General features: G+C 32.4%; 8 protein-coding genes across 18 annotated transcripts; 4 read left to right on the plus strand and 4 right to left on the minus strand.

The window, feature by feature from the left end:
* The first annotated feature begins 1022 nt into the window (after window positions 1–1022).
* On the plus strand, window positions 1023–3856 carry LOC100782152 (uncharacterized). Its single transcript, XM_003531572.5, has 3 exons — window positions 1023–1274; window positions 1374–1538; window positions 3211–3856. Exons 1-3 carry the CDS (start codon window positions 1226–1228, stop codon window positions 3510–3512), a joined length of 516 nt encoding a protein of 171 aa, XP_003531620.1. The 5' UTR covers window positions 1023–1225; the 3' UTR covers window positions 3513–3856.
* Window positions 3857–5932: 2076 nt separating this feature from the next.
* On the plus strand, window positions 5933–10748 carry LOC100782687 (3-epi-6-deoxocathasterone 23-monooxygenase CYP90D1). 2 transcript variants are annotated; one of them, XM_006585457.4, is made up of 9 exons: window positions 5933–6019; window positions 6376–6528; window positions 6805–7129; window positions 7628–7777; window positions 7880–8125; window positions 8595–8684; window positions 8777–8962; window positions 9060–9181; window positions 10302–10748. In XM_006585457.4, exons 2-9 carry the CDS (start codon window positions 6392–6394, stop codon window positions 10390–10392), a joined length of 1347 nt encoding a protein of 448 aa, XP_006585520.1. In that variant the 5' UTR covers window positions 5933–6019; window positions 6376–6391; the 3' UTR covers window positions 10393–10748. The 2 variants fall into 2 exon arrangements, with proteins under 2 accessions (XP_006585520.1, XP_003531621.1); XM_003531573.5 differs by lacking the exon at window positions 5933–6019 and having other exon boundaries at window positions 6115–6528.
* Window positions 10749–13628: 2880 nt separating this feature from the next.
* On the minus strand, window positions 13629–16959 carry LOC100306023 (uncharacterized). Its single transcript, NM_001249482.2, has 9 exons — window positions 16857–16959; window positions 16587–16761; window positions 16403–16485; window positions 16145–16204; window positions 15256–15364; window positions 15119–15171; window positions 14734–14814; window positions 14533–14645; window positions 13629–14042 (listed from the first exon to the last, which is right to left on the minus strand). Exons 1-9 carry the CDS (start codon window positions 16884–16886, stop codon window positions 13961–13963), a joined length of 786 nt encoding a protein of 261 aa, NP_001236411.1. The 5' UTR covers window positions 16887–16959; the 3' UTR covers window positions 13629–13960.
* Window positions 16960–20562: 3603 nt separating this feature from the next.
* LOC100812642 (phospholipase D alpha 4) lies at window positions 20563–24349 on the minus strand. Of its 3 annotated transcripts, XM_006585459.3 has the most exons (5): window positions 24153–24285; window positions 23945–24073; window positions 23247–23831; window positions 21608–22802; window positions 20563–21136 (listed from the first exon to the last, which is right to left on the minus strand). In XM_006585459.3, the coding sequence occupies exons 2-5, from the start codon at window positions 23984–23986 to the stop codon at window positions 20697–20699; spliced, it is 2262 nt and encodes a 753-aa protein (XP_006585522.1). In that variant the 5' UTR covers window positions 23987–24073; window positions 24153–24285; the 3' UTR covers window positions 20563–20696. The 3 variants fall into 3 exon arrangements, with proteins under 3 accessions (XP_006585522.1, XP_003533012.1, XP_006585521.1); XM_003532964.5 differs by lacking the exon at window positions 23945–24073 and having other exon boundaries at window positions 23247–23813; window positions 24153–24349; XM_006585458.4 differs by lacking the exon at window positions 23945–24073 and having other exon boundaries at window positions 24153–24349.
* Window positions 24350–29841: 5492 nt separating this feature from the next.
* On the plus strand, window positions 29842–30800 carry LOC100813181 (PRA1 family protein F2). The gene has a single exon (XM_003532965.5). It carries the CDS (start codon window positions 30083–30085, stop codon window positions 30611–30613), a length of 531 nt encoding a protein of 176 aa, XP_003533013.1. The 5' UTR covers window positions 29842–30082; the 3' UTR covers window positions 30614–30800.
* Window positions 30801–32013: 1213 nt separating this feature from the next.
* On the plus strand, window positions 32014–35712 carry LOC100783764 (uncharacterized). The gene is made up of 10 exons (XM_003531575.5): window positions 32014–32392; window positions 32506–32568; window positions 33243–33324; window positions 33442–33516; window positions 33749–33815; window positions 33971–34010; window positions 34232–34335; window positions 34496–34565; window positions 35293–35375; window positions 35486–35712. Exons 1-10 carry the CDS (start codon window positions 32213–32215, stop codon window positions 35514–35516), a joined length of 795 nt encoding a protein of 264 aa, XP_003531623.1. The 5' UTR covers window positions 32014–32212; the 3' UTR covers window positions 35517–35712.
* A 1677-nt stretch (window positions 35713–37389) lies between these two features.
* LOC100784291 (DNA replication complex GINS protein SLD5) lies at window positions 37390–40912 on the minus strand. Its single transcript, XM_003531576.5, has 6 exons — window positions 40486–40912; window positions 40275–40397; window positions 39456–39538; window positions 39228–39337; window positions 37798–37888; window positions 37390–37716 (listed from the first exon to the last, which is right to left on the minus strand). Exons 1-6 carry the CDS (start codon window positions 40660–40662, stop codon window positions 37620–37622), a joined length of 681 nt encoding a protein of 226 aa, XP_003531624.1. The 5' UTR covers window positions 40663–40912; the 3' UTR covers window positions 37390–37619.
* Window positions 40913–42567: 1655 nt separating this feature from the next.
* Window positions 42568–48632, minus strand: LOC100783226 (inactive protein kinase SELMODRAFT_444075). Of its 8 annotated transcripts, none has more exons than XM_006585460.4 (11): window positions 48368–48631; window positions 47515–48002; window positions 46947–47219; window positions 46473–46627; window positions 46290–46384; window positions 45127–46160; window positions 44635–44795; window positions 44258–44334; window positions 44019–44166; window positions 43692–43841; window positions 42568–43108 (listed from the first exon to the last, which is right to left on the minus strand). In XM_006585460.4, the coding sequence occupies exons 3-11, from the start codon at window positions 47128–47130 to the stop codon at window positions 42860–42862; spliced, it is 2253 nt and encodes a 750-aa protein (XP_006585523.1). In that variant the 5' UTR covers window positions 47131–47219; window positions 47515–48002; window positions 48368–48631; the 3' UTR covers window positions 42568–42859. The 8 variants fall into 8 exon arrangements, with proteins under 8 accessions (XP_006585523.1, XP_014634593.1, XP_014634594.1 ...); XM_014779107.3 differs by having other exon boundaries at window positions 48094–48631; XM_014779108.3 differs by lacking the exon at window positions 48368–48631 and adding an exon at window positions 48108–48341.
* Window positions 48633–56468: the final 7836 nt, after the last annotated feature.

The following is a 56468-nucleotide window of genomic DNA, read 5'->3' on the forward strand; positions in this document are numbered from 1 at the left end:
ATGAAACTGAAACTTTTTTAAGGTAGGTATTTGACAAAAAAATGAATTTTTAGGTAGTAATATGAAAACGACTTATTTTATAGACATGAACAACTTATTTAATATATGACATGAAAAACTTGTTTAAACCAAATATAATTGGTGATTTGGTGTTTTGCGATCTATGATCAATCTACACATGTAGCATGTTATGTATTTTCTCACTTTTCTTTTACTATTCTCTGGACCAAAAATATATATCTCTCCATTTGATTTTATTGGATTCTTTTTTAGTTTTGTTTAGGTATTAAATGTACGCATCTTAACTCTTTAATAATATCTTATTAATTTAGTTCAGTTGATTAAACATAATAAATTGATAAGTGAACTATTATAAATTTCAAATAGTATTTTTTTATTCCTATCAATAAAAAATATCTTATTAATTTAATGTATTTCTTATTTTTAATGAGAAATTATCTTAAAAAAATAAATAGGACAAAATTTGTTAAGTTTATATAAAAGAATTATATATTCATCAAGTTATTTTAATTAATTTTTAATTTGTTAGCAAGTTTACAAATATTTCATCAAATAAAACTGTTTTAGAAATGTTTTATTCTTATTGACTTATAAAATTTACTTTTAAACATAATTTAAATTTATAATTACTATTTTTATTTTTATTTTTAATAAAATAATAAAATTTATCATTCTATCTAAAATTAATTATTTATTTTGATAAAATTTCTCCTTATCATTTGTTAAATAACTTTTTTTTTAAATTGATTTAAATAAATTTTGATACCTGAAAAATAATAGTTGAAAAAAATAAATGATAGGTAATAATTTGAAAATGACTTATATTATAAGTATAAAAAACTTAATTAAGCATAAAATAAATATATTTTATGAAAACTAAAATAATTTTTTACAAAGAATAAAAATAAAAATAATAATAAATTAGATAAACAAAACATTTGAGCATATTGTAAATGCCGTGACAACGTTATCTTCGTTCCAATCGATAAAAAATAAATTTTATCTTGTGAGAAATTAATCTAGAAAAAACATCTTATCAGCGAATAACAAGACAGATACCGTGGAAAAAAGAAAAAGGTGATTGGTTGCGTGTCATATGCATGGAAAACAGTGTGATCTAGTAGCAGTAGAGTTAAGTATTGAAATTTGAAAGGGTGAAGGGTGGAATAAGGTTGGTGCAGAGTGAGTGAGAGACGAGAAAAGAATGAGTGAAGAAGGTCCTCCAAAGCTATATACCAACAAGCCCGGAAAAGGTTCATTTTTTCCCTCTCTCTTTCTTTTGCCTGAAAAAAATTGTGGAAAATCAAATCAAATCTCTTGTTTTGATGCAAAGTTTGCCTCTTTTGTAACAGCGCAACTGAAGCAGTTTCGGGGGCAACAGAAATCGAACGGGTTCTCCTCGCCGGCGGCGATGGATACACACGCGGCTGCTCCGCCACCGCCGCCAAAGGAACCCTTTATTCGGCGCTACAAGTTCGTTTGGCCTGTGCTTTTGGCTGTGAATCTCGGTGTCGGAGGTGACTTCTTTATCTTCACCCCAATGACCAAAAATCGTTTGTTTGTTTGTTTGGATTGGATATTCCCTTCACCTAATATGAATGAATAATGATAGCTTCATAATTCATTCTTTTCTGTTTTAATCATTGGTTATTACTTAATATTGATCATAGGGTGGGAGAGAAAACGTAATTTTTCTTTGGGGTTTGAAATTTCATGGGTAAATTGACACCTTGGAATATTTGATTTCATTTGGGGAGGCTAAATTGATACCTTGAGTTAGGTATTATTTGATTTGGCCTACATTAAGCTATATTTGAGGTGGGTAGGAAGTAGTAGGATGATACTACATCATTAAGCTGTATTTCACTTTGAGATGTTTGTTCATGAGTGTGATGAGGGAGTTATTGAGAAGATCATAACTCCATGAGGGTGTGCGGTGGTTTCTTGGAGAGGATTGGTTTAATGATCTTCATGTTCTGCAGTACAATATCTGCTTCTGAGGATGAGAGTGGGGAGCCAGTGAGATCATAAGTTAAAAAACATTGGATCTGGCCATGATTAACAAAATAAATAAAAATAAAAAAACAAGAAATCACATGATTAGAATGGAAAGCTTTGACTTTATGTCTGAGGATGGTTCTTTTATGAAAGGCCAAAGAAAAGACTATCTTGTGCCTTTATTGCTACGATGCATGCTTGGTTGTTATTTTCTTAATATATGATAGTTGAGGTTGTTAGAAGCATCATTTCTAAGACCAGTGTGCTAGTTTCCTATCATTTTAACTTTTAGGTGGCATTTAGAACTCAAGGTTTGTGGCTTTGACAATTATTATATTTTCTTTACATTGATGCATTGAATCAAGGTTTGACAAACACAAATAATCAAGGTGATGCCTTAATCATTTTTGGGACTGTATATTGGACTGCAGCATGCTATAATCATTTTAATTTCATAATTTATAGATTAATCATCCTATATACAGCTTTATACTTTTTAAATTTCACTAAAATAATGTGTTCAAACTTCAAACAAGCCTACAATATTTGCCACTGATTTTATGGAAGATGATTGATTGAATTGTGCTGTTTCTAATATAAGCTCAGTGAGAAACATGATGTGCAAGCACTTTATCCTATACATGATTTAGTTAATAAGATAGATTGGAAAAGGTCTAAAAATCAAAGGTGTGCAAAATACTCATTTCTGCTATTTATTTTTAATCTATATACTAGCTGCAGTACTGTTGTGGTAATATGGAATTGGAATTTAGTTTTATAAATGTAGTTATCACTTTTACTGGTATCCTTTTACACTTCATATTCTGACAGCTTATAGAATTAAGGTGTTTAAACTATACCTTGCATTTCCCTCGCCAACTTGAGTGGAAAAAGGTGTTGATGAATCTTGTAACTAGTTTAATGATAATTTAGCCAATTAAGGATTTACATAACTGTACAATACACTGTAAATTTATTGTCACACTTGTTGAATACATTTAACATGTGTCATTTAATATATTTTGTACAAGCAACTACTCTGCTCTGCTACCATGTCATTTTTCAGTGTTAGATCTTGCTTGTGTTGTTTTTTTGATCCCAACTCTAGTATGCCTGAAGGAATTTCTATTTTTAAAACATATGTTGTTCTTGTTGCTAGATATTGGACTGATGATTGTCTGAACTCTGTAGCTTATTTGTTTATGGGGACAAAGAAGAAAGATACTGGTGAGGAGGAACAAGATGCTACTCCTGTCTCAACTAAGGATGCTACCCCTCATGTTGTTGAGACTCCTGTGTCATCACCATCTATTACAAATCCCGTGATCAATCGAGAGCCAATTCCAGAAAACCAACAACGTGAACTCTTGAAGTGGATATTGGAAGAGAAGAGGAAGGTCAAAGCAAAAGACGCAGAGGAGAAGCGAAAAATTGATGAAGAGAAAGCTCTGCTTAAAAAGCTTATTCGGTCAAAATCCATCCCAAGTGTCTAATGATGTTATCTTTATCTGCAGGGGAAAAAGAAGTTCTTGAATTCAAATGTACATGAATTGATTCATCCAATGCTTTTGTTTTCTGTTTACTTGGTTTGCTGATGGATTTTAGATTGTTGATGGCACTTGATGTACAATGCCCATGTTCTTTTTTACCTATAGATGTCATTTGGATTTTCAATATATTTAATGGTTTTGTGAATAAAGCCAGATTTGAGTTAGAGCCTCAGCACATGGCTAGTGCAGAGGCTGGTGAGCAGTGTTTCTTAGGTAATTTAAAGCACTAAGGTGAGTGAGGGTACTATTTAAATTGTGCAAATGCAATAAAATTTTATTGAATTTAAGTATTTACTCTTTAGTTCCTTTCATAAAAAAAGGTTCTGCATGGTTCTAGGCATATAAGAAAGCCATTGATCAGATTATTTCAAAATAGTTGTTGGAAGACACCATTTTTATTAGAATCTCAAATCTATACTATATAAATAGAAAAAGGTGTCAAGTTTTCTGAATAATAATTTCTTGAGTAAAGCATTGAACTGTTTGACCTTTCTCTATCATCAACTCATCCATCTTCCTTTAATCTCATTGGTTATTTTTTAATTTCCATGTCAAGCATGCATATTTTCCATGTTTTTTTGGGGTGCTGGAATTGCATATTCACCATGTTGAGGTTTGAGAATAGTGACTAGAGATTCACATGGGCCTAATGTAGGCATGCACAATTCCCCAAAAGGATGTGGACACGGATGGCACTGTTCAGACTGGCAGGGTTCCCACAACATGCATGCAAGCAAACCTCCATGGCGAAGCCAACTACTAAATAATTGTTATTTTAGCTTTTGTAATACTAATTATTTTTTTTACTTATATTCTTTATAATGCGCAACAAAGTTTATAAAATGAGTTAATGATGCTATAAGATTAATTTTATAAAATTATTATCTTTCATATATTTATTGTTTTTTTTGTCAATATAAAATAACCCAGGACAACTATTATTTTAGGACGGAGGAAGTAGTAATAATCTGTTTTCATAACTACTAATTTTCCTTTTCCTTTCATTTATCTTTTTGAGAAAAAAAAAATGCTTTTTCTTGTAGTTGATGGTCCATGCTTCTCAAACTCCAAGAGAATATACAATATACTATATGAATTTCTTTCTGGGGTTCTCACTGATTTTGCTTAATAGTTAAATAAAATTCAGAACAGCGCCGAATAATCTATGTTGCCAAAATGATATTGAAGTATGAACGGTGAATTGTTTGCCTGAAGCTGATAGGTTGCTTCCCTTTAAACTAAGACATGATAAAAGCTAACTCATGAATTGAGTTTAGAACTAGGCCATCGTGATAGTAATATAAAAACAAAAAACAGAATTGTTGACTACAGTCAAAGTCAGATTTTTAAAAGCTTAATCAAAGTTGGGTAAGCATGCATAACAAGTAATCAACTTGGAGAGGAAGTTATTTATCTTTAAACACCATCTTTCGTGCAATTTTGGCACTCTTACTCTTGCTTGGTCCATTAAAGGAATGTGCCATCACTGCCCAATATACATTTTAAAGTCATACAAATGCGGGGATAAGATAAGTATTTTTATTTAGTAAAGAGAAATTAAAGAAAAGGGTATCTGGCCTCTAGCATATAATATGAGAAAGGATGGAAATGATGATAACGTGAGAGGTTGGAGAAGACCACGGATTAAACAAAATGTTGAAGAGAGAGAGTAGTTTTGAGGAGGGGTTATGATGATGGATGAATGTGGTTGGACTTATTGAGTTTCACATGAAGGCACGAGGTCATCCAACTGCTACTGCCAAAGGAAAAAGGAAGGGGGGGAACGCCATAATCCAATGTGCTACAGACGCATTAATCATGCCCTTTTGTGGGGACTTCTTTTATTGTATAATGTGAAACAAAATCATAAACTAAGCAAAACCATAAACAAGTTGTTGAGTGGTACTCAATTTAATCCCCATAAATAAAGTCTCAGGTCAAGTCTTGTGGATGAAAAAAAATGTGGTTGAGAAAAGAGACACCATTAAAGGTGGCTAACTAGTCAAATTTTTCGATGAAGAATATTCATCAATAAAACTAGTGAATACTTCATACCAATATTTTTTTTTCTTCGTACCCCATTGCTCAGAGGCTCTTCGCTATGTGAAGGTATGGGGGAGGGATGTTGTACGCAGCCTTACCCTTGCATATGCAAAGAGGCTGTTTCCGGATTCGAACCCATGACCAACAAGTCACCAAGGCACAACTTTACCGATATATGATGACAAAATTAGATATCAGTTAATATTTCACCATCTCAACATATAATAAAAGGCTTATATTCTCTTTCTATATTTGGCAATTTTTTTTTTAGATTAAAATTGATATATATGTTATCTTACATAGTGTGTATATCTTGGAATTTGGGATATAGATAATAAGCTATATATGATCTGAGACCGACATTCCCAACCCGATATTAGAGCCCCATAGCAAAACTGTTGACCCAGGTAAGTCTAAAGGACAAAGGTAGCACTATAATTCTTTATGCCTTGAGAATAAAATAATTCAATACTATGCTTTTGTTAATGTATACATGAATATTTATATTCTTCCTAAGGCAAAAAAGTTGGCTAAGACTTCACAAAACCTCTCTCCTTCTTCCTCTTCTTGCACGCGTATACACATACATGCACACTGAAATCTTTCATAAAGAAAAAACGTGGTTATGGCTGTGGCCACCATATGATTGTGCATATTTAAGCCAAAGCTAGAAGAAGTATTATAGAGTGTGTGAGAAAATAATGGACAACATTTGGATTGTGTTTGTGACAGTGTTTCTCTTATGCACTGTGATCCTCTACAGGAACAGGCTTAGCCTTATGCTTAAATCAAAACGTAAGAAGAATAAGCTTCCATTAGGCACTCTTGGATGGCCTTTTATCGGTGAAACCATTGAGTTTGTTTCTTGTGCCTACTCTGATCGCCCTGAGAGCTTCATGGACAAGCGACGCCGCATGTAAGTTCATATCAGCAATCATTTTCCATGCACCACTTATTTAAGCATGCACTTCATTTCACTTTAATTCAGCTTCATTACAAGTTAGCTTTCAAGATTTTTCATGCCATCACATACCAAAGCTTTACTTCAAAGTGTGATTTTGTGAGTGTTTAACTAAGAAAAGCCATTCGGGTTGACAAAAGTCTCATATCATGCCTTGGTTTTTGTACACAAAGTTGAATCTTGAAATTTATGTTGTTTTCAATATAAGATTTGGTGTGTTGCAACTTGTAGGTATGGCAAGGTGTTCAAGTCACACATATTTGGAAGCCCTACAATTGTTTCAACTGATGCTAGTGTGAATAAGTTTATACTTCAAAGTGATGCAAAAGTTTTTGTTCCTTCTTATCCCAAGTCTCTTACTGAGTTGATGGGAGAGTCTTCTATTTTGCTCATCAATGGAAGCCTTCAGAGGAGAATACATGGACTCATTGGAGCTTTCTTCAAGTCTCAACAGCTAAAGGCTCAGATCACCAGAGATATGCAAAAGTATGTCAAAGAATCCATGGCAAGTTGGAGAGAGGACTGCCCCATATACATACAAGATGAAACAAAAAAGGTTATTAGTTCTGTTCCCTTCACTTCTTCTCTCTGACTCTGAAGGGGTGTGAGTGTTTGTACATGTGTGTTTATGCCTCTCTTTCTCTCTCCCACGTGTAGAGGTCAGAATCTAACTCCAAAGTTAGCTCACGGTGACTTCTTGAGAATAGTTCCATCAGACACTAAATAAAACAAAAAAAGATGCTGCTTCTCTTAAATCTATACTTGTCATCTTGTTATATATATTAAGCTGTTTATATGAAAACATCTACTTCTCCAAAGTTGTATGACTAAGTGACCACACTACTTTCTCATTAAGTTTATGTATGAGTTACTGAAGTAATAATTGGTGATTGAGTTATCTTTCTGGCACTCTCCTACTTATGTTTCAAGATGATATAATTATAAAGTGAAAATCCTAGTTATCTTTATGGGGTTCATAATCATTTTTGTAGTAATCATAATTACTCTTTTCAAAGATACCAACAGGCAAAAATACTTCTTTTTTTGTCCCCAGATTGCTTTTCATGTACTAGTCAAGGCATTGATTAGTTTGGATCCAGGAGAAGAAATGGAACTTCTAAAGAAACATTTTCAGGAATTTATCTCAGGCCTCATGTCTCTACCAATAAAACTACCAGGAACTAAACTCTATCAATCTTTGCAGGTAACTTCATTAATTAGATATTGATTTCTTTCTTTTTTTTTACCATACAAGTCATGTCATGATCATGGGCCTGGCAATAATGACTTCACTTTTTGGTTTTAGGCAAAAAAGAAAATGGTGAAATTAGTGAAGAGAATTATCCTAGCTAAGAGAAGTAGTGGCTTCTGCAAAGTTCCAAAAGATGTGGTGGATGTCCTTCTTAGTGATGCTAATGAAAAATTAACGGATGATTTAATAGCAGATAATATTATTGATATGATGATTCCAGGGGAGGACTCAGTGCCACTTCTTATGACTCTGGCTACAAAATATCTATCGGAATGTCCTGCTGCTTTGCAACAATTGACGGTATGCTAAATCTTCTCTTAAGCAGATACATTGAAATTCACCTTACCACAAATCAGAAGCATTGCTGAATTTGTTTTGGTCAATTATTATTTAGTAGTTAAGCACTGGACTCCTACCCCTAGTTGCCTAGTCTAAAGACTAAAAGTAGAAAATCATTTTGTTGTTACCATTATGATTCTTTTCAACTATGTTATCAAAGATTTTAGAATTTTTCTTAGGGACAATTGGCTAGTAATGATAGGGTTATGTCCTTTCTACACTAGCTATATATGACTATGAGCCCTCAAAAGAGTGGCCAACATCACACTCACGGCAGATACGTATGGATTTTGTCCTCCCACTTACCAAAGTTTTTGAATAATCTCTGTGATCGTGGCATATCGTATGAGATTGAAACATGTGCCCTTAATAAAGTCTTCGAACTAATTTCCTGTTTAGCTTTTGGCAAACTACTTTTCATGATTCTCAGGAGGAAAATATGAAGCTTAAGAAAATTCAAGATCAGGTTGGAGAATCCCTGAGTTGGAGCGATTACTTATCACTGCCATTTACTCAAACAGTAAGACAACCATAGCTACTGGTTCCTCATCAAAGACATGTAAAAATAATCCTTAGTTTTCAGCTAACTTATTATGTGCTCTATCTGTATAGGTCATCACTGAAACTTTGAGGATGGGAAATATTATAATTGGAGTCATGAGAAAGGCCTTAAAAGATGTTGAAATAAAAGGGCACTTAATACCAAAAGGGTGGTGTGTGTTTGTAAATTTTAGATCAGTTCATCTAGATGACAAAAACTATGAATGTCCATATCAATTCAATCCTTGGAGGTGGCAAGTAAGCGAAATCCCCTCTTCCTAGTTATCTGTTAGTTTCTTTATGCTTTGTTTGTATGTAATTTATTTAGCTTAAGTGATGGATTGGTCAACTTCAGGACAAAGATACGAGCAGTTGCAATTTCACTCCTTTTGGAGGGGGACAAAGGCTGTGCCCTGGCCTTGACTTGGCCAGGCTGGAAGCTTCCATCTTCCTACACCACTTTGTCACTCAATTCAGGTAATCATTCAACACTTCACTTCTTTTTCTAATGAGTGAACATAGTGAATAATTATTTAAATGCCATCATGCCCAAATTTTTGACCTCTCCTTATGACATAGGAGCAAATGCAAAATCATAATAGCAGACATGAAAATTTCTGTCACTCCGTGGACCAAATGGCTTTTCATGGACCTTTTTCTTTACTTTACATTTTTACTCATGATTTGCTCTTTTGAATCTAAACTTGATAGCTGAAAATTACATATTTCACATATAAATATCCTGGTGGGTCATAAATGTGTCTTTCTTGCATATCGACAAAGGGAGGAATCAAAGTTGTAAAGTTTAGGAGGCCAGAAAGCCTTACATGCTACATCAGAATTCAGAAAAGAAAAGCCACTTGATCCTAATCTTTGGCGTATAATAATAATTAATGAGTTAATCAAACTTCTTATAAATCGATCCTAACTGTGAGGAAAGCCATGATGCTTCTTGAATGTATCTAAACTGTTAGTACAGTGCCAGGCTTGAGGATTTTAATCATAATCATGCTGTAATTTCACACTTGCTTTAATGACTTATAAAATAGATACGAGTTTGACTAGTGACAATGGTTCATTCACAATCTCACAACAAGTACACGATTATACCGACATAGACAGAAAGAATTTATTTTCACTAGAGAAGTACATGCACCCACTGTCTCTTGGTACTGTTTATTTATTTCTTTTCTAGCTTGAAGCAAAACTTCCTGTTGTTGAGAACCAATTTATTTTATATTATTCCATAGGACTATATAGGTTTTGACTTCTAGTTGCACCTGCTTCTATGAAGATAAAATATGGCCAAAAAAAAATGAAAGATGCTACAATAAGGAGATATGTTAATCAAATCATGTTAGGTTGGTTGACAAAAGTCTTTGGTGATATCAGTCAGCCAAGCAGCCTAATGATTTAGGTTTTGCTAGGTCTGCATAATGTGCAATCCAATAGTGCATTTTATGCCTTTCTTTTCTAACATTTTTGAACTCTTAACATCTCTCAGCTTAGTTTGCTTCAAACATTTTAATTAAGGAAAAAAAAATTAATGCCATGCAATGATAATTAGACATGTTAAAATTTAATGTTTTACATGCAGATGGCATGCTGAAAAAGATGCAATAGTGAACTTCCCTACAGTAAGAATGAAAAAGAGGATGCCTGTGAAGGTAAGGAGAGTGGAATCTTAAGCTTCTTTGGCCAAAAAGTGTGCAGCCACTTCTACCTAAGGGTACAGAACAACAATTCTATGAAAAATACAAAATGTGAAAGAAGAAGAGAACAAGGTGGGTGTGGGGGACCAGAAAGGTTTGGCTAATGTGGACACACGTGTGGTGAACTTCATAAGCCTTTTGTATGCCCCCTTGCATTAGTCTTTCCACATAAAGACAATGGAAAGTTTAATCTCGAGGGACCCTTAAATTAGGTAGTATTTACTTTTCACCAATTCTTCTTTCCATTTTACTTAGTGTGGTAGGAAAATAAAGGTTGATTGTAAGGGAGAGCACTTTTATCTTGTTTTTTTAATCAGAGTTCTTTTTGTTTATTTTTTTTCTTCTCTTCCCTACTTTTTTGTTCTTTCTCTTTCTTCTCCTTTCTTTGGAAGAAGAGGAGGGAAAGGAGGCAAGGATTCAATAAGGAGAATAATTGGGCATGGACGATTATCGTTTGAGTTTAAGGGTCCCATAAATTAATGTTATTCTTAGGACAACTTGCTGAAGATCCCTTTAAAATATATAAATCTATTCATACTTAAGATAGGGATGATTAAAGAGGGAAATGAAAGTGAGTAGTGTACACAAGATCCACCACTCTCTTTAGTTTGATCAATGATGCGAAGCAACTGAACCAGAAAAAAAAAAGGCACTAAAATCATTTATCGATCTAAGACTCTTGCTTTTCCATGAACTCCAAATCGGTTTTGTTTATAATATATAAACCTGAAGCACGATCGAATTGTGGAGTATTGATAATGAACATTCTTTTTGTTATGATTTATGAAAACATGTCATCTATCATTACCTTCTGTTATATTTCTTACTTCCCTTGCTTTAATGTTTCATTTATTAGATGTTTTGGTTTCAATACCTCTTGATTAAATAAGTGATATTAATATAATAATACTGTTATACAATTTATTGAAGAACATGAAATATTGGAGAAGACATGAGTTTCTTTTTTTGTTTTTGAAAGGATGGAGAAAACATGAGTATTTTTTGCTTAAGAAGAAATTTGAGAAGCTATAGAAAATTTGAGAAAGGATGGTAGGTAAAGTGTACCCATGCAAGAAGAGCACAATAACAAATAAGATTAGCACACAAATTATACTTGGATACGTCAATGTTTATCTTATTTTTCTATTTCTTTTTCAAAAAAATATTCCAAATTTACCATCGAAGCAAATATCTGTAAAGAGATTTATGAAATGAAACACCTTACTTTAATGACTTTAATGGGCTAGTTCTTTTATACCATCTTTGATGATCTAGATAAGATCCGTTAGACAGCAAAGATATAAATTACAAAAAACGTATAATATTCTATCAGTATAAAACCATTTTTAAGAATTAAATCCAAGACTTTTATGTGATGCGAAGAGTTAACCATCATTAGCCAGTCTTAGGCTTTTCATTTTGTATTTTTAGGTGGTTAAAAGCCTAAATCCAGTATATTATGCATACCTCATTAAAATAAAAAAATAAAATCAAAAGTACAAAGGTCTTTAAATATTTTTTTTACCCCTCGAATATATAGAAACAACAATTTCTTAACACCTAACCTTCTGCTTCTTTTATATTCATTTCAATGCCACTGGCTTTAAAAGGTAAGAATGTAACTATTCAATAAAGTGCATCGAGACACTTTTTTTATTTTTTATTTTTTACATTATTCAAATTCACCAATGTAACCATAGCTAATGGAGTATATCTAAAGACCACAAAGCAGTTTGTAATTTTATAAAATAATTAGTAATTATCTCCTATAATATATGAATAGTTTTATTTTAATAGATATAAACAAAAATGTTTAAATTATAATTGGAAAAGACATAATTAATTTAAATAAATGAATACATAAGTAATTTAGATTAAGCAAGAAAAGAGAAATTTTAAAAATAAAAAAAATTAAATTTTTTTGATGGAAAAGTTTAATTAGGAAGTGTAAGATGACGATGTTTAAAATTAAAAACTAATTTGTTAAAAAAATTAGAATAAAATAAATACTAAATAGTTGTGAAACCACACATCATTTTTTAAGACATGAAACCACATATCATAAACAAATGGGCAATGGAATAAGAAATGCGCTAAAAAAATTGGAAGTCAGCAAGTCAGTTTAGGTTAGGTTAAGCAGTTTTATTATATAACTTAGGTCAAGGCTTTTTAAAAGTCCATTATTTTACTCTATTATAAAAGGCTCCCAATAAAAAAAATTCTTTAAACCTAACAACTTATTTATATAAATACAAATAATATAATGGTATTATTGTTGTTGTAATTGTTATAAAAGTATTAAATTTTTAATGTCTTTTTATTACATACATGTCAACCTATTTAAAGATTAAACTCGTAAGCAACATATCTATCAGGTTAACACGTTAACACATTACTGATGATGATAATAAGGTAGAGATCAAAATTTAACTTTTATGTTGATGTCGAGATTATAACTATTTTTTTTTTATAGAAACTAAAACTTAAGCTCGTTCGGGTGGTTTTCTATTTTTAATTTTAAAGTTATTAAAAATTAAATTTAGATTCAATTTTGAAGGTTAAGTTTCAATTTTATTTTTAGTTTTAAAATTTTAGAAACCAATGTAAATTAAAAATAGATAAAATAAGTTCACACCAATTTTCTTCCCCAATCTTTCACTGTCTCTCCGTCTGTGTCGTCACCGAAAGCGATTCTCGGCAGCGGCACCATTTTTCTCTCTCTTTTCTTCTTCTTCTTCTCCAACAGCCACGATACCCGCATTGCAATCGAATATGGAAACATGAAAAACCATCTTCACTAAAGCTTGCGAGCGAATCCTTTACAAATCATGGTATCATAAATTGTTGTTCCAGATAGTAAAAAAACAAAAGAAAAACGAATCTAGAACATCAACAATACTATAATCTATGCCCAGAAAAAAAAAATCCAAAACCAAATTAAAAAGGAAGAAAAAAATAGAATCAGATTTGGAGAAAAAAGATAAGAGATCGTTTGGGTTAGAGTTTGGGGAAGAACAAAGTGAATCAAGACAGCGGCGGGAGGCAGGTGGCGAGAGAGAGGGTCGCGTGGAGAGAGAGGCCACCGGTTCTTTTTTTAAAACTCACCTCCCAAATCCTAAACCTAAAACCTATTTTTTTTGTTTTGTAAATATGGTAAAAAGTGTTTTAAAAACTAAATCATAAACTCACAAAAAATTATCCAAACAGGTCTTGGATTTAAAAATAACATTTCAAAATTGAAAACTGATAAGTTACAACCATCCCCGATCGGGGCCTAAAATTGTGTAGACATGGAGGCTAAATAGTTAAACCTTTTATGATCATACCAATAAATTTTGTACACCGGCCAAAATGAGCTGTACTATGCACAGTAAGCTGATCAAACCAAACAGTAATTGGATTCAATTTAAGCCCTTTTTACTGGTTCGGATCAAATTTTTAACACTCTTTGGTGGTTTGATTCACTTCCATGAATTCTCTCGTTGGTGTGATGCAGTCAACATTGGGAGAGTGCAACAGAACAACAAGCTTCAACTCCTCAATGTTAATGATTGCCATTAATATGCCAGTGAGAATCATCAACTTCGGTGTTGAAGATGAAACTGGTAAACAGTGTAGTGATGTCCCTGGCCAGTGACCAAACGAAATTGAAAACCATGAATTTCAGTCCCAACCAATGAAATGCAAACCTCCTAAATGTTTAAAATGTATTTTTCTGTATTAATTTGCAATAAATGTAAGGATTAAACATTGACATCATAAAGAATCAATTCCCCAAAATCCTCCAGTGTCATTTGGTTCGTTTTTGTTTACATTTTCAATTTATATGTTTTCTTTAACAGAAATCCCACCTTATTTTCACTTTATTTCCTGTTTTGATGAACTTATAAAGAAAAAAGATGAAAACGGAAAAAAAGTAAAAATGAAGGCACATTTTTATAAGTATTGAATAAAGACACACACAGACATATATGCATGACACTAAAGGCACCCTCCTTGTTTCTTTGTGCAACTGATAGACTATTTGCTGATTGATAGACAATAATGACATGAGGGGAAATCAACTATGATGGAAGAAGATATTAGTGAAAGAGGTAGGGTAAGGAAATTAATTACTTTAGATGAGGTAGAGTCATGTGCTTCAAGAGTGTCGGGTGTCGAATGACAAATGCCTTCCATTCTTCTTTGCTTATTTTATCATCTTTGTCAGCATCAGCATCTTGAAATGTCTGATTTTTTTTCTTAAAAGAAAAAGTTACTAAAAGGATCCAAAATAATATCAACATGGAGAGAAAAAATGCTCCTGCAAACAATTACCTTATCAATAATGGTATCAAGGATTTCATCATCCAGATCCATGCCACATTCTGACAGAATGGCAACAACCATTTGCCTAACCTGGAAAAAGTCAGGTTAACAAAACAGTTCCAACTGTTGGTAAACTAAAATCAATAGGGGGATACACGTTATATAAAATGGCAGACATCCTCATGGTTGTTTTGAGTTTTACATATTATTTAATGGACATAAGATTGCCAAAGACTTGACAAACAGAAACCACGAACACCACTTTTCTTTGTTAAACATGTAAAATCAAATTGATAAATTGCAGTAAGGGAACTCTAGGGCAATATAATTCTATGATGACAAATATATTTAAGCTAAAAACATATTCATAACCTGGACATGCCAAGATACTCACTTCTTCTCTCTCAATATATCCAGTCTGTCTCAAGTCATACAATCTAAAAGCAACTACAAGCAAACCAATAAAAGAAAATTATTTTTTTATCAATATAATCTAAAAAAACAATTACAAAACTCTTACTGAAGTCTTACAATCAATTTTCTTTTCCAGAGGAGTACAAGGATGAAAGATACTGAGAGCATGCACAAACTCCTCAAATTCTATAACGCCGTTTCTTTTTTCATCAAAGACATCAAACACCTAGAAAATTTTGTAAACAATAAAATGAACTCAATTATACAATTCAAAAAGGAAAAACAGCAGCAAATAACAGATCTTTTAGCAAAACAAGTATATATGTGCGTGGAACCATGAATTTTTTTATTTTTTTTGTTTTCTAAAGGGAAGGGAAATGGGGAGACTATGCATAGAACATCTTCTCCTGATACCATTGGTTATGCCATATAAGGTCAACAATGTAAAATTAGATATTTAAACATCAGAAATCGAGTTGTCAATCTGTACGATACATCTTACAATATATCAATTAAAAAATTATATACCTTTGATCTTTCAAAGAGTTTTATTCAAATGACAAACAAAGCTAGAAAAGAAATCAATTTATCAAAACAATTTCAGACCTTATTCAGTGTGGCAACAATCACTTGCATAAGAAATTTTGTAGGGAAGTTTGGATATAGCAATAGAATATGGAGTTTTGGTTCACGAGTTACATGGGATGGAAGGGATGGAAATTATCACGCTAGTATGACTATGAGGTAGAAAAATACTTCCACTCTGATTTACCCAAATGCCATAGGAAATCAAAGGGTATGAACTAATTTGGTCCCCTGAAAGAAGTTTCCCTTGCAAATCAAAATCTCCTTTCTTACAAGAACATATTGTTTGGTTGGAGGGGAAGAGAGAGAGAGAGAGGAGGGATCTTGAGTCCTGGACAAAAGTCCCTTGTTTCAGTTGTTTGGATCATAGGGTCATGAATGAAATCAAGAAAACAGAAAAATGTGGTGAAGTTGCATATACCCTGTCAAGGAAAAGATTCTCCCCGGTGGTGGTCTTCAACAGTGCCAATGTGAGTTCTTCCTTCACAAGACAAACAAACAAACAAACAAGAGTTAAAAAGGACACAATCTCACCACAATTCCAACACCACTAACAACAGACCTAACTAAGATTTCAAAATTAAAATTAAAAAAAATGCACAAACTAAGGATCAAAGAGATATTGATCCCCAAATCCCAATCTAAGTAGTTAACTTAATCTTCACATGAAGCTAGCTACCTTGTGGATGAGGCCATCATCAATGATAGAACTACTCAACTTCTTGAACAACTCACGCAAGGCCTCGATTTCATTAATACTAACTGCCACACAGAAATCAGCAACTTAAAACTTGCATCAACATTTCCTCAGCAACATAAACAAAAACAGCGAAAAATGAAATGTAAGAGAAAAAAAAGCGAACATGGAGAATCCTCGGCGAGGGTGAGAATGTCGTCGAAGGTAGAAGAATGTTTCTTCTTATTCCTGGGAGATTGGAAATCGAAGCAACTAGTGAATGTGAAAACCAAAGCTTCGACTATTCCTATGAACGGAATGAACACTGCGCACAGCGTCTCGCTGAACGTCAAGCTCGATCTCTGACACCAATCAATCATAGCATAAATTCATGAATTCATTTTAACGATAACGTAACAGAAAATCGAAATCGCACGTTAGCAAAAAAGTGTATTACCAGAGATAAACGCTTATCTTGGAACTCCATTTCATTTCATCGTTCAGAGTTAGAATGCCATAACATAAGTTTAAGTTTATTGATTATCCTCCCAATTATAAAATAGATGCGTGCACCGATGCTATATGTTAATACGTTTAAACAAAGACAACAAATGCTGGAAAAGCGCACGTGAGTTCGGCCCCACACAATATACTTTTAAAGAGAACGATGAATTTTAAGAATGAATAAATTCGAAATCAAGGATTAGTATTAAGAGAATCAAACTTTGTGGAAGTCCCATTCGACACGAAAGACCTTAATTATCATGATTTTAAAAAATGTTAATACATTTATAATTTAATACTTAATTATGTGCCTAGTGAAAACATTATTTTATAAAAATATAAAAGGTGTAATTTTGGACTACTACTAGTTTTTTTTAAGTCATATAATTAATTAAAATAGTCATATATTGTTTTAGACCGGACTCAGGACTTGTTAGTTTTTAGTTAATTCGTTTGATAGGCTACTTCGGACAAAATAATTAATGGACTAGACTAAAATATTGATCGAAGTTGACATTATATTAGGTAAAATATTTTTACAATCGTATGTATAAATAATAAAACACGTTTTGGAGAAAGATTACCATATTACACTTTTGAATGATCTTGAGTCTCATACCAAAAAATCTAACGCATCACAAACATAAATGTAAGCAACGTATGTTGTGGTTGTGTTTGGAAATCCGTTGAACAAAGAATTTTCACTTTTTAATACACAAATTGAGAAGAAGCGACGAGTTAGATTCACGACTGAAAAAAAAGAAGAAGCTTACACTGTGATTCTAGTAAAATCACAATTAACCTAAGCGTTATAGTATATTTTGTAAGTACTCACTCCTTATGCACGACATCTCAAATATGTAGGAGTTTAGCATAATTGTACATACACTTCAAATTTAAGTCAACCAAGAATATAGTCTTCAAGATTCAATTGCACAATTTAGATCTTCTAGACATTAAAGTTAGGGAACCATAATCACATTTTAATTTATATTAGTTATTATAAATGAAAACATAATTTAAATTAAATTTATTTACTTATTATTTTTAATCTATTATGCTTTATCTCTATTTTAAATTAAATTTATTAATAAAATAATCACATTTTAATTTATATTAGTTATTATAAATGAAAACATAATTTAAATATAAAAATATTTATTTATTATTAATTTGAATCAAATAAAAATAAATTTTATCTTGTATGATAAATGCTGTACTAGTTATTATCATAAAATTTCAAATATAAAAATAAGAATGCCAACTTAGCACCCTTGTGGTGGGGGCCTTGGATCCACCACATGAGGCTGGGAATCAATATGACTAAAATTAGGGGTTTATTGGTCGGGTTGGTTCGGATTTGGAAGAAAATAAAGTTCGAAACAATTCATTTTAATTAGTTGAATTTGATTTGGATATCATATATTTTTTGCCTAATTTGAATCAATCCAAACGGGATGTTGAACTAGTTGGTTTGGTTTGGATGATTGGTATTTGATAAAAAAATAATAAAAATTTTATTTTATTTTTTATTATAAAATAACAGTTTTATTCCAAAATTAAAAGATAATCATGTGACATACACCAAATTAGCCAAATTCATTGTGAGAAGGTTTAAAGGTCAAAGTTGCATTGTCAATGTCGACTGGGTGGAAGTCCAGAGAAGGATCGACCACGTTAATAATTGTCGTGAGGAGGCGTAACAACGGGCGGATGAGGTTTAATGAGTGTGCGTGTGTGTGATGAACATAAAACGACATAAAAATATAGGCAACTTCAATATTTAAAAAATAAGAAAAATTAATAATATATATTTGATTTGGTTCGGGTTGGCTCTAAATTAGAAAAAAATGCGAACAAAAATTTAATTGATTTGAATTGAATTGTCAAGTTTGTTAAATTGATCTGTATCGATGAACATCCTTGACTAATTTTATGATGAAATTAGTGATTAGTTTTTATACACATGGATTAAGTATTTCTTTGATAGAAATGGAATTTGTGATGTAGGATTGGCCTAGTCATTATGTTTTGTTCAAACAGTTGTTTATTCTAAGAATCATTCTAATTTTTTATCTTTCTTTTTTGTGAATTTTCCTATGTATTAATTAAAGATATTGAAATTTTGAAACAATGAGTAAGTATTTATTTTTACAAAAATAAGTAAATAATATAATTAAAACATGCATGGTGCCCACAAGGTCACAAATTTTCATTTTTTATTTTTAGAACTGGTCACAGATTAGTGGATACAAATGTCAAATAAGCATCGCATTATTTATTTTAAGGCCAATGATTAATCCAGGATACATTAGTTAATCTCGTACCCATACTTGAGAAATCCACCCGGTGATTGATCTAATTGAGGTAATAGGTTAGTGGTCTAACTGGTGGGTTATTAATTGGCCCGGTTTGATTCGGTATATATTAAAAATTCAAAATTATATATGTATATATTATATATAAGTATATAACTAACATCATTTGAGTAAGAAAAATTCTTCCATACTCCAAAATTCAAAATAACAATTAATAATAGAGAAACATCAAAACAACGTCTAGAGGTAATTTATTTAAAAAAAAAAAACTGGTTGGATCAAACCGGTCCAACTAGAATCCGGTACCTAACTGGTCGAGTTTGGTCGGATCATTCTAGATTAATTGTGTGAGTGATCCAATAATGAAATCGGTCTGGTAAAGTCACCAGATTCCAATTAAAGCGGTCCGACCGGTCGAATTGAACCGGTTTCACAACTATCTGTACCTAATTAATTAGATTGTTTAAGGTTAATGCTTTCTTAGTCAACGTCAACTGCTGAATATAAAATTTTAAAATTCTTACGCAACATATGCTTGATATATACCAATTTAATTGTTAAATACATAGTGACAAATAATTATTTTTCATTAATATTTTCATGTAGTAATATCATAGATATTATGAAAACATTACAAGAAAATAATAAATCCCAAATTCCATTACCACATTCAAATTACTGGAAAATGAAAAACACTCCAGTTCAACTCCAAAATAGGTTTTGTTAAATCCTCTATCTATTCATCAAACATTGTTGACACATTCGTGATTTGACTCCTTTTCGCAGGCGTTTCACTTCTTTACAGCGCATTACTGACTCTTTAATTAGGGGCAGATCCACATCAGGTGTTCAAGGAAAATTACGTTGTCTGACTATAGCAATTTCAGTCTATTGCATTTGGCTGTCTAGGAACAAGCTGATTTTTGAAGATTATCAATTTTCTGTCATAGAGGTTATTAGCAAGATTAAGTTTCTTATGTATAGACAAGCGCACCTGTTGCATTTGTTTTAGCATCTTGATATATGTCTTCTTGTATTAGGGAGACTTTTGATTTTCTTTAACTGCGGGGTATGCCCCGTTTATTATTGTATCATTTTGGGTTTAATATAATTTACATTTTTTCCCAAAAAAAAACATTGTTGACACATGAATAATTAAAAAAAAATTGTTGACACCAAATAAGACTCTTTTAAAATGAATTACATCCATAAAATAAATTAGAGTGTATTTATCATTAATTTAATTTAAAACACATTATGATTTTGGCTCACTAAAATTTTAATGATATATGCCTCATTTACAGTACATTTTGCAAACAAATTCACCTATGACAAGTATAGTTGGTTGACACCGGCCCATGTACAGGGCTAAACAGGGTTTTTTATTTTTTTATTTTTTCAGTTTACATTTACATATTTATTAGAACACTAATGTGCTTGTTTGCTCATAAGTCATAACTAAACCAACCATATATCTAAGTGGTAAAGATAGGGGGCAATATTTTAGACCTTTTTCCTTTCACTAGAGAATTTGTATCAGGAAAATGAACTCCATCAGTGAGGTTTTTCACATACCCTTCTTGTGTGACTCTCACAGGGTAAGTTACAAGGTGCACCCCTTCCATGTCCACAATTTCTTCACTGCTGTAGATTTCCCACATTTCATCTCCTATTGAGCGCATTCTCTCCACACATTCCAATCTTTGTGGCTCTAAGAACAACTCATCAACACTAACAGTGTGCTCATACCATAGAGACATTCTATATGCTTGAATATCATCTAGGTTCACTTGGTTGGTATCATCATCTCCATCTTGAGACTGGTAGCATCCTATGGCTATCTCAGTGTCCCTCTTCCCGTCCATGGATCGTTGGTTTACATTAGCTGATCCAATTAATATGTACAGGTCGTCCACTAGTGGTACGTGCAAGGAAATAAAATTTGTCAACCAACAATATCAATAAAACTTCTACCACAATTAAACTATTGCATTACTTAGATGTTTATCCTTTTATATATAGAATAAAATACTATGCAAAATATGAAATAGTTAAGTAGTCTAACCAGCACATGATTATAAAAATGATATCAGAAGCATATTCTAAAAATGGTGTAGATGACTTCAAAAAGTAGACTTAAACTCAATATTAACCCTTGTGAAAGTAAAACCCACTAGGGTCAGCCTAATGGTGAGGAGTTTGGATAATTTGAAAGAGATATTAGGTTCAAATCTCATTGCCATCATTGTACTCATACAAACAAAAAAAACTTGTCACTACACATCTAAAATTCCTCTCATAAAAGATATTGGACTCTTTCAGGAACAAGAAAAGACCAAGAAGTGAAAAAGAAAATGATAGTTGAAGAATAATGCTATAATAATACCTATCATGAAGTTGGAGTGAACATAAACCATGAATCTCCTATTTTTTTGAGCATTCCAGTATTGAGTTTCAGGTTGGGGAGAATCTAGTGGAAGATACTCCCCTTGTCCCTTCTGCTCCCTATTTGCAAGACAGAAGAAATTCAAGTAGTCTCTAGGGTGTGCTGGTTCTCCACTTTCTTGTATAGCTTCTCCAATCAACCTATACATCATTGTCATGGTCTCTCTAGTCCAATGCAGTATATCTTGAACAGGTTCACTTTCAGGCTCTCCTTCTGGCCACATTGGTATGACTATGTACACAGCAAATCTCTCCTTTGCCTTAATCTTACTTACCACCTTGAGCGCAATTTCAATTGGAATTAGATTAGTGCAGCCACTGTGCCTATCTTTCTTCCACCAATGGCACCCCCCAATGAAATATTGGTTTTCGATGTAAATAAACCTTTCGGCACGCCTAATTGCTTCAACATAAGCCTCATGGATGCTCCTCTCCACATTTAACTTTGTAGACAACTCACTAACTGAGACATGGTCAATTGACCTGTATACTTGAACTTTCCAATTCCTCTCCATAAGAGTGCTTGAGCTTGTCCTAGGCATAAGATTTGCCAAGGTGCTAGAAGGGACTAGAAAAGAAGGATCACATTGCTTTGTCCATCTTTGCTCAAAATTTGTTAACACATCCCAAGCAGCCTCACCAGTAACACAAGCATGAGCATCATGCCAAGGCTCTCTTGGTCCTCCTTTGTTGAGGCTAGCTCCTTCAATGCTTGTTTGGTAGAAGTCATAACAATGAGATTCCCTAATGAGTGTTTGAAACAATGAATGTTGCTCTGTGTCATATCTTCCATCACACAAATCTAATCCACCCAGAAAGCTCATAAGTTCTCTGTCGCCGACAGATTTGGGTGCTTTTGTGTCCACTGTTATAGTCTTCTGATGGTGAGCAAAGAGTGTGGGGAACATATGGTGTAACCTGGGACACTTTCTGCATATTACTTTTGTGTGGTTGAAATAAGCAAAAGCTTCTTCGTCTTGGTTGTTCAGTTCACCTTTGTTCTTAACAAAGGGCAAAGATGTTTCATCATCCCAAAGCATAACCCTCACAGCCACTCCTTCCTCTGCCTTCTTCTTCAATAGTTCACCTAACTTAATTCCTCTGGCATGTGGGATTTCTGTGTGAGGATCTCTAACCTGCCAAGGAGCATATTTGCTTCTAAAAAAATGAATATCAATGTGAAAGGGGAGTGGATCCTAATGCACATAATGTCATGTTCAAATTTTGTGTCTCTCTCTTCGTAAATATTAAATAAGCCTTACCTATCAGCTAGACACAAAATTTAAACATGATTTGGCCATGCTAAGTTTTTTTTGGGTGAATAAAAAGTTTAGATAAGTTAGGTGTCAAAGAATCATTAAGGCCTCAAAACTCAAAAAACTCTTATAGAAGTACTTATAATTACCCACCAATGAGGTTCTTATTCCGCTGTGGAATTGGAATTCACGATGGTATGAGTCTTATTCTTACAACTGGACCAACCTTCGTTGGCCGGTATAAGTTAAAAAGTCATGTTAAAATTTAGCACAAGAGGACCCATTCCTATCTAAAAAGACAATAAGAAATGACATTGCAATTACCAGAACCATCATGGGATTGAAGGACCACCCTGCAATATAAACTAAGTACTTCGCACCCTCAATGGCTTTATAGACATCCTCCCATAGCTTTTTTGGAGCTCCACATAGATCAAATGGAGGTTGAAAAGCAGAAGAATGGTGAGCATCATGATAAAGTTTGACATGACAATTTGACCTTAGTGGGAAGGTAGCCTCCCTCAGCCCTTGAAATTCCCAGTCATTGCTCAACATCTTTGCCCAACTCGGTTCCAATTCAGCCGGCTTGAACCATAGCTGGAACTTCAACTTAAGTTTTGGGTTTGGTTTTCCATTATCCATGAGGAGAGGGAAGAAGCCGTTGATCAAGCCTCCTTTCTTCAATAGCTGCTGAGCCTGAATATGGAATTTTCCCAATACGGAAGAACGCGATGTTTTAAGGGTAATGGTGATGCATGAATCAGCTGGATGAGCACATTGAATCTGAAAAGTTTGGTTCCACACACGGTTGCTTTCTTGGCTGGTTTTTGCAAACTTCTGGCTGTCTATCTTTATAGTCACGTAAGCAGGATTTCCATTTGCACATATGCACTGAAAACAAGAAAAACGCTGAAAAAACAAAGAAAAATTAATGCATGGAATGAGTTTACGAAAGGACAAAACTTAGATGTAGTTCCTTAAGTATTTTTGGTGATATTCTTCAATCAAAATTTTAGTCTTACCTTGGTAAGCTGCATAATAAAAGTTTGCACTAAGATCAACATAAGTTACTGTGGTGAAACTCCAATTCTGATCGAAGAAAAATATCAAAAGCACTAAGGAACTACAGCATTGCAGAATTTTCAGCATAGCTGTATGCACACACAACACACATATAAATATGACATACACATGACTAACATAGCATGTGCGTGTGATAGTGGAGCTTACATTGAAGGGAAACAAAGGTGAGTAAGGTGTGGCATTGAAGATGGTAGCTTCAATTGTTCCATGGAGGAGCTTAGGAGTTTCCTCGATTGCTCTTACGGTTAAAATATTCATAAGGAAGAAACGGGAGAGATAGAGATTTATCGAGTTTGGTTTAACATATGATGGATTTCGTGCCAATTTGCAATAACTGATTGTTGTATTATTACATTTATATAGGTGGGTAAGTTTACTGTTGCAGATGAAGAAGCAAAGGGAACCTTGGAATGCAATTGAAAGTTGGAAAACTTGTGTAACTTTGCATTTATGTAGACACAATCCAACCTTCAAGTATTTGCCATCACAAGTTTTAGCTTGAAGCTAAGTTTCTTAAACTCAAATCTCAATTTACCATAATCAGTAAGTACATATCAAAATACAGGCTTATGTTAGTAGTACATTATTGAATACATCATACACTAGTCAATCAACAAATATATAATTTCTTAGGAGGATAACTTCTTGGATAAACATTTACATGTCAAATGCATGTTAGCTAGAAGCGGATAAGAGGGTGAAGGGCCCTGTGGGGATTGACACTTTATTAACGGAACGATTCTAGAGTACAAGGAATTCAAGGAAAATAATTGAACGTCTCCATATATGTCTCTACCACAGACCAAAGAAATTCAGTTTCTGGTATATTACTTATTGCCTGTGGGTTGTTAGAATGAAACATAACATGGGTCTGTTTAGCATACATACCTAACGGATAAGTTAATTAAAATTTGAGGTTTAAATAACTTTTTTTTTTCTCTTAAAATGTTTTTTCTTCTTCTTATTTTGGTTCTTATAATTTTTTTGGTTTTGTTTTAATTTTTATAAAGTTCTAAACTTTCGATATAGATTTCTCTTAACATTCATAAGGATCAAAACAAAAGATTTTTTTTTTTATAAAAATCAAATATTTTTTTATATCAACAAGGATAGGCCTAGTGGAAGGGATGAGTGACTCATAAGACGAATTAAGATTCAAATTTTTGTTAAGAGAATTGTTTAAATTTAATGTCCAATCATGTTTCTAACAAGATTGTTTGCGATAGAAAATACATGGGGAACATAAAAAAAAATATTTATTTTCTTCAAAAATCAAAACAAAAACAACACTATATTATATGGACCAAAAGGTTAATTAAGTTTTTTTTATAATTATGTTATTGGTATGAAATATCCATTAATTTTTGCTCACATTTTTTTTATCTATATGATATAAACTCGAGACCTGGTCTAAGAAATTTGAGTCTATGCCACTCAAATCAATAACTTGTAAGTAATGATTAATTAAGTTTAAAATTAATTATTGAACTAGTTATTAAAATGATTAAATGTGAAATTATAGAGAAAGACATAATTACTTAGTTAAAACTCAAAATTTGATGATTATATATTTTCAAATAATTACAAGTTTTCATATTTTCTTTTTTAAAATTATTTATCATCTTAATTAATTAGGATAACTATTTTTTAAAATTTTATTCTCATTTAAAAATATTTTTATTAAACTTAATGGGATGATACAAATAAATTTATGTTATTATTTTGACAATTTTATCTTATACAGAGATGAGATTTGATGATTTGTTGAATTCGTTTCAAGAAATTAACAATCTATTTCTTTTGAAAATAATAAATTAAATCCTATTTTTTGTTTTGTTTTTCTTTTTGAAATGTTTCTCTCGGCCCTGTATCAATTTGGGGCGTTCTTTCTAAGGTTTCCTCCTCTTATATTTGTTTTCTTTCTTGGCAGTTGCTTCCTGCAGCCTCATAATTACTTCTTGCACCTAATCCGGAATGTAATTACATTCTGGATTGATCTTTTCAGGACGTAAAAGTTTATATTCTGGATTACGGTTTATGGAAGTTTGAAAAGGTGCATGAAACAATTTCCTTTCTTTCTATCTCTATTTTTTTTTCTCTAACCCACACCTAAATCGATTGTACCCAAAAGTGTAAATGAGTCAAGCCAAGAACCAGGTACATTACTCAATTTTAACTTATTTATACAAATGAGCTTAATTAAAAGCTTGAACTTGACTTGTTTTATAACTCAATTATTTTTCTAACTATGAATTTAGTGTTTAATAAAGGAATTTAATACTAGATAATAATCTTCAAATAGAAAAATATGTGTTAAGCATGTGGTATAATATTATGGAATCCATATAATTTTAATTTTTCTATAATACATATAGTTTGGGCTATTAGAGTTATTCATGAACTATATGGATGTCGAGCTTGTAAAATTTGATCTTAATCTACTTAAATAATCAAGCTCAATCTTAAATTTGAGTTTGTTTATCTACTTAAACAAATAAACTTGGTCAAACATTTAGTGAATCAAACTCAAATGTTCACAAATAATTTGATCCATTTACATCTCTAATTGTCCCTTTACAGTAACTCTTTTAAAGTATCAAATATATACCGCCAAAAAAATTGTCACCCCCTTGACCCCTCCCACGAGAGAATTTATCAGGTGATCTGAACTCTAAACTACATAGTCTCTTATTTATTGTTTCATGACATACTTCTTAATAATTCATAAAGTCATGTAGTAACTCATTAGTTCTAATAAACGAAGATTGGGGTAGACCCTCCTCCTCCTCCTCGAACAAACAACTAATTAATTACATAAAGACTTGAGCATGCGCAACATTGGAATAGTATCAATTCAATTCAAACAGTTTATCATGCTGCTAATTCCATAAAATAATATCCTAAAAATATGATTCACTCATCAAGTCATCATTAACTTATCAAAGTTTGACAAGTATTCGTCTATAGTTGTGGTGATTGACTATTTGGTTGGCAAAGTTTTGGCAAACGCTCAACGTATGCCTTTCTCAACTCTTAAGCGAATCAATGCTTAATGGCCACAGTCTGCCAGTAATGCTTAAACCATGTGCATGTTATTCTACGTAACCTCAAGACTGTAGAACAAAAATGCTTGATGACAACCTTTATGATTAAACTATGAGCATCATATGGTAGAATATATGTATAGCTAGACAATGTGTTATGACAAACATTTGTCAGGTATTAATAAGATCATGTGGTTAATATACATGACAAAGCATTTATAACTAATAATACAACTAAATTGAACTAGAAAAATGGTTGTAGGAATCTATAGTGAAATTAAGACAATAGTGAAAATAACTTCCACAATATATGCATGATTCATTTCTTTCTTTTCAATCCCCATATATCACTTTCTACATTAACAAATGTAAATAATGCTTTCATTTATCTCATTCCATTGCTGGGGAAAGAAATATAAATGAATTACGAAGTGGGGCATAATTACCATAGATGACTCTGAGCTAGCCTTGACTAAGGAACCAACGAAGAATCACTTGAGGCTTCACCCTTCAACACATAAAGTTGTTGTTTCCAATCACATGGGTGAATCCAAACCTTTAATCTGATCTCCAAAGATGCAAAAAGGCATTGTCAGGATGAACATACATAGAGACCAACAATGCACACTTGTAGCAAAGAAAACCTAATTATATCGTGATTAATTACCTGCATAATACTCTTTGGTCAAATAGGTTACACGCATAATTAAGATTATATAAGTTAATCGTTTCACCTTATTTTTCTTTGTTTGAGCAGAACCCTGACATCTCTTTTGTTGAGTAACCACGACAAAAAAAAAAAATGATTGGGATATATGCATGAATTAATATCTAAGTCACAAATTTATATTAGAATCATATTTTTTCATTAAAAAGTGTAAAAAGCAGTTTTTTTTTTAAACTTTAAAACAAAGAACGTCTGCATCTTGTTACCATGCAAAAAGACAATGCAAGAACTATATAAAAACTAAAAAGAAATCTTTTTGTTAAGACTAGAAGTATTATTTATGAAAGATAATCTTAATCAGATAAGACGATTATTAATAAATGACAAATTTTTTTCTTAAGGCATTTAATGTAATTGTTTTCAGAAAGACCATCCGTTAAGTTGGAATAAGAGATTATTGGGAGAATTCAAAGTCTGTTTGCTTTGGATCAATAGAAATAGAAAAGCTAGGAAGGAATCTAGATGCAATAAATATCTTTAAATTGACAAAACCAAGATAAAACGTACATAAAAAGGGTTTGATTTACTATCTCGGAGATTCCTATTCGTGGATGGACCCTTGTCGTGGCGTTATGATTTGCCGTCCCTACTCCCTACAGGGTGTAGTGTAGTCTGAATTAATATTAATATTATCCTTTTACAAGGTTAGTTAGAAGTGTGGGATCAAATAAAGCAGAGCTGAGTTTTTGTATCCCACTATCCAATGACTTTAGTCTCTGTCATGTGCAATACTACAAATACTAAACAACAACTCAGTTTAACAAATAATCTCTTATTGCCCTCCAAGATTATATATGGTCTTGTTCCTTTATAATTACCTTTTTTTTCAATTGAAAAATGATAGTGCAACTCAATTTCTTCACTAAAACGGTCTTAATATTTTCATGTTAGGAAATTTTAAAATATTTTTTCATATAAATCTCTCATTTTAATAACTTTTCACTATTTTTTATGAATAAGAAATTCATCCCATAATCATGAATTTAAGATGAGAGCAAAGAATTCTGATCTACATTAAGGAAGAGACCGAAATAGCGACGTAACGATGAAATGTATCATCTTCATTAAACTGTAATTTTTATAATTAATGTTTATATGGTTCAATTTCTGATTTACAAAATTCACACGAATGAGAACTAATCAAACAACAGTTGGAGTATATATGGAGATGAAATGGCCTTGCATGCATGACTTTTTAACAGTACGTTAAACCCTCTGGCTTTCCTTAAAGTGGAGGCTAGCGGTGAAAGGATGAACGTAAGACATGCCAAAATACATTATGGCATTATGCATGGCTTTATGGCCATCATTTGCTCTGTTGTTGAATAAGGGATCTTCAAGCCGCAGAATCAGAATCTGTGTTATATATATATATATATATATATATATATATATATATATATATATATATATATATATATATATATATATATATATATATATATATATATATATATATATATATATATATATATATATATATATATATATATATATATTCATTAAATTAACTACCTATATATTATCTTTTAAAATTGAGGCAAAGCAGCATTTTGCATATTCTTAGGATTTAAAGAAATCAAGTAGATTTAAAATCACCCAACTTTTATTATACTTCACCTGGAATATGCATTCTGTAAAGTGAGAACATACTCTAGTGAGATAAAAAGTTAAATTTAGTGTCATAAAGTAATTATTGAAGTGCAAGATTAGATTTCTCACCTCACATTCGGAAATAGGTTCAACATTACAACCAAGGAAGAAAGCAACACCAACCTCCTTCCAAAATTTGACAAAAAAAAACCCGCCACGAATGTCTTCACTCATTTGGAAACTACACCACCCTCCATCCCTTTTGTCAATCATAAACTTGGACAAGCCCAAAAGAAAATGTAAATCCAGAAGCTCAAACCAAACTCAAATTAACACAACCCCCAACTCACCTCAAATGATACACCCAATCATGCATTACAACACCATAATAATTCAGCCATAAAAGAAGGAAAAAAAAACATAAACAAATTCACAAATAAGTAGGTCTTAAGTGTGATTAAGCCCCAAATAGACTTTTCAGGAGGATCTTAAGTGTGATTAAGCCCCAAATAAGAATTAGTCTTTAATCAAAGTACCAAAGTTTTTAAAAGTACCTTAGATAACATTGGGAAGCCTAAAATCTTAATTATGATTTTACTTAATACAAAAAAATAGTAGGTCCCAACTCCCCCCTATAATTATCAAACCTCAATACCAATACCATTTCACAGTGTGTCATTCAGATAATCACACTTTCTTTCTCTTGTCAAAACATGACAACAACCACCTATGGCACGATCCCAACCTCGCCGCCTCCCAACCTCGAGTATATCTCACGCGCGAAGCAGCGGATCAAGGCCGGGCTGGGGATGCGGCGGCCGTGGAAGGCAATGTTCAACTTCCGGTCGCTGAAGGTTCCCGGCGGCGGCTTGCCGGAGGCACTATCGCGGATTCGGATCAATGTGTCGTATTTCCGCATGAACTACGCAATGGTGGCGCTGCTGATTCTGTTTCTGAGCCTCTTGTGGCACCCGATCTCGCTGATCGTGTTCCTCGTCCTCATGGCGGCGTGGCTGTTCCTCTACTTCCTCCGCGACGAGCCGCTCGTGGTGCTGGGCCACCTCGTCGACGACCGCCTCGTGCTGGTCGTCATGGCGGTGCTCACGGTGGCGCTGCTGCTGCTCACCGATGCCACCGTGAACATCCTCGTGGCGGTGGCGGTCGGGGTGGCGGCGGTGGTGGCGCACGCCGCGTTCAGGAGGATGGAGGATTTATTCTTGGAAGAAGTTGCTAGTGCTGCTTAACTGATTCTTCTTCTAAAATGTAACTTATTTGCTCTTTTGTTTTCTATTTTTTGTGAATTCGGGAAACTAAAAAAAAATAATTGTTAGATTTGGTTCGTTTTTACGGTTTGTTGTGTAGCAGCATCTAATGTGAATTCGTTATATGGCTTTGGTTTGGGAGAGAAAACTGAAATATGAAAGGGGAATTTGAGAGGGAAAATCTGACATGTGATTATGTGGTGGGGTTAGGGTGTTGAATAACAAGCTACAAGACAAGACTTTAAATGGGTGTGTTTAATCCAACTTAACATACATTATAATTTTGATTTATTAAAATAAAATTCAAAGAAAAATATGCTTTTATTTATACCGTCAATAGGTAAATGTGTATATTATATTTTAAAGAAAATTTTGAGAATCATTTAGAAGAGAAAGTGATACTGAATAAGAAAATAATATATGAGTATTTTTATTTATAAAGAAGATTTTTTTCTAATGGAAATAAAAATTTCTCACCCTTCGTCGGGATTAAATGTTAGCTAAAAGTTTAAAAATGTAATTATTAGTTACTTAGGTAAAAAAATATATTTGAGATAAATTATTTCATAACAAGTATGAGATTAATTTTTTTATTCTTATATTTTCAAGATTAAAAAAATATTTCTTAAGAAGACAACTTCACAAAGCTCATAAATCTTGTGTGGAGAATGATGAAAATCACAACACTTTAGAACATTGAGGAAAAAGGAGAATGAATACCAAAATTGAGCCTAAATTAGCAAGAGGGATGATTTGAAGATAAATTAATGGAAGAAAGATGTAATAAAAGGTAATAATCCCCAAATATTAACACATAAAGCAAATAGATTAATGTGACACATAATAATATATAAACGTGATGTTACAACGAATGATTTCTTAACTCATTATTTATATATTATAAATAAATAAATATATGAGTAATATTATTAACTTTTAAGGTAAGTTTTTAGTTCAAGATTTTTGAAGAATAAACCTTTTAAGATTTTCTTTTAATATTTGATTAATCTTATTTTGAGACATTTTTTTAATATTGTATTTGTAATGTGAAAAAATTATACCCATATATTGGGTTCAATCTTATGAATAAGAAATATGATTGAATTTTTTATTTATTAAAGTTTACCAATTAGGTTTTTTAATAAAATTTAATCATCAAGAAAGATAGATTGGATACTCGTGCTAATTCATTTGTAACTTTTTTTTACACTAGACTATTGCTCGATAACTTTTTTTAAGGAGTCAATGACTATTTAATGTTGTGTATTTTACACTTATTATTATAAAATAAAATAAATTAAAAAATATAAAATATACTAAAATAGATTGACATAAAGGACAATGATTTATGTTTTTTAACCTAATAGTTTAAGGTTTAAATTATAATTTTAGGAACACTCCTCTGGTTCAATAGGAATGAAGGGAAGTAAATAAACGACACTCACACTATACTAAAGAATTTCGTTTCGTTTGTACAAAACAAAAGCTAGCACCGTTCTGCGGCGGTCCCCTCCGTCATCGTCTTTACAGAGCTTCCCCGGTGACCACAATCGCCATTCGCCGCCGCAGACGACGGCGCTCATGGCTCAGCCGCCGTTCGATCCGTTCTACCTTTACCAACATGATGAGCAGAGCAACATCAACACGCTATTTGTCTCCGGTCTACCAGACGACGTGAAGGCGCGTGAGATTCACAACCTCTTCCGCCGCCGCCCCGGCTTCGACTCCTGCCAACTCAAGTACACCGGCCGCGCCAACCAGGTTCCATTCCTTCTCGTGAATTCTTCCTTTTCACTTACTTATTATTATGCATTGAAATTGAAAGCTCGTGAATTTTGTATGTATTGAATAAAATTTTCGCTTTCCTTTTTCAGGTCGTAGCGTTTGCCACGTTTTTCAACCACCAATCGGCAATGGCAGCGTTGCACGCCTTGAATGTGAGTACCGTCAGAGTTAGGAATTTAGTGCATGTTTGGTTTGCAATTGGAAATGCTGCGGCACACGTTCCAATGTGAATCCAAAAGATTAAAGCAAAATGAACACAAAAACAAGGGTCCTGATCCATTGGCAAAATGATTTTTGCCTCAAACGTAATTTTGCAATGATTTTTGCCTCAAAACGTAATTTTGCAACGGAACTGATAAGTAAATTTTACGATTTTGATTTTTGTTCCTTAGAATTAACATATTCGACTAAGGGTCTGTTTTCACACACTTCTTATTCCTAACTTGAGAAGAAAATAAGAAGGTAAAATGAATTAAGTTTCTCCTCACTTAAAATTAGCTAGTGCATAAGTCAATTTCTACAAACTCTCTCATTTAGCTTTTCCAAAAATTGATTTTAACCTATCCGTGAGCTAATTTTAGCTTATAAGAGAAGTCATTTTATCTTGTTATTTTCTTCTCATGTAAGTGTATATTGAGAAATTTATCCAAACAAAAATTTAAGTGAAAATTGCAGTGGCCTTGTGCAAATACTCAAGGAAATCCTTAGAGTTAGTGGGATTTATGGAGTGTGAAAATAAATTGTTGATCATATTTTACGGAGAAGATGTTTGCAGTTAATAGAAATTGGTCTTTTAACTAATTCCTTTTTTCGTTGATGAAATCAGGGTGTGAAATTTGATCCTCAAACTGGATCTGTTTTACATATTGAACTTGCCAGGTCAAACTCTAGGAGGAAGCGTAAACCAGGTATATATCTTTTTATTACATGCAGTTTTTCCTTTAAGCAACTTTTCTTCCATTACCCCCCCAATTTATGGTTTTACTGCTTTTTTAGGATGATTACTGGACTTTTATTTTGCACAGGTAGTGGAGCCTACGTGGTTATAGATAAAAGGTCCAAAGGAGAGCCTGATCTTCAGGGATCATCAAGTGAGGACGGTAATGTTACTTAATTAAGTTCAATGCGAAGTGTGTATATTCTGAAATGACTATGATCTAGCTTGTTGCCATTTTATTGCATGCACCCATAGCTAATTGTCTTTTTCTTTCAATTTAAATGGGGCGAGTGAGATTAGAAAGGAAAAAAGGGAGAGGAGCAACACGGGGAACTTAGCTTTCATATTCTTGGCCCTCTTGTTTTTGTGTCTCACCGCACATCTTCTACATTTAGGTGACAGCGACCCTGATGAACCATCAGACAGTGGCGACAACCAGGGTGATTTAGCAATCATGACAAGGTTGAGAATACAATAAATTTAATAACTGTTTAGCTCAAACGTTCAAAATTTTGCAAATTGTGCGCACACACAAAAAAAAGAATGATAAAGTTATAACAATACTTTGAACATTCTGGTGGTTCACTAAGTCTATAATATTCTCTGCTTGTATGCAGTGATGAAACGGCTGTTGGTTCTGACAATGCTGTATCTGTGGTAAGTTCAAGTGAAAATCAGAAATAAGTTGGAACTCTTCAGCTTATTGCATTTGTAGAAATTATCCAATATTTTCTTCTGCTTTAAATGCAGCACATAGAATTCATGTCATTTCCTTCAGTGTTTCAACAAGTAGATGAAATTCTCTGTAGTTTGAAAAGGTGTTGCTTCCTTTTCCCATTATGGTCTTCTGTACTACAATCCTTTCAAATTGGCTGCAGGAGCAACATGGAAAGGGCAGTACTGGAGGACTGTGTTCCACTCTCTTTATCGCAAATCTTGGTCCAAATTGCACTGAAGATGAATTGAAGCAGGCTTTTTCTGCGTGAGTTTCTTCTCTCTTTTAAATGAATCTGCGAAGGGCCTCTGTTGTTCAGATTGAACCAATGCTGAACATTCTAGTTCTTGTTATATATAGATCCTGGAATGTTCTTCATCTACTTGATATGATCATATAACTTAATGTCTTTAATCCATCTTTTCAGATATACTGGATTCAACATGGTCAAAATGCGTTCCAGAGGAGGAATGCCTGTTGCATTTGTTGATTTTGAGGTAAGTCAACATGTGCCTCTGTTTGCATTTTGAGGTATCATCGTTAAAATAGTAGGCATTTATAATATTTCATATATTGTGTGTGGATGTTCAAGGGAGAGAAAAATAAGGGTGGAGGAAGGGAGGGAAGGAAATGATAGATTAAACCTGTAGTAATAATGAGGGTTACAACATTAAATCTTTTGGTCCTACCCTTTTTCATAAGTTCTCCTGTTACCGTCATCAATTTCCTTTTTTTTTCTTTTTCGGAGTGATGTGGAGTTCTTTGTATAGAAACTCTACCTTTTCTGTATAGCATACGATCACTGATTGTTCATGTCATTAATTTTGAATCATGTTTCTGGAAAACCTAATTTCATGTGTTTGTTTGAGGTAAGAAAACCATCCAGAAACTATAGCTGTACATCCTCAGCCATCCAGTAATGTCTAGTAGAACTAAATCTGATCAAGAGGAACTTCACTCAGGCACACAAATTCTAATTGGGCAACCCTGTTCCATGTTGCTATTTTCTCTTGATTCTTGAACAATTGACTCTTTAGAAATGTGATAACATCATGGCATAGGCATACACATTGAATGGGACAAGGTTGTTTGGATTTTTAGGTCATTTTCTCTCTATTGCCTTGCCACCAAAGTATAGTTAAGCATATTGTATCTGTCAAATAACCTTGTCCTGATTTTTTACTTGTTCACTGATTATATTATCAACTTTTCTTCGTTTGACAGGAAACTCACCAAGCTGCTAAAGTCATGGAGGAGCTTCAGGGAAGCTTGCTGCCGTCATCAGATCGGGGTGGCATGCATATAGAGTATCTTCTAACCTGATGAGTTCTATTAATTTTTATTCTGCAATGATTAGATACTTCATCTTTCTAACCTCCTTCTTTTTTTCTTTTTTACTCTTATCCGTGCTCTTTAGATATGCAAGGTCTAAAATGAGGAAGCGTTAGGAGAAACGGGAGCTAGACAGTTTCTGGATAATTTGGTTGTTCGATACTGAGTAGTCGCAAGTCACAACTTGTAGGGAAAGATTGGGAATGTGGCCAATCTTGCAAAGTGATTACTGTATATGTTGTTTTGGTTATGCCTATAAGGCTAGAACCATGAACTATGTTGGGAGTTAAAAAAATTCAGAAGGTTACAAAATGTTTGCCCCTATCGGTAGTAAAACTTCCCTGCGTATATTTTTATGGTAAATGATAACCACATCAGTAGTAAAGCTTTTTAAGGGCAAATTACACTTAGACACTTGATTATATTGTCTTTTTGCTCTTAAACAAGTACACTTTTTTTTCTTTATAATCCATTTTAATTGGTAACTAAAATTTTCTCTTTACAAACTCTTCTTATCCTTGATGGGGTTAGTTTTGAAGCTGTAACTAGGGTGGGAGAGCCAGAGATATCTCCCTCATAGGAAAGTTTTTTAACAGTTAGAATTATTAACTTATAATCAGAGGGGTATGTTTTTCTTTCTTTTGTTCTTTCCCGATTTCTCCCTGAGCATCCACATTTATTTTGGCGATGGTAAAGAAACTGATAGAAAATGTGTGGTTATTGTGCGAAATGGAGATAAGAAAACTTAATCAGTTATAACTGAAAAAAAATTAGCAGCATTATGGGAGAAAACCAACTCTTGTTGTTTCATGACGGGAGCCATCAATGCTAGAGCCTCTGTTGAACCTTACATGACAAACTTGTAATGTTCATGGTGGGGGAACCATCATGGCGGGAGTTCCATTGAATATCACCATTGCATTCTCCTGCTGTGAAGCACGTTATCTTCTCCTTGACCTATGAAGAACAATTTTTGTTACTAAAAAAGTCTACGTTATTGAATTTGAACTGCATGATCCTACAATTCTTTTCGAACTGCGAGTGATCATATTCAAAGGAATACCTAATGCGTGTGGAAGTTTACAAACATACATATCACTACTCACGTATTATTTACTTTAGTTTTTTTTAATAAGAGTATTGGAAAACTTGTTAGAAACATAAGACTTTTCCAAAAAATTTAAGTTAAAATTTTAATCCTATTTTTTAGTAAGAGTATTGGAACATTGTTAGAAATATAAAAGCATTTTCCAAAAAAAAATTAAAAAAATTACAAAAGTGAACTTGTGTTGTAACAAATGTTATTAGGAGTCAAGACCACCGGATCAATTAATTAACTTGGTCAAAGATACTGGATTAATGAGTTAGTGATGAAATTGGCGTTGAAGTGCATGGATTTGTCCAAGTGGTATAATGAATAAAGATATGTATATTAATTCATGTCATGTATATTATAATAAGGAATTGTAATGAATTTTAGCAATAAAACTTATTATTGAGGCTTTTAGGGTCATAATATCAGTTCTTGGTGTGAAATCTTTTTTAACACTTTAAGAAAATTAATAGTAACTCAGTGATGGCATAAGACAGATTTTATTCGGTTTAACAATGATTTAATGTAGTTAATTCAATCAAATAAATGAATCAAACTAATTATAGGTCCAGTTCCCAATCAAATCAGTCTGACCCGCCACAGGACTAAGATGATTCTTAGAACACTAGCTATCACGACTTATCTAGTTATTATGTAATTTCTAAACATGCTAATTAAAAAATAATAATAAAAAGAAGCATAAAAGGAATATGTTTGATTTTAAGTTCAACTTGTTGTGTATAAATTTCGAGACCAAATCCAATGGTCCACCGCAAACTGAATGGAAAAGAAAGGGTGAGAGTGCTTTTATAAACTTCATTTTGCCACCACTGCAATGCAACTGATATCCAAACATGCACTAATCATTTCACGTTTAATTTTCACGTGACACTATATGAGAAAACATTGTCCCTTTATAAGTTTGAAACTGCTTTCCTTGACAACGTCCTATATCAGCTCCATACACAATATTGAAAAAAAAATGTAGGAATAAATAGTGTATTTCACGATACCACCTTATATGTTATATGTTTTACACTGACACTCCCATGTTGTGAACATTTAAACAAGGAGGGATATCACTTGCTTATTCACTATGTCACTTGCACAAGCATCATTGCAAATATCAGAGGAGATCAATTTTGCCACTCTCTACAAGTGCCTTTATTGATTTGTAACATATGAAGTGGAGGACACCTGGCTCCATCTCAAACAGCTTCGACCTGCGAGAATAATCAATTAAACTATTTTTTAAACCTTTTTCAAGACAGCAGAATTAATTCATTCAAGAACAAGAGAATTGCCTGTCATCAACAGGTCCATCTTCGAGTTGAATGCCCGTGAGATACTCTTTACTTCTACACAAAACAAATGTGTCTAGTTGTGGTTCTGGGACTGAAATATACAGACAAAAAAATTGTCAAAAACAGATGGTTCATTTATGTCGGAGGACATCATATTCTCAAGGAAATAACATATAATAGATTAAAAGCCTAAGTATGAAGCAATGAAAGACTTCAGTTAGCAAAAGAGAAAACATAAGTGGCGAAAATGAGGGAGAAGCTCCTCTAACTCTAACATGTTTTTCAATGGAAAATAATCCACAGTAACTGAGATGCACAAAAGGATATAAAATTCAAGGGCAACCCAATATATCAGACTCCAACCAAGTGGATTTGGAATTGGGGGTTTCCAAATCACAAGGTAGCAAGATATAAAATTATTATTAGTAATATATGTGTGAGTGTGTGACCAGAGAAAAATATACAATAGTTATCTATACTGAAATACCCTTCAATGTTAATAGGATAGCTAATCAAACAAAGTGATCAAAGTTTAACTGAAAGAATAATAATTTACTGGGCTCATCCTTTCTCTTTTCATCTTTGTAGGTCTCCATGTTATTGTCAAAGATAAACAAGGTTAGCAGCCTTCTGGAATTTGTTATAAGAATGTGAAAGCAAGTGCAGTTAAAAGAACGTAAAGTATTTACTGGGCTATAAAAAAATATATCATTATAGCCATCAGTATGTAGTGTTACTGCACAATATTTAGTGTCATCAATTTAGTTGTTGAAATTATGGGGTTATAGATACAGAGGGAGGAAGAGAGAGAAAAAAGAATGAAACACTAATGCATATTAACTGAGATATGTTACAAACTTACAATGAGTTGATGTGTTTGAAATAAGGGTTAGGACATCATTGTAGTGTAGAGTACTGACCCTTATTTATACTAATCATAATCCAAACTAACTAAAGAAACAAATTGCTAAGAAAATATAATAATCAATCCTAGGAGACAATGAGGAATCGTGGAAACTAATCCTAAAAGACCATCTAAGACTAAAATATGATAAGATATTTTTGGACATTATGTATATTCTAACATTAATAATAATAATAATAAAAGGATGTACTATGCAAGGGGTTGACAAACTTCAAAAACAACTGTCAGTAAGAAAATTTAAGATTAGCACACAAAATCTTATTTAGAAAACTGGAAACTACAAGAAAAACACAAGCATAAAGGCCATATTTATCAGGAATCATGTAAATTATTTCAACCTACTTACTAAAATGCTAACAAGGTAACAAACTTTATCTCATAACAGACTGGTGATTTTCAGGCAAAGCAAATTTGACTACCCAGACAGATACACACAATAACCCAAAAGAAAAAATGAAATAACATAACCTAAATTGTCTTCTAACTTCTGAGAATGATAAATTACCCATGTCATCCTCTTCACTCATTGAAGATTGCCTCAGAACAGACTTATAATCTTTAGGCAACTTCGACAGAACACTCTCATCCAGATGTTGCTCTAGGTCATTTTCACACCTGCAGTCAGAAAATCAGATTCAAAAACCACAACAAGTATGCTTCAATGCTATAACTTAAAACACATTGCTAGTCAGAAAAATAAATTATCAAAAAAATATGTAAAGGAAAGCCTTACATTTTGGCAAAATCTTTCTCGTATTTAGATAGCCTGTTCCTAAGTTCTTCAGTTTTTTGGATGTGGAACACGTACTTTTCAATCTACAATAAAAAAACAACTACAAAATTAAACAAAAAGCAATCTAATGAACAGAGCAATTAGTCAAGTCAATTCCCAACCTGACTAGTCTTCAAATAGTTCAGCAACTAATACATACCCAAATTATTATAACCTATTATACAGGTAGTAAAAATGAAAGCCGTAAAACTATTATTAGGGAGAAAATATCTTCCAAAAATGAGTCCACGGAGAAAATTCAATTAACATCTAGTCGAAGATTCACACGGCCACTGCTCATACTTGAGGTTAATTAAGACTACAATAAATTTCACTGGTTCAATTTTTTTTTCCACTGATTCCTTCCCAAGGTTTTAATAAACAGTTGGCAGTTACAATTTCAGCCGCAACATCAAGGATTTTTTGGCTCTTCGCAGCTGCATTGGTTGTTTTCGAGGTTTTAAATTACAGTGACACGGTCGCACGTTTTCATTGATGTTACGGGAAATCATGGACAAATGCAGCCACAATTGCAGCCGCATTGCGTGGCGAACACTTTAAGAAAAACTTCGACGTTACGGTAAAAAATCACGGTTTTGAAAAACCTTAACCTTGCCGCCAAAATCACGGTAGCGGACCGCTTTTAAAAACCTTGGCACTCCTATTTGTCCATAATTTCACACAATGTGACCGAAACCGCAATTGCAATTTCATATGAAGCAATTAACAATACAGACATAACAGGCATAAACATAAGAACGGAATTGCTTAGTTCATTACCTTCTGGATGCGAATCCTGAGATAGGATCTTAACAAAAAGAGAGTTCTATCCAAGTCCATCTGATATAGAGACACCGAAAGAGGATCAGTACCGCCACTGGATTTTTCCTCCACAATTTCTTCCTGCACAAACAAAAAAAAAAATAATTAAATTAAATGCATCAATTAGTTAGTTAGGGTTTGAGGAGTGAGAAGTTACGATTATACGCACCATGAGTTGAATGACTTTGTTGACGCGGGAAACCAATTTAGATTCGTAGCGGAGAATCTCTGGGGCCGCCTTCTCGTTGCGCCACGCTCTCTTCAGAAGCTCCACGTCGGTGGTTGCAATCAAGGTTTCGTAATCATCGTCCATTGATACTCCTTCCGCCGCAGAGCTCGAAGCCATTGATTCACAACAACGGAGTGATGTTTCTCTTTTCAGATTTGTTGCTGAGAGAAAGGGTTTTGTTTTTCTTTTTGCTTCCAACAATCAATTGGCGCCAAAGAGAGACTTCGCATGGCGGGAGAGACTGGGTCAACGAAATCAAGTTTTGTTAAGATACACAGTAATGAAAATTTATTTTACTCGAGGTGTTTTTCTAAAAAGAAAAAAAGGTCTGGGAGTGGAAAGATATAAAAAGGATGTGTGAATTTCATTTCCCTTTGAGGGGGCCCAAAACAATCTGGTACCTTCATGTAAAAGATATTTGGGATTTTGTTATGGACACCGCTCTCAATTTATGACTTTTGTCTTAAAAATTAATTATTAGATTAAAATTAATTGTTATAAAATTTATTATGTAAACTTATACGTGTGTTAAAAGGTAAAATTTTAAAAATTTAGACTAATTTTTCTTTGAACTCGAGTAATTAATCTTTGAAGTATGAAAAAGTATTTAGTTAAAATGAAAATATTTTAAATAATAATTACACTTTTAATAAAACAATATTAAAATAAGAAACAGAATAGCTGTTTGATACAAATACATTAATTCAAAACATGAAAAAGTGGTGAAGTAAAAAATTGATATCCAAAAATAAATCTTTCCTTATGATTCGTACTATTTCGTTACTATTATTTCCGCGCTCTATCTATGTTTTTCTCAATAAGAAAACTTAAGTCTTGCTAAAAGTGATGATTTCAAACTTAAAGCATAATCTCTTTCTGTTGATGTTCTTATTTGGATTATTAGACTAAGAAGTTATTTTGAAGCACATCCTGACCCCATGGACAGTGCATCATTTCATTATCAAATGAGATTATGCTAAATAATTGTATCATAATACTCTATGCTGAAGGCTATAATGATATTTTTTACGGCCATGTAAAATACTGCATGAACTTATGGGGCTGCTCTTAATATCTGGTCTAATTATATAGGTCATATGTCACCTTTACAAATTTCTCTAATATTGTCAAGGATGCAAACTTACAAAACTGAAAATAATACTCCTATATTTTGCGATTATTCATAGTCTAACTGTCATCTCTAGCTATGGCCCCTAATATAAAAAAGCATGCATAAAACTTTTTGAAACTTACACAACAATATTGGAAGAACCAAAGTTGTAGATTCTGCAAAGTTTTTTTTGGCGATGTTGATTAATAAATAAGATACATGGACAAGAATCAGACAGAGTCGCCCTCGGGATAAGGTGTGGAGTCTCTTTGTTTAAAACTTGCCAATACATAACCGGGAAACAAGACATTTGACATGTCTCTTGATTGTATTATGTCTGAACATCACAGCCATGTCACCATCAGCCAACCAATAATTTTTGTTTTACATGCTATAAAAGTCAAGAGTTCAAGAAAAATAGTAACATTTGTCATTATCAGCCAACCAAGGTGTTCTGATTTAGCATGCTTCTCAAAATAAAAAATTTGAATAAAGAAATCACAAGTTCGGTTTCACCCTTAATTTAAGGCTTAGGATAAGTTCATTTGCATATAAAGATAGTAAAACATCATCAGTAAAATATATGAAATTCATAATTTTACATTTTATTTTAATTCAAAATTTTAATCTTAATTCATTTTTTTTTTAATTTTCTTTTCATTATATCGAATGAACTCTTAAAGTTAACTGATGTGATATTCTCACTGTTAGTTCAGATGACAATCTCAGTTCAGGTTTGTTCTCTTCTTAATGCATGCATGTCCATGCAAAAACAAGCATTGAAAAAAGAGGAAAGAAAGTGAGATGAAAAATTATTATATCATCCAAAGACTACCATGCATATAAAAAATCAAGATTTTTAATTTAAGAAAAAAAGCTAATAAAACTCAGTTATATGTTAAGTGAAAATGGGTCAGAATCATGATAGTCTTGGACCATGTAATTGATCAAGGAGAGAGAGTGAAGACCATAGACAGCACTTAAAGTCTGCCAAGGTCATTTAGGCACTAGTTTACATGATTTCCTGAAATTTTTCAAAAGGTTTTCTATACTTACCTATCCTACTTTCACTCTGCTATACAGATGCAAAATCAGATCCCATTGAACAAAAAGAAGAAATAAGAAACAACAAAATAATAGGTGGGTAACAAACATATTTTATATTTAGCATAACAAGAATGCAACTTTTCATCATTAATCACTTCAGATGTCATCTACACATGAAGCCCTTCTAGCCTTGTCCCTATCTCCCCAATAGGAAGGCTTGTACTTGTCAAGGGATAGCTTTCCACTGAAGGACTCCAGAGACTCTTCTAAAAGGGGACCACTATAATGGTGCTGCCTTTGTAACGGCTCTGACCAAAGTCTACCACTCCGGTTTCCTGCATCATAACCTGGAGTTGAGATGTAATTTGAGTCCATCACCATGTCACCTTCTAGTATTCGGAGAACCTTCAATAAACAACCACAAGTATGCCAAAACAGTTAGGCTAAGCTTTTAGTATTTCAGCAATGAGCATATTATATTATTAAAAAAAATGTAACTAAAAAGTCTTGCCTAAGACTAGCCATTAATTAAACTTGGCTTTTACGGAAATTGAAACAAATTATTTTCATGGTTTAAATACGTTTTAGCACACTTTAAGGACGGAAAACAAAAACATATTTTGGAAGGACTAAAACGAAAAAAAAAAAATTAAGAACGAAAATGAAAAAAACGCTAAATTACAGGGACGAAAAAGGTATTTAAGTCTATTTAAATGTCACACATAATTAAAGTGGAAAGTGGAGCAGTTTAGGAACTTAGGCAAGTTGAGAAGAAAGTGCACTGCACGCGTGTGAGGAATTTTACTATACAAGCCTCCTGATATTTTGGAGAACATGTTATAATCCTTTTGTGCCTTTCCTACAGGCAGTGTAGGATATTTACCTAGAACTGTTTAACATAATCAAGTTCCAAGAAATATGCAATTGAGAGTTCTTAGGATCCAGCCAAGTTTGCTAAAAGAACAAAAGGGTTCAAAACTTCCTTTACCTGTGACATGCGTGGTCTACATTGAGGATCTCGCTGTATGCATAATGATGCAGCATGCAGCATACAATAGACCTCGTGTTCTGAATAGTGGTTACCAAGCCTTGGATCAATCAGTTCCTCAATGGCATCTTCTTCCAAAAGTGGTCGTGCCTGTTTATTATTCAAAATTTTACACAATTAGGCAAGGCTAGGCAAAAACAACAAAATAAATTCAAGCTTTATATGTTTGTCAATTGGATTGTCATGAATGTTACTATTTACTCTCCTGAAATGGTGCCAACAATTCAATAACATAACAAGTTAGATATTCTCGTACTCTTGACTTACCCACTCAGTAAGGCATTGCTGCCCCTTTGGCCTAGTGAGATCCACAGCTTTTCTCCCAGTAACAAGCTCCACTAATACCACCCCAAAGGAATAAACATCAGCTTTTTCAGTGATTTGGCCACTTTGAGCATATTCAGGAGCCAAATACCTACACAGAAATGGCATAGCTTAGTTGCAATCTGATATTTTCATATACAAGTTTAAGGATGAAATTGTTTCAAGCACAATACAATACTTACCCAAATGTTCCAATCACTCTAGTTTCGACACCTGTGTCCCCATCAGGCTGCCACCTCGCCAGACCAAAATCGCCAACCTTACATCATAACATAATTCAGCACAATTACAATACTGTTAGAAAATGAAGCACACATTCGATGCATCTCAAAACACACACTTAAGATTGTGATCTGTAGGAAACTGAAAAATCCATGACCCTTTACCTTTCATAAGTACTTTTTTTAAGCAGTCCACAATTATTTTAATGAACAGAAAATTTGAGGCAAAAAAAAAAAAAAACTGTAGAGAGATGCATATTCAATAATGAAGTGATGGTGTCTTTCAATATGTAAACTATGACACGGTGTTGTACAAAGGAAGGAAAGCAGTGACCTACCAGAGGTTCAAAATCATGAGTTATGAGAATATTGTTAGGCCTCATGTCACGGTGGATAATACAACCTACTCTGCACTCTTCATGAAGATATCGTAAACCACGAGCAGCTCCAACAGCAATTTTTTGCCGTGCAGACCATTCTAATGGATCCCGTTGTCGCCCTGAAATACGTCAAAGTATTAAATCAATTTACAATCAAGTCACCATATTCATATCACTGAATGTAACATGAAAATATCATGATGTTAACATACTATGCATGAATACAGTCTTTAAAGACAAAAGATGTCATGATAATTGGCATATCCATTTATAAACCAAAAAAAATTGATTTTAAATTATCATTTTCCAATTGTTTATTGACACTTAGAAATATGATATATACTTAAGAATTTGACAGATTATGAATTTGACAATCTTCACTAAGTTCAGGCCAATTCTAAATATATTTCTATCATGAGATAATTTGGTATGGGAGCCAGAAAAAATCACCATATAAATGTGAATCCAATGATCCATTGCATATATACTCATAAACCAGTAGCCTTCTTTTATCCTCTATACAGAACCCAATGAGCATAACAACATTGCGGTGCTGAGCACAGCTCAAGACTTCCACCTCTGAGCAAAATTCAAGATCACCTTGAGAACTAGCCAATTTATGTTGCTTGACAGCAATGACTTGTCCTTCTGGTAGAACCCCTCGGTGAACAGATCCAAACCCTCCTTCTGCCAAGAAGTTGGCCTGTGAAAATCCGCCAGTAGCAAGTTCCAACTCAGCATAGCTGAACCACCTTGGAGGTTTTCCAAAAACAGGTGCCTTGTGTTGACATATTGAACATAATGGAGGGGGACCAGGTGGGGCGTTTCCAGATAATGCTATTGCTTCTCTTAAATTCCCACTGAAATCCATGTCATTTCTATAGGTTGAGATTTCAAATCCAGCTCCTCTATCAAGCCTAGAATACTTTTCTAGGAAAGCTCTGGTTGTTGATGCTTGAGGCATACCGTGAGACATCTCTGATCTCTCTTCATTGCATTGTGTTGATGGTTGATGTAAAAGCAATTCTGTTATCCATGGCTGGTATCTCATGCTTGCTGAAGATGTGGATAGACTTTCACTTTCTGTGTCTGAATTAGTATCAACAAGTTCTTGACTTTCCTTGATAGTTTCCTCTTTTTTGAACTCACCATTCATCTCTGATATGAAGAATGGTGAAGTTCCTGGATCAGAGCTTGAAACTGATGAAGTACCAGCTTCAGTTGCAGTGAATGGTGTCCCTAGCTCAGGGCTGCTAGTTGGAGTTACAGCTGGTCCTTTGATAGAATTTAAGGAATCCAGCTTTATTTTGGTTCGGTTTTCAGGCATGTCATCTTGCTCAGAAGGTGATGGACCTGCTTCTTCAACTTCCTTCTTCTGTGGTCCAATCAAATTCAAGCGCAGTACTTTAGGCTGAGAACGCTTCATAACTACAATGTTACACTGCAGTTCTTCCATGCATCGCTTTTCCTCATGTTTAAGCTGTCTGCAAAGAAGGCAACAACACAAAATTTAATCTCAGAACGAAACAATAAACCAAAAATGTAGATATCATCAAGTTTTATGGTTACAATAGGAAGCTTCTCAGTGAGGAAAATATAAGAGAGACTATTACTTGTCTAATACAACCCAATTGGCTTGTGCTTTCTTGGCTTCGGCAGCCACTGCTCCACAAGGTGATCCGGATACAATTTTAATCCTGACATTTATCTGTTGGGGAAAAGATTGGCATGAGGATACAACCTCAAACATTCAATTTGCATGAACCCTGCATGCACTAAGGCTACTAAGTACTAACCTTGTTTGGATCATAGACATTATGAAGCTGTAGGATCATCTGAGAGCAAGAATCAGTGATGTCACTCTTCTGCTCTGATATTGTTCCTGGAGGGTACTTCTTAATACCACTGGCACAATCACCAGCAAATCTCGGAAAACCCCATAATCTTCTGCCTGCATACAAGTAGAATACCAGTCAATTACACAGAATACCATGGTGAAGGTTCAAATTCCCACAAAAACAAAACACTGACAAAGTTCATAGTTTAGATCCACTCATTGCTATTTCCTGCCACATTGCCATCACAATTTCAAAAGGAAAAAGCATGAAACAATCCCTATATAGGGCGGATGATATACATGAAAAACCACTGACCATGTTACATACTCACATCTGAATCAAATCCCCATTTTTCCAATTTGCCAGAAAAACAATCTCTGACAAGAAAAAGAAGCACAAAACTAGATCAAATGCAGGCAAAAGAGGAATTACCTGAACTTTGTGAAGGCACAACCACTAGTAGTGTAATGCAATCCCCAGGTTGAACAACATGACTGAGAGACCAAACAAGAGCAGTCTTTGGAATTTCCTTTGATGCCTTAACGGCAACAATAACCTTCTCAACACCATCAGAACCTTTCTCTTGCTTCCCCCGCTTCTGTTGCTCTTGACTCATCGGCACCAATAATAATAATGCCTCAAAAACTACCTTGCTCAAAAGGTTGAACTCTCAACAACCATCCAAAGCATATGTGTTGCCAATTCCTATATAGGAGAAAGAGAAACAGAAGAAGAGGTTCAGTGTCATATCTATCAATCATTAGCCTGCCCCACCAGTACAATTATTATTTATCTTATCACCAACATGCTTGTACATTCCACAGGGCAATAAAAGAGACAAATTCTTATAACCAAATTCAAACCATTTTGTATTTTGTATCAGTATCAGAGACTCAAAAGTAAAAACCTCCCCCCCCCCCCCCCAACGTTCACAGAATCTTGTTTCATTTTACAAGTACCCTCCCAAAGGTAGTATCAAATCCGGGGGAGAATCAGATACCCTTTTGTGGATCAGAAAGCAGCAAGACGAGGTTGATGCAGCAGCCCCAAGTTCAAAAATGCAAAAATGCAATTCAAGCTTTCTAAAACTCAACAAGATTCAAAGCAGTGAAAGATAGCATAGCATAGCACCCTGCTTTACTTGCTCATTGATGAGAAATTTGAAAGGAAGACCCTTGACTCCACTACACTACTAGCTGTTGTGCTTTTTGTACTTTCAAATCACCTACTACCAAGTCAGAATAGTCGAAAAGAAGCTGCTTCAAAAAAGGTAAAGGGGTTGTGTGTGATTTGGATCCAACTATTTGGCTCTACTATCGAAAACACTTAGATGGAAGCCTCCACAAAAGATTCCTCTGCATAAATAGTATCTTGTCCTTCCTACTTCAACAGGAAAAAAAAAATAAAAACAATCCTAACTCCCCTGAACCTCATAGACACATAAATATGACTTGAGACCTCCTTCAAAGTTCACCCTCACTTTTTACCCTGCATAGCCCCAAATTCAATGTACATCAGAAAAATAATAACAATATTGCAGAGTTAGGTGTATGAAGAAGAAATGCGAATAAATAAATACATGTATGTACAAACATATGATATGATTTTACTGATAACTTGCAACCGCCATTTTGTTGGTATAGAAGGTCAAAAGCATCATTGGAGACAAGGAAAAAAAGGGGGGGAGGCCAGAGTAAGATCCAGTCCAAAACTTTCATTTTCTTTATTATTATTTATTTATATTATATTTGTCCATCAAGCACAATCCCTGTGGACAAATGATACAACCAGCGAAAAAACAAGAAAAAGGAATATCACACTTTTTTATAAAAAAAAATGTTTTTTTTGCTTACAATTATTGTCTTCAGATTATCTTAAAAATTTGATTTCCAGCGAAAACACGCCTGAGCTAACCAACTTCAATCAAAACACCTCTTCCCCCATTAAAATATGAAAATGGGGCAAGAACAAAGAAACACAAAAAATGAAAAAAAAAAAAAAAAAGTTGGAGGCTTTAGCAACAGATAAGCCAACCCTGAAAGAGAAACCAGTATTGGTTGATAGGAAAATGAGTAATGAGTACAAAATGGTTTCTGGACAAGAAAAAAAAAAAGGTATCTGCTTTGTAGCGACTGACCAATGGAACTGGAGACAGAGAAAAAAACATAAGATGAGAAAACAAAACTTACAAAATTTAAATAAAAAGGATAAAAAAAAATATTACTCTTTACTCTATAGTTTAAAAATAAAATTAAAATATTCATTTGCTCTTCTTAAATTGTCTTAATTTTAAGTTTTAGCCTCTTAATTAGAAACCGAAAGATTTAGTTCCTGAACAGTTTATATAACGGTTCATTATAGTAAAAAAAAAAGTGTAATTTATTGATTATACAAGCCAAGTGTTCTATGACATTAGTAATCAGTAATTAGTAATAAAGATTAAAACTTAATTTTCATGTACGTCTAGAAACTAAAACTTATAATGTTGTAAAAATTTAATGAATAATTTAACCTATAATAAATAACACATATACTTTTTTTACAATATCATTTAATCACAAATTATTTCTTTGTAAATCACACTAAATATAATTTCTAATTAGTTTACTGTATAAAAACTCTGAGTGAAAATTTTGTGTACTAATATTAAAAAAATATTTTACACTGTTAATCAATAAAAAATTATCATAAAAATATAACTTTTAAGATAATTATCATCAAAATTAACAATATTAAGAAATTTTTAATAAATGGGCATATCATTTTTTAATAAAACTATCACTATATAAGTTTATTTTATAAAAAAAATGGCATGCATGCCTATTAACTGATAAAAAAAATTGATATTAATAGTATATATGTTTTTTTAAGAAAAATATAAATTTTAGGAGAAAAGGCAATCGTGTTCCTCTCTGGTTTGGTGTACATGGTACAACAGTAAGGTGAAGAAATGCAGGGACCTGCCAGCCACCTCATCTTCTATCAGTTTTTCATTTTTGCAGTAAAATCACCTTCGAGGGGTGGTCACGTTTTGAATATGAACATGCCCTCCCTTTTTCTTCTTAATTTCGGATATGCCCCTCAGTTTTGTTAAAAGTACGAAACGACATCGTTCGAGGCTCTGCGAATTTTAATTTTTAAATGTTTATGCACGGGCGGGATCTTATAGAAATCTAAAAGGGGTTGCTGATCTGCTTCTTCTGCATGCATTGGTGTTTTATGACTTATATGTCATTAATAAAGGGGCAGTGTCGTGTTATGGTTGTGGTTATTTTACTATGACAAAAAAAACTCACTGACTTATTTGGGTCACTGACAAATGAAGCAATTTGTTACATGGAGCAATGGGAAGATAGCTTAGATAAGAGTGCTGTGGGGGTGGGGGGACCTACATGATCATATTGTATTTGTTTTTTCTCATCTTAAATTTCAAATTAAAGGGTGTTTGTTGTTTTGTTTTTTGGTGATTCGAATGTGCTAAAGTTTTTTGCTTCTTCCTAAAGTTGTGTGCCGGTTGAGACCAAAACAGTTTGGAAGGGAAATCTGGGTGACATCACAATGGAGAGGTGTGTGTACTTTTTTATGATGTTAATTGGGAATTTTGAGATTGGTCTCATCATTGTCTAAATTAAAAGGTACTCTCCCATGAATCTGCTGTCTAACGTTGTTATTGCTCCATTATTAGATCTTACCTTCATGATTTTGCTTATGATTGGTTTTACTGCTAAGTCAAAATATTGAATGGATGCAGTGATTAACAAATGGATATCATATTCTAAGTTTCATGTAAAGATTAATATTGTCATACGATAGCAACAATGGCCAACTCAGTGAGATAATTTAGTTGTTGGAAACTTTATACAATATTAAAATGTATAGAAGAAAAATTACATATTACAAAACTAAGTCTTATATTATTTGAACATTAGTTTTTGAATATTATGTTTAACACCATATATACATACATTAATTTCTATTTTACATTTAAATTTTATCTTTTTCTATATGTATAGATACTAAAAATATTTTATAAAAATCAAAAGAATAATAAAATTGTCTCAAAATTGTTGTGAAAAAACTAATTCCAAAACTAGTAGTTGTTTATCTGATTGAAATTGTAATAAACACGATTTATCATCCAACAACACATACTTAACGCACAAAGTTATAAGTATATCGTACCAACAATGCCATACTATATATGTTAGCATACATTGGTCATTTTCGTAAAAATAAAAAACACATTTCCTACCATCAAATGTGTCTCACATTTGACAAAGTTCAAAATAAGAATTGTAGAAAAATAGTTTTGTAGTAATCCTTAAATGATTATAGAGCTCACATGCATGACACTGAAAGAAATTTCCTGCATTTTTATAGGATTGTTCTAGCTTTTCTGTTGTTCTCTTTTCAGCTGTTTTTATATTGTTTATTTAAAATAACATTGCATAATATTTGTATTAATATTTAATTATAAACTCACTTCATAAAAATCATAAAAATTATATAATTTTAAAAGGACAAACAACTTAAAAAGAGACAAAAAAAAATCAAATTAGTAAGATATGGAGTGTGAGATTACACATTACAAGGGCATGGATAGCAAACTGCTGGAGGTTCTTGTCCTCTTCTCTGACCCCCATTGAATGGTTTTTGGATTTGGCCATAAATGCCATAGCGGTTAAACTTTAAACATGCACCGTCACGTCACCGTAACATTCAATTAATACTAGTTCATTCAACTAGTATTTTCGGTCGAGACGAGGGTTTCCACACCCCGAGGTCACACTCTCACTCCTCTCATAGGATCCACTCACCTGAACATAACTTCTCATGAATTCCACATTCTTTATCACCAATTTTGTATTGTTTTTTATTGGCTATATAACAAGGATTTGGTGATTAAGGAGAAACAAAAATGATAAAAGTGATGGATTCGATCCTTTCTATTCTCTAAACAAAAAATAATGCTTATTGATAAATAAAAAATTAACACCAAAAACATTATAAGAGCACGTGTACGTGTGTGTTGAGGAGTACTTTTAATAAAATGATTAATATATATACATATATAATATCTCGTATTTCTTTTGAAAATAATTTAAATTACTTCATAAAATATAATACTAATAAGTACTGCATTTTTAACTGTCATTTTAAAATAATCCTTAACGAGACTCAAGTATTATCTAATAATCTAACTTGGTAATGGTTGAGTTTCTCCCCTAATATAAGTTTTGATATGTACCCGAAAAGGTTTATTTTTTTTCGTTTCATTCACGTGAAGACGATCGAATAGAATATAAAACTCGTTTAATTGAAACTGAAAGTCATTATAGTTAATCAAAATTATTGATATAAATATTGTAAATTTACACCATAGCACAATATATTAACATTTAATGTATTAAAAACATATATTAATTTTTTTATAGAGGAAACAACATATATTAATGGTCAGCAAAAAAAAAACATATATTAATTCTTTGTAACAATAAGATTATTATTTATATAATGTACTATTAAACTGCTAATATAAGCCTAAAATGTTTATTAAAAATAATTTAATTTCTTGTAAACCAAATTTATACTAACAAAAACTAATATAGTTACCAAACCGTTTGTAAAAAAAACCGTTAACATATAACAATTTTTTAAAGTGGCTTAAGCACAAATTTTATAGGCTAAAAAATATCATAGGGTATAGGGTAGACTCAACGACGTCGTCTTAGTATATTCGATTTTGACGCCACGTATCCCGGATCGTGTCCCTTGGCTCTCGAACCTACCAAACGTTTTTTATTTGCAAGATCTGATTAAAAAGCCATAATCTAAATTCTAAACAACAAATAAGAGGATTATTTTTTCTTTTTCTTTTTTTATAAAAAAGGTACTAATCTCTTCAGCTTAAACGAAGCCAGACACTAGACAACTCAATTAACATTTTTTATTTTTATGATAATTAAAATGTTTGTAAACAATTAATTTTTATTTGTCAATTCCATATGGGTTTATATTAATCCTTTTTCTAAAGATATTAATAAAAGAATCAATAATAAAAAATAGAAAAAACATGTTAGGGATGCATTGTAAATTGAATTTATTTAAAATTTATTGTACAATTTTTTATCCTACTATTATTTAATCATAAGTTGTCACATATAATAAAATAATTGATTTTTATAATAATTGTTTTAAAAATATTATTTAAAGTAAATTTTAATCCTGATAATGTAAAAATTTTACATTCACATTGTATGAAAATTAGAAACTTAAAAAATAAAAATAAAAATTTACTTCTAATTTATTAACTGGTGTCTTAATTTGCCTCTACCTTTAATAATTATTGGAGCGAGGAACAATTTAAACTTTTTGACTCGCCCATCGTATAAGACAAAACTGGACATGCTAAATTAGCAGAAACAAAATCATATGAGAGCCTGTTAGTCAACAACTTCATGCTACTAGTATTTTCAAAGCCTTATTATAATTCTTATATTCATCTAAATTTGCGTCTAAATATTACTAGTATTTAGCACATTATATTTGCATCGTTATCAGTTTTAGTTTTTATCATTAATTTGTTTGATGAGAGTAGTGAATTAATTGCAAATGTTAATTAATTTCAATTTTGGGAAATCGTGTTTAATTTTACTACCAGTACTAGTAGTACCTTATTTCAAATATGTTTCGTTCGCGAAAGAACAGTGTCTGGAAACTAACGTTTAAGTAGTAAGTTTATAGGCGTGTCTTGTCGTTTGGAAGAATAATTTTAAATTCTCTTAAAATATTTTAAGATATTAAATGTTAATTAGTTTATTTAATATTTACTTTATAAAATATACTGCAGTGCTCGTATTTAAAGGCACAAGGAGTGACCAAACTAAAAACAAAAACAATACTAAAAGGATACTCAATAAAATATTAGAAAAATTAATAAAATACTGAAACAGAAGGAAACATTTTACGCATAGAGGTTTTGTCTTTCTTTGAATACAGTTGGCATAAAGCCATAAACCAATTAGGCTGTGATTAGCTAGACGTTCCCTGCTTCAAAAACTAAAATTAAAGGTTTTTTTTTTATTTAGTTTTTAATAGGGTCTGATTGTAAATGAGTTTTGTTTTAATTTGGATCTTAAAGCTCAGTTTAAAATGAAAGGAAGCAAACTTCAATAAATTTTAATTCAAACATGCACCGTAATAAATGTCATCGATCACTTTTCTACGTGTAACTCATTAAACTACTAGTTTAGTATATTAATTCTTTTTAACATTCATGTTTTTTTCTCTGTCGATCTTTGCTTTTACTAGGAAAAATATGATGTAAATGTATCGTTATTTATTTATAATAGAAGCCTACTGACAAAACGTGTTCCAGACTCAATGCCAATAATTAATATCATGCAAATATAATGAGATTTATCGAACTCGAGCACCCCACTATCCATTGTTCAAATAAAATAGTTTGCACAAAACTCTAAAATCTAGAATGCAGTGTGACAGTGATAACATTTTAAACTTAAATTAAACACAAAGGTTAAATCCATTGCATTATTATGAGATAAAGGTATATGCTATGCACGCCCAAGCTGTCTGTCTGCGGTTCTAATTTATTCAAACGCTTATATATAAACAAACATAAACATTCAAAAGAGACAAAATGATCTCAATTTCATAAATGTCATTTTATAAAATAAATTCACTGTCCGAACTCCAAAGTTTGTAAATCTTACAGCACAGCTTAATTTTCTAAGCCCTAAATTTGTCCTATGTGCTACTCGTGCTCCTAACCTATATATATTTAATCAAGAACAGTTGTGATTATTGTTTGGAATTAGACGAACTACTCATATAATAAGCATCACTATAAAATAGACTTAATTGCACGTACGTCGCAAAAGTTGAATGCTCACCAAAATGTGCAATGAAATATTATGTCAGTATTTTTTCCGGACTCAAATATAACTAACAATATATACTTTCATATTGATTATTAAGGATGTTAGTTAAACTTAATTTTTTTTTATTTCACATGAAAAAAATATATTTCTTAAACTACTCTTAATTATAATTATCGGAGATAATATTCATATTTTTTAATCATTATAACATTATACAAAATATTTGTTAAAGAAACCAATCAACTATTTATGATGCTCACATTTAAATTAATTTAAGAGTACTTTTTAAATAAAGGTTAACTAGGTTATTGAGGGTTGAGATTTACTTAGTTAATTAGACACACAATATTAATATAATTTAAATAAGAGTACTTTTTAATCATTCATTGTCTCGGTAAAAAAAAATCACTCATATTTTATTAGTATTAATGTATCAATACAATGACATATTTTCATAATAGTTCTTTCTTATTTTTTATATTAGTTATATTTAGTAGGATTTATTCTCTCAATTACAATTTATTTATTCATAAGATTCAAAATCGAGATCTTATTTAGAAGGATCGAGTTCAGGATTACTTGAACTAATAACTTGTTGATTCCTTTCTTATTTGTTTGACCTTTATTAACTTTGACTTTTTAAAATTAAAGTAAGTAGCATGGATTTATTTTAAATTTATGATTTTTTTTTGGTAAGATTAAATTTATAATTTATTATATATAACATTTTTTTAAATTTTTTTTTTATAATTTAGAAAAGCACATCCATTTTATACCATCTAACATATAAAAAGTTATTGTAACTTAATTAGTAAAATTAAATTAAATTTTTAATTATACAATTATATTAAATAGTCAAGGAAGAGAAATTATGTGAAGAAAACGTGTAGTATCTAAAAGCAATTATGCTTTAATAGTATGATATAATATACAATTAATACATGTTTGGAAATCCAACAAATCACTAAAAGCTTCTTCTACTCATATATATGTGAAAAATCAGGTCCATGGTGGTGACCAAACATTCTATTAGAAGATATTATCTTTCCCTGTGTGTGGGGGTCCTACTTATTTTATAAGTTTGATAACTAACACTAGAAGTACGTGGGCCCTCTTTGATTCTTGACTTAGAGTGGCTAATTTTGTACAGAATGCTGAAAATCGGGTCCTAACAATAAGATTTCGTTGTATAAACTTCTTTTCATGCAGGCATATATTGATTGAACAATTATTTTTAGCTTTATTGAATATCGTTTTTTGTACACCGTTGACCATAAGGTTTAAATATCAAATTAGGAAGGAACACGTTGGGTGAATTTGCAGGGTATGCTAACTACCCATATGATAATAAAACCCACTAAGTTCATTCTAGTTTATTTGCGCTAAGCTGAATGCTGTGGCCTACTTGCACAATGCACAACAAGTACATGTTTTCTTTCCTTTTATGATGCAATTGATGCTGGGCCTTATTTTTCTTTTGAAATTGTTAATTGGGTATAATTTTTAAATTATTATTCATTATAAGATAAGTGATAACATATATTATGATTTCTGAATTAAAAGTCATAATATTATCGTGACTTCTATTTTTTTTTAATTTTTGTAATTGAAGTTGTGATTTTTCTTAATTTATAACTTCTAAGTCGTACGATATTTTTTTATAACTTTAAAGTCTTAAATTTTTTTATTTTACGTTATTTTTTTAAAATTATAAATAATTTTTTAATTTAATTATTTAATAAATAAATGTTTTTTAATTTTTTTTGTTTTATTTAATATTGTACACATATTTTTATATGGTTTTATTTAATATTATATATATTTTTAATATTTATTTATTTAATACATATAATAAATTTTTTAAATATTATTTTATTTAAAATATTTTATATATTTAATATTTATATAGTTTTTTTACTAAGCTTAAAGAATTTTATTTTTTTAAATGAAAAAATACTGTAAAATACTTAAATTTAAATGTAAATATTAAAAAAAATTGTTAATGTTAACTTATAATTTATGACATAATATGAATTTATTGTATAAATAAACA

The sequence above is a fragment of the Glycine max genome, chromosome 8, assembly GCF_000004515.6.
Source record: "Glycine max cultivar Williams 82 chromosome 8, Glycine_max_v4.0, whole genome shotgun sequence".
In the NCBI taxonomy this organism is placed as follows: domain Eukaryota; kingdom Viridiplantae; phylum Streptophyta; class Magnoliopsida; order Fabales; family Fabaceae; genus Glycine; species Glycine max.

Coding starts and splice junctions, on each gene's coding strand:
- LOC100783226 (XM_003531574.5), bottom strand. CDS start 47,130: ATGAGTCAAGAGCAACAGAAGCGGGGGAAGCAAGAGAAAGGTTCTGAT. Junction 44,167..44,257: donor AGAGTGATTGGAACATTTGG/GTAAGTATTGTA, acceptor ATTTCTGTGTAG/GTATTTGGCTCCTGAATATG. Junction 43,109..43,691: donor GTAGACCACGCATGTCACAG/GTAAAGGAAGTT, acceptor TGTTTATTGAAG/GTTCTCCGAATACTAGAAGG.
- LOC100783764 (XM_003531575.5), top strand. CDS start 32,213: ATGGCTCAGCCGCCGTTCGATCCGTTCTACCTTTACCAACATGATGAG. Junction 34,336..34,495: donor TTGAAGCAGGCTTTTTCTGC/GTGAGTTTCTTC, acceptor CCATCTTTTCAG/ATATACTGGATTCAACATGG. Junction 34,566..35,292: donor TTGCATTTGTTGATTTTGAG/GTAAGTCAACAT, acceptor TTCGTTTGACAG/GAAACTCACCAAGCTGCTAA.
- LOC100782687 (XM_003531573.5), top strand. CDS start 6,314: ATGGACAACATTTGGATTGTGTTTGTGACAGTGTTTCTCTTATGCACT. Junction 7,130..7,627: donor TACAAGATGAAACAAAAAAG/GTTATTAGTTCT, acceptor TTTTGTCCCCAG/ATTGCTTTTCATGTACTAGT. Junction 8,963..9,059: donor TCAATCCTTGGAGGTGGCAA/GTAAGCGAAATC, acceptor GGTCAACTTCAG/GACAAAGATACGAGCAGTTG.
- LOC100782152 (XM_003531572.5), top strand. CDS start 1,226: ATGAGTGAAGAAGGTCCTCCAAAGCTATATACCAACAAGCCCGGAAAA. Junction 1,275..1,373: donor TACCAACAAGCCCGGAAAAG/GTTCATTTTTTC, acceptor CTTTTGTAACAG/CGCAACTGAAGCAGTTTCGG. Junction 1,539..3,210: donor TGTGAATCTCGGTGTCGGAG/GTGACTTCTTTA, acceptor TGAACTCTGTAG/CTTATTTGTTTATGGGGACA.
- LOC100784291 (XM_003531576.5), bottom strand. CDS start 40,662: ATGGCTTCGAGCTCTGCGGCGGAAGGAGTATCAATGGACGATGATTAC. Junction 39,338..39,455: donor GAGAAAGATTTTGCCAAAAT/GTAAGGCTTTCC, acceptor TTCTGACTGCAG/GTGTGAAAATGACCTAGAGC. Junction 37,889..39,227: donor GAGTGAAGAGGATGACATGG/GTAATTTATCAT, acceptor TGTATATTTCAG/TCCCAGAACCACAACTAGAC.
- LOC100812642 (XM_006585458.4), bottom strand. CDS start 24,263: ATGAATATTTTAACCGTAAGAGCAATCGAGGAAACTCCTAAGCTCCTC. Junction 22,803..23,246: donor TCAATCCCATGATGGTTCTG/GTAATTGCAATG, acceptor GCTCCTTGGCAG/GTTAGAGATCCTCACACAGA. Junction 21,137..21,607: donor TCACTCCAACTTCATGATAG/GTATTATTATAG, acceptor ACGTACCACTAG/TGGACGACCTGTACATATTA.
- LOC100306023 (NM_001249482.2), bottom strand. CDS start 16,886: ATGGAGTTCCAAGATAAGCGTTTATCTCTG. Junction 16,762..16,856: donor AAGATAAGCGTTTATCTCTG/GTAATACACTTT, acceptor GATTGGTGTCAG/AGATCGAGCTTGACGTTCAG. Junction 16,205..16,402: donor ATGATGGCCTCATCCACAAG/GTAGCTAGCTTC, acceptor TGTCTTGTGAAG/GAAGAACTCACATTGGCACT.
- LOC100813181 (XM_003532965.5), top strand. CDS start 30,083: ATGACAACAACCACCTATGGCACGATCCCAACCTCGCCGCCTCCCAAC.